Raw genomic sequence first — 72,089 nt, 5'->3', positions numbered from 1 at the left:
ACAGGGTCTATATAGAAATAGAAAATACAGAAGTACATGAATATTAGAGTAACAATTTGAACTCAATTAGCTTAAACAATTAAATAATTAATCTGATTTGTTTCTTAAATCTATGTGTGTTAAGTGTACTTAGCTCAGGGTAAGCTCTAATTAATGTATTATATATTTTGGGTCCAAAATTTCTGCTGTGTTTTAATCCAGCAGTTGTGTGGCATTTGGGAGTATTTAGAAAGAAACTGTAGTTTTGTCTCGTCTGGTATTCATGAGGATCATATTTAAATTTATTGTGGTTTTTATGGAAGTAAATCAGCAATTTTTGTTTATAAATTTGTTCTAGATTTGATACGCCAAATTCCTGAAAAATTAATTTTGTTGGGTAATCAAAAGGTTTATATAGACAAATTTTGATAATTCTTTTTTGGAGCAGATTTAAAGGACGGAGAGTCGATTTTGCCATTCCTCCCCAACCTAAAATACCATACTGAATTATTGATTGATACTCTAGTAAATTTTTCATACTTGCTTCTTGCTCTCCCTCACCTACATTTCATAGATTTAAGTGTTATAAATTAGGGATCGGGAGTTAAAATATGGTATGTGACGTTTTAGTGTTTTGAAGTTATTAGATAGGTAAATATTTACACATGCAACAGTTTGTATAGTTATCAGAAAAGTAAAACCTGTATACTTCTGCCATCTGTTGAGATGTTCGAAAACTAACTAGTGCATTACACGCAGAATGTAAGATACCATATTATACGTTATTATCTCATTTCTGACAAAAAATGTCAGTTACCATGTTTTACGCCCGAGTCCCTCAAATAATGCTAAGTGCAATATAAATCGGAAACCACACATTTACCCAAACATATTACTATTAACGCAGGAATGTAAAAGGAATACAATGTCTATTTTATATAACATGTTCACTTCCACACATATTATTGAGAAACGAATAGAGACTTCAATGAGTCAAATGACAATATTGTTAACAGAAAGCTTACAAACAACGAGATAATCGGGTAACTTTAAGATACAATCAGCTTCCACATAATACTCTGCTGTTAAAGTGTTAACAGTGACAAACTAACTGTTAATAATAAGTTTTTGGAGGCGATAAAATTTGGAAAAAAAAAAAAAAAAATGTGTGCAAAACAATACACCATGAACCATAATTTACTCCGGAATTTTGGTTAGTCCTAACAATATAATTAGCAGGGGCAGGTATTTATGGAGATAATTTTTCTCATTTGTGTTTTTTAATATTGTTGTCGGTGGAGATTGTTGGAGATGTGTTTGTACACTTGGCGGAGATTAATGGAAATTTTGGAAAATACAATTATTTTGGAATTGGAGTGTAAACTCAGTATGAATATTACTTTACAAATAATTAACATTAAAGGTTCGTTGGATTCTGGTAAAGGTGCGGTATGGCTAACAGACAATATCTGTTGGATTGAGACTGTATTTAACACACATTAATTAAAAACGACAAAAATTTTCAGCCCTCAAATTAGCACTTTAAAATTATTAGAAACATGTTTAATTCTCCATCTTTTGAGTTCACTAATGTAATCAGAACATCTGGAATATCATGTAATGTAGCCTGCTTGGATATATAACATATTGAAGAGGGGGAAAAATCCGAAAAAAGAAACTCAGAATATGAAATTCGCTATAGAACGAAGCAATAGTAATAATTCGCCAATGTGTTCATATTTCGCTATTAGAACTCTATTTCGCGATTTGTCGCGATTGTTTTATCCGAACCATCGTTGTCGACCATTTTGCAAACATTGCTTGTGGTCACATGATAGAAGTTAATGACGTCACGATATGTTAATACATAGTGTAAAGTCTGTAGATTATGATGATATAATCGTTTTTGTTACATTGTTGAAATTGAAATTATAGCAATGTGTTGCTCATGACTTTCAGTACGACCCTCTGTATAAAATAAACAATATTAGATAATATTACGTAAAGAGTACATAAGAATTTATAATAGGATGTTTCACGTTTGAAAGTCTTTGAATTTTAATTTTACTAATAGACCTAGTTGATGAGTAAACTGTGGAAGGGATCCTCTCACTCCAAATAACAAAATCTCTACGCAAATTTAAAATTTCAGGACTTAGTACTTATTAATGTATATTTGTCGAATATTATTACAGTAATTTACCCTCCTTCAATAATAATAATAATAATAATAATAATAATAATAATAATAATAATAATAATAATAATAATAATAATGATAATAATAATAATAATAATAATAATAATAATGATAATAATGATAATAATAATAATAATAATAATGATAATAATAATAATAATAATGATAATAATAATAATAATGATAATAATAATAATAATAATAATAATAATAATGCGGGTGACGTCAATATGTTTGGACAAAATCCACAAACTATTAGAGAAAACACGGGAATTTTAATTGAAGCAAGTGAAGTGATAGATTTGGAAGTAAATCCCGAAAAGACAAAGTACAGTAGGCCTATATGATTATGTCTCGTGACGAGAATATTGTACGAAATGGAAATATAACAATTGGAAATTTATTCTTTAAAGAGTTGGAAAAATTCAAATATCTTGGAGCAACGGTAACAAATATAAATGACACTCAGAAGAAAATTAAGCAAAGAATGAATATGGGAAATGCCTGTTTCTATTCGGTTGAGAAACTTTTATCATCCAGTCTGTTCTCAAAAAAGCTGAAAGTTAGAATTTATAAAACAGTTATATTACCTGTTGTTCTGTATGGTTGTGAAACTTGGATTCACACTTTGAGAGAGTGACAGTGGTTAAGGGTATTTGAGAATAAGGTGCTTAAGAAAATATTTGGGGCTAAGAGGGATGAAGTTACAGGAGAATGGAGAAAGTTACACAACGCAGAACTGCAAGCATTGTACTCTTCACCTGACATAATTAGGAACATTAAATCCAGACTTTTGAGATGGGCAGGGCATGTAGCACGTATGGACGAATCCAGAAATGTATATAAAGTGCTAGTTGGGAGGCCGGACGGAAAAAGACCTTTGGGAAGAATAATATAAAAATTGATTTGAGGCAGGTGGGACATGATTGTAGAGACTGGATTCATCTTGCTCAGGATAGGGACTTATGTGAGGGCGGCAATGAACCTCCGGGTTCCTTAAAAGCCATAAGTAATTAAGTTAATAATGATAATAATGATAATGATAATAATAATAATAATAATAATAATAATAATAATAAACAGATTAGGTCTAAATTGGCTATGGAGAGAACTAGGGTCTATAAAGACGAAAACTATTGGAAGAATAGTAAAAGAGAGGGCAAACGAAATTTCGAGACAAGATATTTTTAGTAATATTAAAGACCTAGGATCACTAAAATACTATAGGGAGGTTAAACAGTTTTGAGAACAGGAAGAATATATTAGACTAAATTCAAGGGAAGAGAGAACAGGAATGCATGGTGGAGATTAGGTATCTGGAGACTCAAGAATAAGAGAGGGAACGTACAGGAGGATAAATGTCCTTTGTGTGGACTAGCTGAAGACGCAATGCATATTGCGCTAAAATGTCAGGCAACGAATGATTTGAGAAACGGTTGGGTGGATAAAAAATGTCTACAAATAAACGCTATAGTAGCTTATAAAAAAAATGAATGGTCACCTAAACGCCAGCAATCTGCATAAATTAGGAAAATTTGTTTTTAGAGTTAAAATTAGATGGGAAGAGAAAGTCAAAGCTCTAACAGATATGGAATTATAAATGTTGAGTAGTCACACGATAAGAAACTACGAAGAGTAGTCAATGAAGTTAACAGAATAATTCTTAAGAGATTGAGTATAGAATAGAAAAAGCTAAATTAAGGGTTTTAAATAAAAGAGCTATACTTATTATTAGTTTATTATTATTATTATTATTATTATTATTATTATTATTATTTCTCTTCCCGAAATGACAAAGTATATGATTATGTCTCGTGACGAGAATATTGCACGAAACGGAAGTATAAAAATTGGAGATTTATCTTTTGAAGAGGTGGAGAAGTTCAAATATCTGGGAGCAACAATAACAAATATAAATGATACTCGGGAGGAAATTAAACACAGAATAAATGTGGGAAATGCCTGTTATTATTCGGTTGAGAAACTTTTATCATCCAGTCTGCTGTCCAAAAATCTGAAAGTTAGAATTTATAAAACAGTTATATTACCGGTTGTTCTGTATGGTTGTGAAACTTGGACTCTCACTTTGACAGAGGAGCATAGGTTAAGGGTGTTTGAGAATAAGGTGCTTAGGAAGATATTTGGGGCTAAGAGGGATGAAGTTACAGGAGAATGGAGAAAGTTACACAACACAGAACTGAACGCATTGTATTCTTCACCTGACATAATTAGGAACATTAAATCCAGACGTTTGAGATGGGCAGGGTATGTAGCACGTATGGGCGAATCCAGAAATGCATATAGAGTGTTAGTTGGGAGGCCTGAGGGAAAAAGACCTTTGGGGAGGCCGAGACGTAGATGGGAAAATAATATTAAAATGGATTTGAGGGAGGTGGATATGATGATAGAGAAGGATTAATCTTGCTCAGGATAGGGACCAATAGCGGGCTTATGTGAGGGCGGCAATGAACTTCCGGGTTCCTTAAAAGCCAGCAAGTAAGTAAGTATTATTATTATGGTGTACACAGGATACTTAGGTTCAATATGTATTAGTGTGTGTGATATTTGTATAGAGAGTGATGGCGGATTAAGAACTGGAACATATCTAATCCGCCATGACGTGAACGAAGATTAATGAAATAAATAAATAAAATAAAAATAAAATTAAAATAATAATAATAATAATAATAATAATAATTATTATTATTATTATTATTATTATTATTATTATTATTATTATTATTATTATTATTAGCTACATTTCCTTCAGAAGTATGGCATGTTAAGAATTGTCATCATCCCTTAAAATCAATTAGTCGGAAGCAGAGTTTGAACCCATGAACCTCTGTGTAATGACAAGGACCGAGGACGCCACAATCAAAATTGTTGCCTTGACGACATAAATAATTCTTCGAGCGTTTCATGATTAGGCAGTGTTAAATAAAAAATGCGACTGTCTCTTGTCCAGGTCCGGCACAGCTCCCTTGCCTTCTCTATCACACCCTCATCCCTCTTGCATACATACAGCAGTAGTCCCCACCAAAAAAAATGTAAATTGATGATTTCATTACCTACTATAATTCGCTATGCGGATCGCATATACTGAATAAAAAAAAAACAATGTTGACAGACATACATACTAACAGTACCAGAGAATGCGTTTTTCGTACCTTTAACACTGTACTTAGTTTTACGTATATGTGTATGTGAGATAGGGGAGGGGGTTAGTCTTTCTGTTTTTTTTTTTTTTTGTATGAGAGATGTAATGACTTAATTAATTTTGACGTATAGCTGTACATGGTTGCTCACCAAGTAATGTGTAATGGTGGTCGGATTATGAACCCTTGTCGTGGCTATATTCTCTCTTTTCATTTCCACCAAACCTCCCTTTCTGCCCCCACCCCCACCCACTAACCCTTCTACCAAACATATACAACCCAAACCATCCTCTCTTCCTCCACCCCCTTCTGCCCCCTTTTTCGTCTCGTTGCAGTAATAGGACAGTCACATTAGAGTCAAAGAAAAATGTGATTGGGGAGGTACACACTATATGAATGTAATGCTCCGTGCTCCACCCCCTGCAAATCCCGTAGTCGCAGTACCGCTTTGCTGGACCGTGACTAAAGCATATGGAAACCAAGGGAAACAGTTGACATTGTCGGAATCGACAATTCGTCCTGACGCCCATTAAATACTTGTAAAAACAGGCAGTCCAAGTCTGGACTTACATGCTGTTACACTGCAATAATTTTATTATTATTATTATTATTATTATTATTATTATTATTATTATTATTATTATTGTTCGTACTGTACACTTCTCCTTATAAGGTAACCGGGGATAATAAGTCCCACCTAAGGAATAAAACGTTCTTTCTTTGAAATGGAGACGTTCAGCATTTTTTAAATAATAGAATAGCATATTTTTATACAGGGACATCATTTTATGTTTAAGTAATTGATTAACTAGAGGACTTACTCGTGTTAATTATGTAAGTTTGTGCGGCTTACAGCTGTTTCGGTGCTTCATCACATCATCCTCAGAGCCTACTAGATCTCGGCGTCATCTCGAACTTCTCTGCCTGTTATGTGGGTGCGTTTGATTGTTGAAAGGTGTTGAAGAGTGGAGTCAAATAGTGTGTGTGTGTGTGTGTGTGTGTGTGTGTGTGTACTGAAATTGATCTGTGTGTTGAGAATTTGATAGGGGTGTGTTTTAGTGTGTTTGTATATTTCGTATTGTTCTAGTGTGTTGAGTTTTTGGTTCTTGGGTTGTATGTGTAGGATTTCCATGTCCGCATTTATGTTATTGTATGTATGGTTAGCATTGGTTATGTGATCGGCGTATGTAGATGTATTGTGTCCTCTGGTTATTGCTTTAATGTGTTGTTTGTAGCGTGTTTGGAATGATCTGCCTATCTGTCCTATGTAGAACTTGTCGCAAATATTACATGTGAGTTTGTATACACCGAAAGCACCGAAACAGCTATTTGTTTAATTTCTTGCAGAAAAGATGGTGCTTCAGAGTTTGAACTTTATAGTTCAGGGACTTCTATGAACTTGTGGGCGTTTCCACGTATTTATGTCATGGAACTTATTTCCTGCATTGTTACTTTACGCCAATTTTAATTTATGGAGTTCTCATATGCTCATTAGCGAAAGTTTCACGATAGCCCCGAACTTCTTAATATTTACAAAATAACGTGCATTTAATATTATATTAGTAACACATAGCATAACGATTAAATATCAACTTAAATTTTGCAAAATTTTATAATGGAAGCAGAAATAATCACACATAAACAAGAACGAGAATCTAGTTTATTTATACCTCACTCGAATGCAAGAAGAAATAGGTCTTAAGAGCTGTTGCTCTGTAATCATTGCCTACTAAAATTTTAGCCATAATCGCCAATATTTCAGCCACAGCGGACTATATTTTATTGGGTTATTTTACGACGCTGTATCAACATCTAGGTTATTTAGCGTCTGAATGAAATGAAGGTGATAATGCCAGTGAAATGAGTCCGGGGTCCAGCACCGAATGTTACCCAGCATTTTCTCGTATTGGGTTGAGGAAAAACCCCGGAGAAAACCTCAACCAGGTAACTTGCCCCGACCGGGATTCGAACCCGGGCCACCTGTTTTCGCGGCCAGACGCGCTGACCGTTACTCCACAGGTGTGGACAGAGGACTATGTTCTAAGAGCGATAATCGCTCGTAATGTGACTACAATGACGAAAGTTTTGGGGCAACAAAATACCCAAAAGGAATTAAAAAAAAAAACTTGCAGTTGTTGTAAAGGCTAGAAAAATCTCCACTTCTCCGCAGAGTATCAAACTCGGTAGCGCTAAAATTTCATCTAAAGTAGATTACAGCAGATACAGTCGGGATGCGACTCCTGGTCTCTGGTGTGGAAAGCTGTCCAATGTTTCACTCCGTAATTGTAAGTAACTGCAGTCATGTTCTCATCTGGTAAGTGAACAGAATGTACAAAAACGCAAAATAATTTTTCTATATTTTAGATCTAAATTTGTATAATTTCCAACGGCTTGTGTAAAAGCAGAAAACATCGCTGTGAGGGTAGAAAAAATTAATTACTGGAACATGATAACAGGGATGAGCGTAAGATTAAAAATGTATACACAGGAGCAGGGATATTCTCTGTGGACTAGCAGGTTGCAGTCAGCCCACATCTAAGGGTCATGACCCGACGTGCATGTTCTACGTCACAATTTGTCTACAGTTCTCATTACATCAGACTTACCTCTCTTGTGATAAGCAGCAACTCCACACCCATTACCTGTAAAGTAAACTCCTGATTGATCGTAAAAATAGTCTTTCTGGAAAATCAAATATTCTGAGTTCGCTGGCAAGAGAAGTACACCAGAAGTCTGGGTGGAGTTAGGAAATATAATCACAATGAAAATTAAACATCACGTAAGCGTTAACTAAAGAATGCAAATATAATCTTAAAATAATAATAATAACTGAATAATTAAAATTAATCTATATACAATTAGTAATTTCACACAATACTTAGGCCATACTTACTTACTGGCTTTTAAGGAACCCGGAGGTTCATTGCTGCCCTCACATAAGCCCGCCATTGGTCCCTATCCTGAGCAAGATTAATCCATTCTCTATCATCATATCCCACCTCCCTCAAATCCATTTTAATATTATCTTCCCATCTACGTCTCGGCCTCCCTAAAGATCGTTTTCCCTCCGGCCTCCCAACTAACACTCTATATGCATTTCTGGATTCGCCCATACGTGCTACATGCCCTACCCATCTCAAACGTCTGGATTTAATGTTCCTAATTATGTCAGGTGAAGAATACAATGCGTGCAGTTCTGTGTTGTGTAACTTTCTCCATTCTCCTGTAACTTCATCCCTCTTAGCCCCAAATATTTTCCTAAGCACCTTATTCTCAAACACCCTTAAGCCTCTCTCAAAGTGAGAGTCCAAGTTTCACAATCATAAAGAACAACCGGTAATGTAACTGTTTTATAAATTCTAACTTTCAGATTTTTTGACAGCAGACTAGATGATAAAAGCTTCTCAACCGAATAATAACAGGCATTTCCCATATTTATTCTGTGTTTAATTTCCTCCCGAATATCATTTATATTTGTTACTGTTACTCCAAGATATTTGAACTTCTCCACGTCTTCAAAAGATAAATTTCCAATTTTTATATTTCCATTTCGTACAACAGCAAGGCTAAGAAAAGCAAATATAGTTGCTGATTTGTTATAAGTTGAATGAAATAATATTAACTGTTGATACATTCCTACTCATTACCTATTCACGTAATAGTAATAATAATAATAATAATAATAATAATAATAATAATATACAGACATTATTTGGGTTCTCATACAGGCATACAACACTACTTTTTAAGAGGTATCATTGGCGATATCTTTGATCACTAGCATGACTACATAAATCACATTACTTTAGTTTTCTATAATAAGTAGAATAAAGAATATTGTATAAACCTGATAGCTGTTATTTCATGATAGCAACATTTTCATATAATCAAAATAGTCTTTACAGTATAATACGCTTCACTAAAAAGTGGCACTGATGTGAAGAATAAAGGTAGGGGAGTTACGAGCAAGTGGTGAGAAATGACGACAAACTAGCTCTACTAAAGTATCCATTTTTATGTCATCGACTGAATTCGGTGTGGAACTAGTAGAAGAATGTAAGTGCTGGTCAAAAAAAAAAAAAAAAAAAGGATACTGTGCCCGTGTGTTGTATTATACTCCAATAGATGGAGAGTTTAGTAAAAAATTATGGGCAGAAACAATTCGTATACTAAGTCAATGCCTGGAATAGGGACCGTGTGGCACTGCCAATCAGATTTGATCACTGTACCCATGTATTGTATAATACTCCAATAGATGGACAGTTTAGTAAAAAATTGTGTGCAGAAACAATTCGTATACTAAGGCAATGCCTGGAATAGGACTGTGTGGAACTGCCAATCAGATTTGATCACTGTACCCGTGTATTGTATAATACTCCAGCAGATGGACAGTTTAGTAAAAAATTGTGGGCAGAAACAATTCATATAAGTCAATGGCTGGTATAGGAAGTGTGTGAAACTGCCAATCAAATTTGATCACTGTGCCCGAACTACGTTCGAGAGTCGAGATGGATTAGGTACCTTGAAACGGTATAGGCTTTGGTTTAGGACGGGGCTCGTCTGTATAGCCACAGGAAACATTTTGCAGTATTTTGTTACAAATCATACAACTTTAGGAACTTGAGTCTTTACAGTTCAACTATGTATTCTAATGTACAGTCTTGAAGAATTTACAAAAGTGACGTGATTTGTTACAATTGTTGTGATAAATGAGCAAGAAAAATGGATTGTGGTTAAAAATGAAAAAAAAAAAAAAAAAAATCTGTACGAAGCAACTGTGAAATTCACAACATACCTTTAGCTTCAGAATACTAGCTAATTAAAGAAATGATACTCCTGAATAGTTCATTCTTTATCTGTAATATTCTTTTACTCTAAAAACTAAAGAATAATGGTATTTTACAAATATCTTCAAATTAGTGTAACTCTGAAAATATTGAGATTAGGACACATGTTTGTATGATATTTTTTGCTCAGAATGTCTTCGTAAATAAGTGACGGTAAATCCTCGTGAATCACCCTGTATATAAATAATTATTTCCGCTATTTTGTTTGTATAATTATTTCTTATTAAATCTTATGATTATCAATCTTTCTTATCTAAGGATTACTCATCCATTTCCGTTTTTTTATTAATTATTACATTTATTTTATTTGTAACTAAAAATGTTTTTGTAAATTATTATTATTATTATTATTATTATTATTATTATTATTATTATTATTATTATTATTATTATTTAGCGTGTCTGGCCGCGAAATCAGGTGGCCCGGGTTCGATTCCCGGTCGGGACAAGTTACCTTGCTGAGATTTTTTCCGGGGTTTTCCCTCAACCCAATATGAGCAAATGCTGGATGATTTTCGGTGCTGGACCCCGGACTCATTTCACCGGCATTATCACGTTCATCTCATTCATTAATTAACTTGTTTTGTATTATACATATAGCTCAACTGATGAATGATCGTTTGCGTTTGTAAATTTAATAATCTGATTGGTTATGTATTGTATACTTTTAGTAGAGCCATCGATGTAGCTCAGTCGGCAGACTCGCTGGGCTGCTGATCCGGAGCTGCGTTAGGGCTTGGGTTGGATCCCCCTTTGGTCTTTGGTTTCTTCCGAGGTTTTCCACAGCCGTGGGACTGAAGCCGGATGGTCTATGGCGAGTCCTCGGCATCAACCCCTCTTGTTTGATTACCCCCCTTTGATTTGATTACCTGGTTGGGTTTTTCCGAGGTTTTCCCCAACCAAAAGGCAAATGCCGGGTAATATTTTGGCGAATCCTCGGACCTCACATCATCTCACTACATCTCGCCAAAATATTGTAAAAAAAATTGCACAAAATTGTAAAAATTGTAGAAAATTACTAAATTGTAAAACCGTAAAAATTTGTAAAAATTGTAATTGTAATATTGTAAAATTTTGACTTGTTCCACATCTTAAAGCTTCATTGCTCATGTAAGATCTATGGAATAAAATGAATGAATGAATGAATGAATTATTTATTTAATTAATTAATTAATGAGACGCTAAATAACCTAAGATGTTGATAAAGCGTCGTAAAATAACATACTAAAATAAATAAAAAACAATTAAAAGAAATCAAAGTTCGACAGCCCTTGACTTCAGGCGGCAGAGAATTCCAGTGACGAGAAGTAGCAACAGTAGATGTAGGCCTACAGCAAACTAAAGAAAAACATGTAATTACCAGTGGCGAAGCTACGTGAAGGCAATTGAGGCAATGATAAAGAATTATAAATAAGCCTACTAACATAAATTTATCGACTGTAATAATTGTTGTGATTGAGAAAATCAGCTGTTTATATCGGCCGCTAGATAGTGGCACGTGTCAACGACAAAATCTGTCTGTTGTGCTCGGCCAGGGCGTTAGGCACCTGAGGGCGAGACAATTTCTAGCTTGCCTCTTCTGCCACTTCAACAAGCTTTGGCTTTACGACAGGGATTGGAGGGGACGGAAAATAGCGTGAGGTTGTTTGAATTTCTAGCAACCCCCTCCACGTCTCAAGGAGGCATGTCTCACGACCAACAACAGTGACCAATAAAGAATATTCAAACTTTCCCTCGCTTGCAGTTATAGTGTTGCCAATTCATGGTAGCTAGATCTAGCTATTTTTAACTAATTTTCAGCGGCAACATAGATGAAAGTTTTGTATTATATTATTTTTTTGTTAATTTAGCGAGGTTTTAAAGCCCTCTTAGCGACAGGAATAAAAATTTTCTCCATTGATAGCATATTTATAGTGAATTTTTACTGCTGTTTAAGGACTTTATCACAAACACTGTTGGCAACACTGCTTTAGTGGGAAATGCTCCTTTTGATTTAGTCGGCGCAAAAGTTACTCAAGACCATTTTTGTTGTGAGAAGTAAGTGTGAGTTTACTAGATTGTGCCCGAAATGAGTGAGTGAAGATCATTTTTGTAATATTTTGTGAGAATTAAGTGTATTTGTCCCCTCAAAGACTTTTAGATTATATTGTCCTATATGGCCTGGAAAGTGTCAAATTAGTTTGTTTTTTTTTTAACGTTTTCTGTGACCACAGTCTCTTCTGAAAGGAGTATGAGTACTTTGAAAAGAATAAAAACATACTTACGTAATTTTGATCAATGAAAGATTCAGCTGTCTTAGTACCATTGCCATTGAGAAAAAGCTAGTGAAAGAACTGACGAGTGACCAGATGTTCAAGGATCGTGTCATTGACAATTTTGCCACCAAGAAAACTCGCCTTTTGGAACTACTATAAAAAAAATTTAAGGTAAGACTTTCTGCCTACCCACTCTTTAAATACTGGCTTCGCCACTGGTAATTACAAAGAAATCCGGACTCTGGTGATGAGGTGTTAGATCGGTGGTCATTTTTAAAGGCAGGATGTTTATACTAAGACAATGGAAGAATAGTTCGGTGTCTGTATTAGAGAAGAAGTTGAGAAGATGTGTATAAAGAAAAACGCTGTGTCCCCACCCCAGCTGCCAAAGAAGGACAATGTCTTAATCATAGGGCAGCTGTGTCTACCTGTGTGATGTAGAGACACGGAGATGGACAGGCTGAAATGTCAGGGACGTGACAAACATTCGAATAAATAAAAACCAAAAGAAGCGAGATAGAGAGGGAAACAAAACCACGCCACTCTTTTTCTACTTTTGTTGTCTTTTGTTTCGGAAACACTAGTCGTGAAGAGAGTTGTGGGATAAGTGTGCAAGAACGAGCTAAGTTTGACCAAGATTGTCGAAGCATGCGCAGAAACTCCACGCCCTTTCCATCACTTTGATAGATGGCGTGGATTGAATGCCACGCATTTCGGCAACTCTGAAACAACTAACTCTTTTTTTTTTTTGTTACCTTGCAACCTACAGGTTTGAAAGTAATTGTATATTAGTTGGACTTAGTTTACTATACTTCAGCCTCCAAGGAGAAGGAGAAAATAACTTTAAGGCGTATCATAAACGCAGTATTGCAGGGGAAGGGAATAAGAAAACAGCGTCATATTCATGATGAATAAAATACAACTGCCATTACCTCATAACTCAAAAAGTATCCAACATTCTGTGATGAAATTTTTTGTATGTATTTATGCATGCCATATCTATATCTATACTAATAATAAATCTGTAGCCGAAATTTTTCTGGTAATTTTCGCTTTTCCAAAAATAGGCTAATTGGTCCCAACATGTATAATTAACCATCCTGAAACCGAAAATAGCTTTTTTTGAAATTTTTGTCTCTCTGTCTGTCTGTCTGGATGTTTGTTACCTTTTCACGCGATAATGGCTGAACCGATTTATATGAAAATTTGAATATAAATTAAGTTCGTTGTAACTTAGATTTTAGGCTATATGTCATTCAAAATACTTTATTTAAAGGGGGGTTATAAGGGGCTTGAATTAAATAAATCGAAATATCTCCCTTATTATTAATTTTCATGAAAAATATTATATAGGGTAAACTAGGGTCTGTTGGACAGTCGGGCATGTTGGACACTCCGTAATTTAACGCGTTACCACGCCACTTGTGGGCACCACATTCAGCTAGAAGTCAATGACGGGAGTAGCCCCACTCGTGGCTACTTCCGTCATTGACTTCTAGCTGAATGTGGTGCCCACAAGTGGCGTGGTAACGCGTTAAAGTACGGAGTGTCCAGCATGCCCAAGTGTCCAACAGACCCTAGTTTACCCTAACAAAAGTTTCTTTAAAAATGATTTTCGACAAGTTTTATTCTATACAAAAGTTTGATAGGACTGATATTTAATGAGATAATTGAGTTTTAAAATTAAGATAACAACGCCATCTAAGTTACTGTAATGAAATAAAGAAAATGACTTCGTCTATAAGGGGCCTTGGACAACAACAATCGAAAGCTATTAAACATAGCCTACAGAGAATGTTTCTGTGTTTGTATGAAGTAATATCGGAAGCTAAATTAACCGATTTGTACAATTAATTATTATTTCACCATTGGAAAGTGTAGTTTCTCTGGATGGACATAATGCTATAATGTTATTACAGTAACTTCTGAGTGAATCGAGGACAGGTAAGATTAAAATAGCTTCTTATGCATAGAAAACTTGATAGGCTATTCTGTATATTCATTTCCTGTATTTCTTAAAATAATGTTTATGAACACACTCATTTTCATTTCAGAGAATTAACGATTGGTGTTAACATCCTGAGACCGAAAATAGCTTTTTTGAAATGTTTGATTGTATGTCTCTGTTTGTCTGTCTGTCTGGATGTTTGTTACCTTTTCACGCGATAATGGCTGAACGGATTTCGATGAAAATTGGAATACAAATTAAATTCGTTGTAAGTTAGATTTTAGGCTATATGGCATTCAAAATACTTTATTTAAAAAGGGAAGTTATAAGAGGGCCTGAATTAAATAAACCAAAATACCTCGCTTATTATTGATTTTTGTGAAAAATGTTACATAGCAAAAGTTTGTTTAAAAATGATTTCCGATACGTTTCATTCCAAGCAAAATTTTTATGGGACCAAATTGCACCAAAAACGGATGTTCTCTGAACCAAATGATCATAGTTTAATTATTTGCATGTAATAACAATTAAGAAACATGTTAAAGAAATTATCATTGCACTAACTGGGTGGTCTCTGGATCAAAATGATCGCATTTTAATTATTTAAATACAATTTAAATTAAATGACATATTAAACGATTCATCCTTCTATGAAACACGAATTTTCCCTGGACCAGATGTCCTATTTTAATTATGTAATTACTTTATATTTATTTCTAACAAGTGCAGCGGAGCGCACGGGTACAGCTAGTCTACAGTATGATGCAAGATCACTTCTTTATCTTTGATAGATTGTCTGATAAAAATAAATTCATTTAAAAAAATGGTCAAATATCTAACACAAAATTTAAAAAAATGCTTATTAAGGAATGTAGTTGAAAGAGCATGATATTGTAAACATGACTTTCAGCAATAAAATAAAAGAGAGAGAACATGAAAAAGTTAACAAGTTTATGAGTTATGAAGGAAACGCTTCATCACTGCACAGTGAAATTTGAATTTTGAAAAAAAAAATATATATATAAATATATTTTTTTAAATCGTAAAAATATGTTTATCATATAGAAGAAGGGCAGTGTTTCACACATACTAATTTTCATTATTGTACAAAATAGATTAATGGAGGAAAAAAAATTGAATATTTCCAAGATTTGACTCCTTTAAGCTGTACCTAACCCCTTAATTAGGGTAAATTAGGGTCTGTTGGGCAGTCGGGCATGTTGGACACTCTGTACTTTAACGTGTTACCTCGCCACTTGTGGGCACCACATTATTCTAGAAGTCAATAACGGAAGTAGCCCCACTCGTGGCTACTTCTGTCATTGACTTCTAGCAGAATGTGGTGTCCACAAGTGGCGAGGTAACACGTTAAAGTACAAAGTGTCCAACATGCCCGACTGTCCAACAGACCCTAATTTACCCTATGTGAATTGTACTTGCTTGTAATTTAATAGTCTACCAATATGTATCCCAATGTGTTTATTATTGTTTTATCGAGTACATTGTATTGAATTATCGGCTTCTGATTTTATGTATTTGTTTCTGACAACATTAATATGTATTCAATTGTGTTTATTTTTATTTTATTAGGTAATTTTTTATTTAACTGCCTCTTTTGATATCATTCTGTAAATAATTGTATCTGTATATAATTACTTAAATCCGATTCAGTGTATGTTGTACTATGTAAGCAAGTTTTAATCCTGGTTGAATGTAAGAGAAGGCTCTACGACCTTAACTCTGCCAGATTAAATAAAACCATTATTATTATTATTATTATTATTATTATTATTATTATTATTATTATTATTATTATTATTATAGAAACTAATATTTTCATACGGAATACTTAATAAATTTTACAGGAGAAAGAGTTCTCCCAAAGGGCTGGACTCGGGAGAGATCAAAATTTGGCCGATTTGAGATACCAAACTTTAGCGTCATGACTCCAAGGACCGAAGGTCTCCACAGCAAAGGGGACGAAGATATAATTGTCTAAAAGATGAGCATACTTATTGACTTTATTTTTCACGGCTAATTCAGCAGCAAATGCTGGTATGGAGGTATTCGGCAGGTGAGATGGAGCTGGAGTGTCAACGCAAGTGGAGTCTCAAATTAAAATTTTACTTTAGACCATTACTATTATTATTATTACTATTATTATTATTATTATTATTATTATTATTATTATTATTATTATTATTATTATTATCTGTTTGAGAACTAAAAATTTTGTCGAATTTAGCTGATAAGACCATTATATTTAATTTTAATACTACAATATTCGACATAAAACAAACTATACTGAAATGTTATTTAATTGCGTTGATACAGTGTGTTCGAAATGTGTACCATCACGTGCCACACATTGTTCATAAAGTTTCTTAAGATTACTGAACATGTTGACGAACAAAGTTTGCTGTAAGGACACAAAAAATTACGTTATCTTCTCTCGTAATTCGAGAATATTTGTAGGTGGGTCATCTGTCTTGAAAACTGATTCTTTCAACATGCCACGTATGTAGGCATCTAGAGCCGTGAGATCCGGGGAGCAGGAAGGCCACAGGAATGGAGTTCCACGAGAAATCAGGCGGTCTCCAAAGTGTCGTTGCAGAAGAGCAAGCTACTCCCCCCGTGGTGTGGGCTGTTTAGCTCCATCTTACTGCATCCATTGTTGGATAAGTTTCTGGCGCGACAAAAACGAATGAAATTGTATTTAGGGGAGAGTTGGGTATTATCGGACATCGGGTAATATCGGACGTGAGTTTCTTTCATCTACCACCAGATGATAGTACTGTCATCCTCTGAGGAGTTTAGTGCTGAGAGGAATGCGGTTCCGACTAGTCTAGCGCGGTACTGGAGTGGGAGGGAACAGTGACAGCGGCAGTCTGGAAGGAAGTACAATCATACTGAAAACATTCGCCCAATTTATGAGAGCAGTATGCCTATTAGTTTTCTAACGTATTTTTGGCGAGATAGAGATACAACCATTCGTACTTATGTGTTCAGAGAAGGAAAGTATTGTAGAAATTTTTATTTATTTATTTATTTATTTATTTATTTATTTATTTATTTATTTATTTATTTATTTATTTATTCTGGTGAAGTTAAGGCCATCACACCACCAGAAATACAAATACAATAAAATAAATAAAAATAAAAATCATAATACAACTACAATAATATAAATGAAAAGAAGAATCATACTATAAAATTTAATGACTAGTAGAATTGAATTAAATTTGTAAAGTAATCAATTTAAATATAATGTAGGCCTACTGCTGAACTCACTTGAGAAGTAAAACTACTTGATTTGCATTTAAAATATCACCAACAAATGATTTTTGCATGACATTATAGGAATCTGTTTTTCACGGTACCAATCTCACATATTCTAAAATTCCAATAGAATAAAACCAAAAACTTTTCCACAGCATGTTTCCTTAAAAATGACTTCTAACGATGAAATATTTAATATGTAGTAATTCATATAATATTAACATAGCTAACATCAGGAAGATGTTTGAGCAAAAATTACAACAATATATTTAATATATTAATAACAAAACCATACAGGCCTAGGTAAACAATATGTATATGAAATATCCACACACTACTACAAGCTGAACACTGCATATTTTTGGACGATTAATACTTCCCGCTCCGCTCGGCCTCGGCTTGGCTGTAGCAACAAAAGAATATACCTGCAACCCCCCGCACCGATGGCAAGAATACCTCAGGTCCCAGCGCCAAACTCGTCGGAGGAAGACAGTACCTGAATGACATGGTTACGTTTCTGTAATGTCGCATACAGAAACGTAAACATTTTATTCAGGTACTACCATCTGGTGGTAGATAAAAGAAACGCACTGTTGGATATTACCCGATGTCCGATACTACCCAACTCTCCCCTAACGTTTTTTTATCTCTCAGAGAATAATTTCCTGAAATTAATAACATTACTTACGGTTCACTATGTATTCCACTATTATCCTTTAATTTAATTTTTTATCCATTATTTCATTCATTTATTAATTTAACATAACTTTCTACATATTATGTAAGACAGTTAATGAAAAACTTCACTATTCGTTGCAACTGCCTTTAGTCTAATATACTTGAATTGCATGTCAACAATTTCGATAAGGTCGAGACAAAATACAATGGTTAAAAAATTAATATTACATAACAAAAGCTAACAATATTTAATATCTCTAAAGACGAGATGAATGCACTTATATTAATGCGAATAATGGATTACAGGTAATTAAAGAGTGGTTTGATTCAAACGCTCTTTCCTTAAACACATCCAAAACAACTGTTGTTCCGTTTTCACTAAAGTCCAGTGGTCTTATATCTCCTCAATCTTCTTTTAAGCTCAAAATTCATCATTCTGATTGTTCTTCTCAAAATTGTGAATGTCCCATATTAACCGAATTCTCAGAAGTTAAATATTTAGGCATTACAATCGAACAACACTTACGATGGAATAAACATATTACATATTTATGCAATAGATTAAGTAAAACAATTTATATCTTTGTTATACTTCGGTCATATTTACCAGTTAATATTTTACGTCTCATTTATTTAGCTTTATTTCAATCCATTCTCCAATATGGAATTTTAGGATGGGGAAAGCTTGTAATTCTAATCTCACTCCACTAATACTTAGGCCTATTCAGAAAAGAATAATTAAAATATACCTTAATAAACCAATTGATTACTCATCAGAGCCTTTGTTCACTGATTTTAATGTTTTTAAAATTAAACAGATTTATTATATTGCCTTATTAAACTTCATACATAAAAATCGTAATAAATTCAAATTGTATCATCATAAATATGGAACTAAAAGATCCGATTTTATACGACTAGAGGAACCAAAGTGTTTCACAAGCACAGCTCTGAGCCATGGTACCTACTTTGGTCCAAGGTTATACAATAAAATAATTGAAAAATACCCAAATTTGGAAAATTTTAGTATCAGGAATTTCAAAAATAGCGTTAGGAATTTAATTGTTAAAGAATATATATTGATTTAATATATGTATGTATTTGTATGATTTAAATTGTTAAAATTGAAATTTTATTTTTAAAGTTAATTTATTCTTTTTTTTTTCTTGACCCACTTTGTGTCAAATAATTATCTTTGTTTGTGTTAAGCATGTGTTTAGATAACTCCCTGAGCACGAGTTTTTACTCCTTCAGGGAAGAATGAAGATTGTATTTTTGTACATGTTATTTTACTAAAAATAAACAATAAACACTTGCAACTCTTTGCCTTCATGTCACTTTAAACTTAGCTTTCATCCCTCCTTTATACAAACTCAAATCTCAGATAACTTGTGAATAAAAATTAAAAACTGAAGGCTGAAAACAACATTTATCGTGATCTGAAAGCAAACTTGATTTTGTCAGAGATTTTGTTACTGAGAATGAGTGATGATTCTATCCACCTACAGCTCTGATCTGGAAGGTCAAGTTGCTTAATCTAGACAGAGCATTCAAGTTGAAATATTACGGTCACGATTTCATATTCAATATTAAACCGTGACCCACAAGGCCAATTAAAGTATACACACTGCTGAGCCAAGGTCCTTTGATAGAGTCTCCACTTCTCAAAAGACGGTAAAGAAGGAAGTCACGAGTAATTCGGCACTTATGCAAACAAGGTACGTCATCGTTTTTTTTTTCTAATGCTAGACATTGCACAGAGATGCCGACAGTTTATTGTATTTCATTTGTTATTTAAATTTCCCCTACTAACCCAAACAGTCATATTGCTACTACAGTAATCAAAGAAAATAAAGTATCCAGTCATGCTATAGTGGAATGGATGATCTCATTAATGTCTCATGAGGTACGAGAACTATTTCAAGGAAGATATTTATTGTTCTATAAAGGAGAAGCTCATCGCCATACTTGAAAGTCCATTATTTAAGTATATTCTACAAATAATCTATTCAGTTAAGTATTTTAAAATGTCACATTACATAAAATGTCTTTATAAATATGTAGAAATACCATGATAACTTAGAATGCATACAACAAAGCCCAAATGCTTACTTTCGTACAGATTCCTGCTTCATGGCATTAATGGCAATTAAGAACTAATTTGTAATTTGTAAAAAAATATTACAAAGAGTATTCCAATGAAATAGATGATTTTGAATCTTTAGCAACTATAAAACTTTCGATTTAAAAAATCATTTACTAGTCTATAAATTTGAAGTACAGGGTTTTCAAAATTAAGGATTTCAGGTCTTTTCGCCCATCAAATTTCACCCACTGGATTTTACGCCCACTATTTTATGTTCATGGAAATCTTGCCCATGATTTCTAGTCCATCTACTTTTCGTCCATAAAAAATTTCGTATTCCGAATATACATGGTGATTCACAAGAATTTACCGTCTCTTACAGAGCTTATTTCCGAAGACATTCTGAGCAAAAAATGTCATATAAACATCTCAATATTTCCAGAATTACACTTGTTTGTAAAATACCATTATTCTTTAGTTTTAAGGGTAAAAGAATATTACAGATAAAGAGTGAACTATTCAGGAGTATCATTTCTTTAATTAGCCAATATTCTGAAGCTAAAAATGTGTTGTGAATTCCGTAGTTGCTTTGTACAGATTTTTTTCGACTTTTAACTACAAAATTATATTTTCTTACGAATTTATCACAACAATTGTTACAAATCACGCCACTCTTGTGAATTTTTAAAGACTGTACATTAGGATGTATAATTAAACTGTAAAGAGTCAAGTTCCTAAAGGTGTATGATTTATAACAATTTTTGTGATAAGTGCGTAAGAATGATGTCATTTTTAGTTAAAAATTGAGAAACAAAATCTGTACAAAGCAACTGACAACATATTTTTAGCTTCAGAACACTAGCCAATTAAAGAAATGATACTTCTGAACAGTTCATTCTCTCTATTTGTAATATTATTTTATACTTAAAACTAAAGACAAAAGGTATTTTACAAACAACTTCAAATTAGTGTAAGTTTAAAAATATTGCGATTAGGAAAAATGTTTATATGACATTTTTTGCTCAAAATTTCTTCGGAAATAAGCTCCGTAAGTGACGGTAAATCCTCATGAATCACCCTGTTCTATATATATATATATATATATATATATATATATATATATATATATATATATATATGTATATATATTTCAAATTTCAAAAAATTTCAAATTTCAAATTTCAAAATTTATTTACAATTTACATTTGAATTTACATTTGGATAGATACCCGAAATGAGCATATGCTCGTGCTCGGGTACAGTCCAGTAGTCTACATAAATTTTACAGGGTTCAAATAATAATGCTGATGATATAAAATAATAGTAATAATAATAATAATAATAATAATAATAATAATAATAATAATAATAATAGAATAATCGTGACAGAAATGATACAAAGATTGTAATACAAAATAATTTATTAATAATAATAATAATAATAATAATAATAACAACAATAATAATATTAATAATAATGATAATAATGATAAAACAAAAATATTTACAATAACAAAATAAATACCAAGACGGATAAAATAAAATATAAAACCACTAGCGAGAGTTAACACAACTTAAACAAGCCAACTGGTATTTCCCAAATTCAATATACGCAAAGATGGTAAGATATTTGCTTCTAAGCTAGAGAGTACAAAAAACTGGTGGACATGCATTCCATCATGTGATTGTAATCTTTAAATTAATCTAGATACATTTCTATTTATGTAAATTTTTAATTTTGCAGGTTTCTGTCAGAACTATGTGTTGGATTTAAAAACATAACAGTATAAATGTTATTTAGGATATTCTTTCTAGAAGAAAAATTCTGAAGTCTAATGCTTGATTATCAATTTGGTTTATAGAAAGAGAACCCCTGGTTATTATTCAAAGTTTGACTTCTTTCTTTTCAACTCAAATTGCTTCTACAGTAGAACTTGGTTATAGTGACCTCGTTTTGTGCGACACCTCGTCTATAACGTCAAATATTCTGTGGTCCCAACTAATTCCCCATAAGACATATACCTTTCTACCTTGCTTAATACGACAAACGTATATGCGTCTACCTCGCATGTAACGTAATTTTCAACCTCAGTTTGGAATACAATTTTCTAAGAACCAAAGTATTTTAAGAAATAGTTTGCTGAAATCTGGCAAATCCTTTACTGTTCCCTTCTATCATCGACCTCTGGAACGCAGGCAGATCCCCCATCCCATTGTAACCTGCCGAATTCATGTGGTATTAATGGTACCTGCATGCAGTTAGTTTCCATAGGAAGTTTTCACTAAGTGCACGCATTTGAACGCAGTATGGCCACTAAAAGAAGTGAGCCATTAGAATTGTGAACATTTCTATGAAGCTAGAGAAGGGAGTATGAAGCTAGGAGAAGGAGCAGTGAAATTGCAACTGAAATAATGAACACAGAATTTAATTTAGAAAGTGTATATTGGGCAAGTAGGGGACAACAGAGTAAAATGACTGATTACTTCACTCCTCAGTAAATAAGTTTGGAGAGTAATGAACAAACTGTTTTAATACAGAATACTGTATTTATAATTGTGCATGTATTTTATTGTGTTCATGGTATGCTTAAAAGTGAATACATAAATCTAAAATAAGCCTAATCATGTTTATTATTTTTCATTTTCCACTTCACTAGATTGATAATATGAATCTCGGTTACTACGACACTCGTTTATAACAACATAATCTTCAAGGTCCCTTGGATGTCGTTATAACCAAGTTCTACTGTATTTCAATTTTTCAAAGTTTTCAGTTAGTGAATGACATATAGTTTAAATTCATGAGTATTCTGAATACAAAATCATTTGAATTCCTCTTGGGTTATTAATGATAATACTGATCAACTTTAATTGTGAAAACTAGTCTGCACGCCAAAAGCAGGAAAGAATATTAACTATTTATAGTGATGGCGTATCCTCAATTTTAATCTCTATTTTTGTGAGAAAAAAATATGAAATATTGGGAATTTATATAACTAGAAAATAGTCTTGATTTTTGCCATAAGATGAAATGCTTCTCCATTTGTTGTCCTTTCTTCCTATAATTAGCGAGAGGTTATTCACGTAGTCTTTATAAATATTTCTTTACAATATGGACACAATCGTGTCATTCAATGTAAAATAAATCCTACGAGTTGGGTCAAGATGCGGCATTTATCTCTTCATTCTATTTTAACACTTGTACTTAGATCTTTATTCAATTAAGGTTTCTTTTGTGTATTTTCAACAGTCACACCCTATAGGTTATTATAACTCCATCACCATTCAAGAAATCTGGCTTGAGAATTAAGATGTCACCGTCGCTTTTGAATCGGTGTTTTGTGTTGATAAATGCTAAGTGTTTCCAAGATATTGTGCAAGTATAAGGTTGTTATTATAAAAAAGTCTGAATAACGCGTGACGTAAACTACTTATTTTGTAGGTATTCCTGGGAAATCTCTGTGTAACTTGCTGAAAAAATGTCGTGTCATTCCAATTAACTCTTCAAAGTCCACAATAGCATAACACTTTAAGTATTTTTTAATATCGGTTATAATGTCTTCATCCTCAAATATCTTTAAGAGGTCGTTACAAAATGTTCTTTCTCACTACGCTATCTCATGATCATAGCAGGCAATATTTCAAGAAAACGTATTGCAGTAAGTACAGGAACAGAAGAAATGAGAATACGTATAATAAAATATCATCGCAGCTTTGAAGGGTGTAAACAAAAGCTACACAAAACGTAAATTAAATAACTTCATTCAAATTATAAAAGTAAATAGGTTAAAACATGTACTTACTACGTTGACTTCATGGACGTAGATTCAAGGAGTTATATCGGACTTCTCACCTGAAACAAAAAGACTCGATTTTAGTAGGAATTTATCAAATAAACATTTTAAATAAATAATAAAATGTAAAAATACAACAATAATTGGAAACAATGCATGCATACATACATACATACATACATACATACATACATACATACATACATACATACATACATACATACATACATACATACATACATAACTATATACTAGAGACAACGACTATGTTCGGGGTCCGAATCATTCGCTACCGATATTTTCGTTTCGATATAGCGACATATCGATATGGAAATTTTGATTCAATATATCGTATAATATATCGGTTTTTTCATAAATTTATCGATTTTTTTTGGTGGAATTATTATCATTATCAACAACAACAAAATCCACACTATACAACTCCGATAATTCCCAAGAGATAGCACTACTGAAGGTCAACAGTTACATAATTATGCAACCTCACTCAATATCTTGTTCTAATTGGCTGGACTGGAATTAGAATTCAAACCGTTTAATATGCAGCACCAAATTCAAAATGCAGGTGTGCGAACGTGAGACAGACGGGAGGTTTATCTACTACTGTTTTAATATTGTTATTTATGTTCTCCAAGGCAGGAGAGCAACTCCCACCCTGAAAGGGAACCGTGTGACCTCAAAACAGGTATCAAAACTTTTATTTCTATATTCTGAAATGGAAAGAGAAACAAGAATTTAATACCGATGACTTTGTTTACGTCTATGATTTCTATGCACAACCTAGTGCTGACATTCCGTTTTCTTATTACATATTTTAGTGCATAAAAATTCTATTCCTTTAATCATCACCATTGTTGTTTGGAATGTTAAAGTGTAACAATAACTTGCAATGGGAACTTACTATAGAAGGATTGTATCAAATCAACTGTGAAGTTTGTTAAAACTTGTAACGTTCTAAGTACGGTTTACTTACATTAAAAATAATTAAAAGTTTGTTTATTTACATTTAAAAATGATTACGTTGTTAGGTAGAAAAGAGCATTATATATGTGTCCTGGATTGAATCCTATATAACATTAGAATACGGTATTGAAAATGTATAGTTTATTGTTACAATTTAACATTTATGCTTTTAACTGTTATGATGTTAATTTCAATGGTAAAAAGTAATATTAAAATTTAAGTAATTTTATTGTAATACAGTAAATGTACGCCTGAAAATGCAATTTGCTTACGGAATAGCGATATATCGATAATCGTTCGATATATCGATATTTTCTGCGATATATATCGTTTATCGAAATTAGGTTTGCAATATATTGCAGTATCAATATATCGGTATTTAATTTATTTTCCCCATCATTATACACATCTGATTCGTCACACATTAAATTTTCATCACAGAATTCTACGTTAGAAGACATATTCCTGTCACAGAATTTTGTATCATCGTGTCCTGTAACACACTTTCACAACGTTTCTATTGTTTTAACATTTGAAGTGTAGCAAATGTATCCAAGGCTTTTATTTTTCTAATATCGTAAATCGTCTGCACGTTTTCATTTTCATAGTATTGCAAAACGTTTCCATGGACTCTTTTTCTAAAATCTTAAATTATTATTTTAAGGCTTTTTATTTTTGTAATATATTAAAACATCATTCCCATGATTTTATATTAATTATAGTATTGCAAGACGATTCTATAGATTTTATTTCTTTACAACCGTAAAATATTTCCATGGTTCTCATGTTTATAGTATCGTATTGCAAAACGTTTCCATACTTTTTATTCATGTATTTCAAAATGTTATCATGGTTTCCGCTGTTGTTATATCGCAAAATGTCTACAAGGTTTTTAATTTTCTGCTATTGCAAGACGTTTCACGGTTTTAATTGTTGTATTATTGCAAAGCGTTTCAATGGTTTTCATGTTTATGCTATTGCAAAACGTTCTCAAAATTTTTATTCTTGTATATCAAAACGACGTTATCATGGTTGTCTTTGTTATATCGCAAAACTTTTCCAAGGTTTTTAATTTTCTGCTATTGCAAAACGTTTCCAAGGTTTTTATTTTTGTAATTTTTATGCTATTTCAAAACGTTTCCATAATTTTTATTCTTGTAATATCAAAACGACGTTGTCATGGTTTTCTTTGTTGTTATATCGCAAAATTTCTCCAAGATTTTCAATTTTCAATTATCCACAGGTTTTTAATATGAACGAGGCGAACATCTTTGCTTGTCCTCTGTTTTTTGAAGAGTATACAGAACCTCATGATTTCAACTGGATAAAATGTGACCAATGTAATAATTGGTGGCAAGAGCACTGTTTGTGATGACTATGATTAAATTTGATTTGTTAAACTTAGTTGTGATCTTTGTGTCTCTGTTTAATTTTTGATCTTGTTGCTGAAATCTGTTACCAGCTAAGTGATTTAATTAACTATAATGTTTTAATTCATCTCTATTGACAAAAGAAAGAAAATGATGATATACAGATAATAGTTAAAATAAGTAGGCCTATAGTATATGCGTACTCTTAACTTTACTCTTGCGCGCTCTTAGACCACATGCCGTGTATGAGTTCGCATTTTCAGCAGCTGATGTAATATATTACTTGAAGAAAAATTTAATATTATTTTAAGATTTTTACAATGCCCATGTTCTTGGAAACATTACCCTATTTCCTATAAAAAAATTCACACGTATCAATTAAACCACTAAGCAACTAGAGCTCAAAATCCAAAAAGTGTGTACTCTTACCCTACTTTCCCCTACGTAATCATATAAATTTAAAAGTCATGTTGAGTTCAGATAAGTTTGTGAAATAGTATCATACAAATTAGTTTTTATTTTTCAGGCAATCACTCATCATGTTGTGATGGCAGAAATGAATTCTGTTACATCAAGATACAATATTAATATACGTCACGAATATTTTCGACTTACTTTCAAGTCATCTTCAGGTGACAATTTTCTAACAAACAAACATTTAAACTAGGTGAAAATATTATTTAAACACATTTATAAAACATTATTAAATAGTCTGACCATGCATACTTTACATAAAATGGTTGAATGGCGTACATAGTCTTAAATTAAATTGGCATATAAGTTAGATAGAAAGCCTTCCAATGAACATAACTGTAATACAATATATTGAGAGGCATGCAGTGTGCCTGAATTATGAAATTAAAACTTTTAAAAATATTATATATAAAACTGAAGATTAGGCTTGTTCTTTATGACGTTCAATGTAAAATAGACCGAGATTTTCTTTTACATCCACTTCATACAGTCTTCCAATACATTGAACGTCATAAAGAACAAGCCTAATCTTCAGTTTTATATACAGGGTGTTTCAAAAATACGGGGCATAATTTCAGGTATGTATTTCCCACATGTAGACAATCAAAATAGTTCATTACAACATGTGTCCGGAAATGCTTTATTTCCGAGTTATGGCCTTCACAACATTGAAATTCACCGGACACATGTTGTAATGAACTATTTTGATTGTCTACATGTGGGAAATACATACCCGAAATTATGCCCCGTATTTTTTAAACACCTGTATAATAACTGTATTACAGTTATGTTCATTGCAAGGCTTTCTTTCTATATGTCAATTTAATTTTAAGACTATGTACCTACGCCATTCAACCATTTTATGTAAATTATGCATGGTCAGATTATTTACTAGTGTTTTATAAATGCGTTTAAATAATATTTTCACCTAGTTAAAATGTTTGTTTGTTAGAAAACTGTCACCTGAAGATGACTTGAAAGTAAGTCGAAAATATTCGTGACGTATATTAATATTGTATCTTGATGTAACAGAATCCATTTTTGCACATGATAAGTGATTGACTGAAAAATAAAAACTAATTTATATGATACTAGTAATCATATAAGTTTCAGCTTTGTATGATTTTACATCTATGACGAGGTGCAAAATCCCAAAATCCTCGCACCAGGTTGAGTACTGTGCAAGTCTTAAATCTCACTTAGTCAAGTCCTAATAAACATGAATTCTGTTACATTAAAGCAATTACAGATTTATTCTTGCGGAAGTTATGAACTGTAAGATAAATTTCCTGACTACGAGGTCTCATTGCAGGCAATATTTCTCAAGAGTTCGTACATCCCCGTTGTATGGGACCTGCAGTGCGTAGCCTACCGGGACACGAAATTTAGGGACGTAATTGTATGCAACTCGCATGACTTTCCTTTAAACACGAAGCTAAACATATCGCGTTGTATAAAATTATACGAAACTATGTGCACAGGCTGCTGCGGAGAATGCTTTGTGTGACGTAATATCACGAGGCTCCGGGAATGTTGACACCAGAATTATCCAATGTTGTCCAGCAGAAATATCATCATGCTGGGACCCTCTTCTCGTGTGGCATGATACTATTTCTTCCATACTTCATTAACTTTGTTAAATTCCTATGTTTTATGTAAGCAGTATAAGAATCATGAGTGTTTGTTCAAATCTTCATCACAGATTTACATTTCGCAAGCAAATCATTAATAAAAGTTGTAATTTAATTTTATTGCGCATTTAGTAGTAGTAGTAGTAGTAGTAGTAGTAGTAGTAGTAGTAGTAGTAGTAGTAGTAGTAGTAGTAGTAGTAGTAGTAGTAGGTTTATTTTGCCTGGCAGAGTTAAGGCCATGAGGCCTTCTCTTCCACTCAACCAGGTTTCAATAATATACATGAAGTACAAAATTAGATTACAAAACAGCACAAAAGAAAATACCTTAGAATTACATAAAATATAGTAGAAAATTACAATAGTCAAGATCAGTTACATAATATAAAATTACAAATAGTCAACATCGGTTACATAATATATAAAATAAAGTAGAAAATTACACATAATCAAAATCAGTTACATAACATAAGGGGAATATACACAAACACACAATTTATAAGACCTAAAATGCTCGAGATAAATTCGACGATTAATTCACTTCAGATATAGGCCTATTATACAGTTACTATACTAATAGGAGAATACATGTGGGCTACAAGACATAAAATGTTGATTAGCAAAGTCGTAGTAAATGGCATACAAATACAAATGATTAAGTAATATAGCAAGATAATAAATAAAAAAAAAAATAAAAAAAGAAGAAGAGGGAGGGGAAAAAATAACAACTTGGTCATTTAAGACTATTTAGAAACTTCCGCAAGAGTCTAGTTCTGTTCATTAAAAACATTTCTAAGTAGAGTGTACTTAAAAGATTTTAGACTCCGACTGCTCCTGATTTCCTGTGACAAGGAATTCCAGGAACGAGCTGCGCGTATTGTGAAGGAAGCAGAGTAGAGAGATGTTTGATGATATGGAATTGATAGAACAAGGTTATGCTGTGAACGTGTATCACGGTTGTGGTGGGATGCTAAAAGTGTGAAGCGAGGAACTATGTAAATAGGTGTGGGGGGTATGTACATCTTTCGATAGTATACCTAAATTAAATAAAATTCAAAATTTAATTTATACATATCTTGAATTAATTTTGTGCTGAAATTTGATGTAGTGGTTAGACAATACTTTTAGATTAATAAACGACTTTTAGAATAAAAATACAGTTTTAAATTGGGGGTAAAAACTGTGCAGAGAAAATTATTTACTCTGATATCTTATACAATTTTGAATTGTCTCTGCTTTATACATATCGAGTGTGTTAACATAATCTGACATTGTCAGTTGAGTATAAAAATAAATATTTTTTTGTGACTTATTCTACTATAAATTGTAAAATTTAATTTCTTGACATAATTATTATTAACGAAAAAAGAACTTAAAATGACTATTACACTTTTACTACGTCATATTACTCTTGATCAATAAAATGGTACGAAAGGACATCTTTCAACCAATCATGGCTGCTTATCGCACAATTTATCGCTTCCCTAGCATTTGTTTGTTTTTATCACTACCCAGCATTTGTTTCTTTATTTGCCAACATTTCAAACTGCACTGGTTTGGATGTCAAAAAACAGAAAATTACAAACCACTCCAATCCAAGCACAGCAGTTTCAAGTATGACTAGCATTGGCATTCAAGAACAAGAATTAATAAAGATCACTGGTCATAGCTATGCATCTTCCCTGAAATCCTACTTGCAAATAAATGAAGAGCACCATTCGGAAATCCTGAATAAGTTGAGGAATACACCTTGTACGTCAACGAGTTCCACTCCAATACGACATCAACTGAACCACCAACCACTAAAATATACAATTTAAAATTGTACTTTCAATAATTGTTTCTTTTAAAATTATTCATCTTTATTTTCTATTTAATCATCCTTAATTAAAACTTTCCTTGTTTATTTCATCATCGCTAATTAAAACTTTTCTATCATTTATCTTGTTTATATTATTTAGGTTATGTTATAGCTTCTGCTGTATGATATTATGGATAGTCACGTATCAGAGATTGTTTAATACCAAGATTTATTGAAAATCATCTGTCAAGTGACGTTGATTACTGGGATCCGGATAATTGAAGTGGAATGCAACTGTTTTAATAAAAATGAAACTGAATCAACAAAGCCGTCCACAGAGTTCAATGATGATTCCATAGTTGGCACAACTGATAACAAGAAAACAGCTAATCATAACACACTACTGCCATGTAGCGTAATGTTGAGATGGTACAATAATACATTTGAAAACAGTTGTAATTTCGTAAGCCAATTAATATTTTATTGTATTGGAGTATTCGTTACTTCTAATCTTTACATACTTTCTTGTAATCGTGTAATAGTCAAATCCCACTCGAATTTTGATTTTCTCTAGGAAAATCAAAGCCTTTAGTGAGATTACTGTTGACAAAATAAGGCTAAAGGAGAGTTTGTTATCCAGTATGAAAACACTTAAATTGATCTAAAAAAATGTGAAGTCATGAGGGAAACGGATTTGAGAAATTTCATTTACTGGAAATGAGCGAAGATGAGCAGTTTTGTCTATCTTTAAATGGTCAAGTCAATTGATACAGTCTCACATTTTAGGTCATTACTAAAAAAGTATTAGACCTATATTTTAAAAAATTCAACAAACTATTTTTCTCTTTATGTCGATATGTTTAATTCCACTCCATCTGAATTCGATCATTCATTTGTTTCTGTCAAATACCAGACATTATGTAACAGTTCGGACATTGTACTTCCGTGAAACTTCTTTTTCTTGGGACAATGGAAAATAGGCACAAACTATCTAAATTAGAGGTGCCATACATAACTCGTATGGAAAAACATAAGCTGGAATCTGTGCTCCATTGTTAAGAAACAATACAAAGAAATGAAAACTCGAAATTCTGTGTTTAGCGCCGGTGAAAGGGAAAAGTGAAGGGGGGGGGAGATAAATAGTGGGCTGAGTTTAGTGGCTGGATCGTGATTTAGATGAGATTCGCTAGTGTTCTTCCATGTCTCCCGTATATTCTCCGTCTTTGCAATTCCTGTAGAAAGGTACACGAGTAACGTTTCCTTGTTTGTATTTACCTCCTTTTTTTATTTTTTCGGTATTTGCTTTTTCCCTATCCTTCCCCCATCCAGAGCCCTCTTCCTATGCATTTAGTCTCGTTTCCGGACAACGGAAATGGTGAGGAGAAAGAGTTTTTGGAGTGTGGGCATTACTGAGAGACAGACTCTGACCAACTCAAGCATCCAACCCCCTAGATAGGGTGGCAGTAGAGGGGGTTAAAAATAAATAAAAACAACAACCACCGCTAGTAGAGTCGGTAACATCTCCCCCCTCCCACGTTTCCTCACTCTGTCTAAACGCCACAAATAGGAAATACTCCAGTATGTCCCTCTCTCTTGTACGCTCTCACATCTCACCGGTGTGACGTCAGTTCCTCTGGACCATTGAGCCACTTACTGGACGCAACCTCCTACTCCGATACCGATATCGACCCCTCTGCGTGCAAAAGCGACTCAAGTTGTCGCAGAATCAAAACTGATATATTCTTTCAATATTCTTTCTTAAGTTAAACAGCGACTTAAAGATGAGATGGCAGTTTCTTTAATATTCCCTTTAAGTTAAACTCGAATACTGGTATTGGAGTAATTATAGAATGAATATGAACTGAATTTCTCAACAAAATCCTGCACTACAAAATGTCGTTCACAATATGTGTGTTAAGATAGGATGAAGACAGTTCAGTATTTGTCACAATAGTGACAGCATAGATAACCCATTTATAGGTTCAGTGAGTGTTAGAGGTAATGAAATTTAAAGGACAGAAGAAATAAATTGAAAGAAAGACATAGTCCACACGTGTGGAGTAACGGTTAGCGCGTCTGGTCGTGAAACCAGGTGGTCCTCCTGACTTCTTCGTGTAGGGTTTTGTTAAAGACATTGTCTATTCACAGAAACCCATAAACATTGATGATCTGAGAGTAAAAATTACTCAAGCTTTTCAACAAATCACCCCTCTTATGTTACAACGGACATGGGCTGAATTGCATCACCGTTATGAGTTGTGTAGGGTGCGCAATGGGGGTCATGTTGAGCTCTGAGGAATCTCCCATCTTTCAGTGTTGAATGCACAAAGTTTCAACAAATAAAGTTCAGTAGTAAATGTTTTACGGTGTTTTTATTTTATCCATACCCAAACGGATCACCCTGTATAGGCTATCTATTGACGAACATTTGACAGGCTCAGATTGCGGGCCTTCCTCGTAGTGTTGTCAACACAGCACGATCCACCGCTGAGACAACACTGGTCAATATATGATGGAGGACAAACATTCAGTCCCATGGACGGAAGATAAATCTCTTCCATTATGCACGCCAAGAATCGAATGGCTGACCGCTTGATTCCGAAACGCATACTATTTTTTAGTATTTTTAAAATATGTTATTTTGTTTTGCCATTATTATTATTATTATTATTATCATTATTATTATTATTATTATTATTATTATTATTATTATTATAGCAATTCTCGCTAATCAAGTACGTCTAGTAATTTAAGATATTTTCATAGTTAGGCCTGTTTCAATCGTGATCTTCCCGAGATATTCCCTACATTCTCTCTATTTTTCATTTCCCATCACGTGGTGCTCTCAAGAAATGTCCAAAATGTTGAACTTTTCTTCACTTGGTTCCAGATATCATATCTGACATAAATTATGCATCTTATATCTCTATATTCCCAAGCAACTGTATCTTTTAAAGGAGCAATTATTCTTCGGAACAAGCTCTGTTACATTCTGTTAATTTTGTATCGTAATTTTCGTCAAGGATCATGTCAGAAAAGGAAGAGTAAATAAAATGAAATAAAATAAAATATTCATAAATATGCAATTTCTACTTCCAGGAAACAATTGCACATTCCAGAGTTTATTTAGTTGAAAACACAAAAAAATAGAATCCAGGTATTACGGAAGAATTTCGTTTGTAACGACCTATGAATAAAATAACAGCGTAATATGCAAGTAGTTTGCGTACGCCACATGCAAAAATTCCTTTCGCAATTCTTCATTACTAACCTCAGGATGAAGAAGTTGCCTAGACTACTGAAACGCTCTTGTAATATCATAACAGATCACAGAAACTAAAATGAGAACCGGAGAACAAGAATGAATGAATAGTGTGTTGTTTCACGAATTCTTATTATTCTTGCGCCTTCTCCTCTCCTTCAAATAATTTTAAAATTTTATAAGGAATACAGAAGTTCCGCACCGTAGCATCGTGGTCTAAGGACTCTAAGGCATCCCGTCTGGACACATGTTACGGAATACGTGTTGGGTCTAGTTCTCATGAGGGTTGTGACCTGGTGGATTGTAAGAGAATGCCCTATGGCCTTAATTCCGCCAGTATAAATAAACGAATTAAAGAATGAACGAACGAACGAACGAATGAATGCAAATAAAAATAAACAAACAAATAATTAAATAAATAAATAAATAAATAAATAAATAAAGAGATAAATAATCAAGAAAGTAAGCTCCTAAGTAAATAAATTAGTAAATAACTATGTATATACATAGGTATATAACTAAGTAAAGAAATAAATAAATGAATAACTACATACAAATTAATGAATATATAACTACATAATAAATAAGTAAATAAATACCTAAGCAAATAACTAAGTAAATAAGTTCGTAAATAACTGAGTATTTAAGTAGGTATATACCTAAATAAATAAATGAATAAATAAATAAATAAATAACCACCTAAAAATTAATGAATAGAAAACGACATAAATATATTAATAAATACATAACTACATAAATAATTAGGCAAGTAAGTAAATAACTAAGTAAATATTTCAGTAAATAAGTATATAAGTAGGTATATAACTAAGTAAATAAATAAATTACTACATAAATAAATTAATATATGAATAACTACATAAATAAGTAAAAAATAAGTAGGCAAGTAAGTAAATAACTGAGTAAATAAAAGTAAATAAGCATAATTACATATGTAACTATGTGTATAACTAAGTAAATAAGTATATAAATAACTACTTAAATGAATAAATAACAACTTACTTACTTACTTACAAATGGCTTTTAAGAAACCCGAAGGTTCATTGCCGCCCTCACATAAGCCCGCCAGCGGTCCCTATCCTGTGCAAGATTAATCCAGTCTCTATCATCATACCCCACCTCCCTCAAATCCATTTTAATATTATCCTCCCATCTACGTCTCGGCCTCCCTAAAGCTCTTTTTCCCTCCGGTCTCCCAACTAACACTCTATATGCATTTCTGGATTCGCCCATACGTGCTACATGCCCTGCCCATCTCAAACGTCTGGATTTAATGTTCCTAATTATGTCAGGTGAAGAATACAATGCGTGCAGTTCTGTGTTGTGGAACTTTCTCCATTCTCCTGTAACTTCATCCCGCTTAGCCCCAAATATTTTCCTTAGCACCTTATTCTCAAACACCCTGAACCTATGTTCCTCTCTCAGAGTGAGAGTCCAAGTTTCACAACCATACAGAAGAACCGGTAATGTAACTGTTTTATAAATTCTAACTTTCAGATTTTTGGACAGCAGAATAAATAACTACATAAATAAATAAATAAATAAATAAATAAATAAATAAATAAATAAATAAATAAATAAATAAATAGGTATGCAAGTAAATAAGTACCTAAATAAGCAAAAACGTAAGTAAATACATACCACTAGGTATGTAACTATATAAATAAATGATTACGTAAATGAACTATTAAATAAATACCAGCATAAATAAATAAATAGGAAGGTAAGTAAATAATTAAGTAACTAAGTAAATAATTTAGTAAATATCGAAGTATATAACTAGGTAAATAAATAAATAACTACCGGTACATAAATAAATGAAATCCAAGAAAGTATCGGTCTAAATACTCGATCAGACGCCCCATCTCCAATATGAAGACAGCGCAGCGCAGCGGTCGGAATTTAGGGACCCACACGAACACACACACAGGCAGGCAGGCACCAATAACCCCGGGCTGTGAGGTACAAAGCCTGGGGCATCATCTCCTGTCGTGCAGGCAACCGCATTAAGATTTATAGTTGACGGATTCGACTTGGGTCGCTCATACATTGGCGGGCTGAAATTTCCGGAGCAACCGGAGAGGTCCGGCTTAGGTCCGGTTCCTCTTTTCCAATCCCGGACCGCCGACGTCAGGGGTGGGAGGGTAACTTCCGGGACCTGAAAGATGCACGACCCCCTCCTCCCCCCATGGTTTTAGCAGTGCGGTATTTAGAGACTCACTCTAATCCTGGGGGCGGGCGACTCCGCCACAGCGTACATCTCGATACCTGCCGTCACGTCGAAAGTAAACCGTGCTCTGTGTGTTGCGGCTCTCCAGGGGATATGTGGACATGCCTTTGCGTCATTCTTCATTACAGATGCAATTCAATTATTTATTAAAAATACCCAGCTATTTAATTTCACTTCACTATTCATTAACGAAACTTATTCTTTATTTACGCTATATTCATTCATAATTTATGACTTAAGAATTTCAACATGGTGCGAGATTGTAGATTTTTACATTCTCCGACATTAGAAAGACGCAACGTTTCGGTCAGAGTTTTCTTTTTTGCACCGCGAAAATTGCAACACAAATTACAACATTGCTTCTTATGAGTATCGCGTCAACGCCACCTGCAATGCATTTGTTAAAGAATTTCATTTGTTCATTCGTGATTCACTTTACGCTACTGTTACAACACTGATCAAATGTAATGATTGTGTAACCTATACTTAATATTTTGATGCTGCTCTTCAGTGTGTTACTCAAATTTCTGAAAAATCTATTTGCATACTTACCGACTCCAAGGGGGCTATATTTAATATAATTCAATATGTACCAAACCTATATGCATATAGAATTATTCCAATTCAGAAACAACTAAGTAAACTAAAAGAACTCGAAAAGGAAATAACATTTCAACGGATACCTAGTCATTGTGGTATACCTGGAAACGAGAAAGTCGATAATATTGCAAAACAGGCAACATATTTGCAACCAAGACTCTTCAAGTGATATCTCTATCCAATGCTTTTGCTTCAGTAAAGTCTTATTTTACAAATCTATGGATCAACAATTGGCTCTTTTCTGACAAAGTAAAAATTTTACATTCTGTACAAAGGAAACCAAATGACCTGGAAATGTACAAAAACTTGCCCAGACATGTTCAAACATTTTTAACAAGAGCCAGAACAGGTCACATTGTCACTCAATTGTACCTACACCGATTTCACATTTCTGATGCTCCTACTTGTCTGTGGTGTAATAATCATGATGCAGATCTGGAACACATTCTTCTATACTATCCATCCATAAACCACAAAAGAAGTAAATTAAAATCATCAGTACCAGTTGCAGAAGACAGTCCTGCAGTATATATTGACTACACCCCAACTCTGGATACTAGCAACAGGCATCTATAATGAACATCGATCAAAATACCCCTCATTTCTCGTGAAAAACAGCAACTGAATAGACTACAGTGGACTATAGTGGACTTTATGTTGTCAACAAACAGCTGGATACATTAAGAAGATTGATTGATTGATTAATATTTTAACGGGTCCATGTTCATTTGTTTCATATTTCAATAGAATATGTGCATAGCAGTATTTCCTAAAGAAACCCAGATCTTTATATACTGTAATTCCAATAAAAACGATGAAGTATTAATAAAACATAAATGTATTTTAATGTTTCCTTATTCAGAGACTTATACCTGTTTGTATACAAGATGGGCCATGTTAAAAACAGATGTAGGCCTATACCTGTGATTAATACACACATGGGGTGATCAACAAGAATGTCAAGGATCTGTTGCGATTTTTTTCTGGAATCCTGCTCTCAAGAGCCTGAAAATTCCTGAAGCCAGCATAACACCTCGAACTACTGGAAGACATCTACGTGATGAATTGCGAAAGAGATCGTTTGAATCCTGGTGTTAGTTACCTCATAAGGGGAAAGGTGTAGTCATCTATGAAGAATATTGTGACGGCCACGTGAGATACGATCTCACGACCGGCAGAAGTATTACAAGGTCGGCCGTGATTCGGGCAGGTTGCGCGCGCATCTGCTTCCTGGGGCATGTGCTATGGCGGAGAGAAGAGAGGGGAGAGAGCGATCGCGGCATAGAGGAGAGAAATCCAGATTATTTGAGAGTGGAATCTTCCAGAAATTTCTCGCAACTATGGTGTGGTTATAAATTACGACACGCGAGCAATTTAGCAGTTAGTAGTGTTGTTATAGCTAGTGGACAACAAGCCAGCCAGTCTTGTGTAGCAGTGAAGCCAGCTTCGAGGCCGGAGTTCGACTTGAGTTGTGCCGTAACTGTGGAGCCGTAAGTCCTGAGTTCGACTGCAGTGGACCGCAGTTGGGGGACCTGAGTTGGAAGTTCAGTGGACTGTCTCTGAAGATCTGGGGTTCGAGACACTGTGAACTCGAGTGACTGAGCTAGAAAAGCTTACTAGCCAAGGCAAACGAACTAAGAACTGACAGTTCTGATTTGTAAATAGTGCTTTGTGAACATTAGTTAAAATTAACAGTTCATTGTTGTTCTCAATAATCCAAGTAAATTGTCATTGTCGTCTGTGGAGTGCAATAACGAATACTGTGTTGAGTGCAAATCCTATTGTTGACGAGGGCGTTTAAGGTGAATTGTAGAAAGGAATTATTGTTGAAATAATAAAATTACATTGTTTTGAATTTTAAAGTTACAATATCCTAGAGGCAATTCATGGGTCAGCACCAAAAAGAATTTGTCGTCTTCGGAATATATTAATGCAATCAAGATGTCCTGCAACCTTACTGCAGTGCGCTCCGTTCCAGGCAGAGCTTTCAGCACGACCGTTGCCGTCAACCAGGCTGCAACGAGACAGAAACTCTTGGCCACGTGTTGGGTTTTTGTCGGAAAGGAGAGTTATTGCGTAACAACAGGCATCATAGAGTCCGTGGAGCTATCGCCTGTCTTCTTCGGAAAAAGGGTTGGGAAGTTCATGAAGAGGTCCACTGTATTTCTGAAGACGACTCTCACAGAAGACCAGATATAATAGTAATAAACAGGCAACAACAAAAGACTATTATCATAGATCCAACTATACGCATGGAGAGAGATCTAAACCAAGCTCATCTTTTGAAATTCAAAAAATCATCTCGCAAATTCTTAAAGATTCCCTATAGATTATACAATTTAATTTATACCACTCAGAAGGCCTTAATTAAGGATATGCTAATTTTAAATAAAATCTTTTATTTATAAGTATAATTATTTTAAAGTCATCTTCTAAGATTTTATTTTATAATTGATAATCAATGGTGCTTAATTATTACATTTTATTTTTATAATAATACTCATATTTAATTAATTGTATTTTTATTTGCTATTAATTTCCGGATCCTCGTGGTCATCCTTCATTAAGGCCGGACGATTTATTTCTCTCTCTCTCTCTTTCTCTTTTATACGCCTTATTTGGATAGTCTTCTCTGTTTTTTGAAGTGATGCATTTAGTAACAATGACAGGAGTTTCCCCTCGTTCTAGCTAACTTCTCCGTTTCCTAAGTTCTGAATTTTGCATACATTCAGGGAGTCCGGAAACTTATTGATTGCTTTACATCGTACATGTTTACCATTTTCCCTATGAACACACTCTCTTGATCACGGGATTTTTTTATCACAATATCTTTTTCTATTGTGGTTTTTATTTTCACTTTGTTTTTTTATTATTTTATTACATTCCATTTGTTGTAACCTTCCTTACGTTTTTCCTCTTAACTATTTGTACTATAGGGGAACAACTTAGAAAACTCCGTTAGTTTGCGCATGCGTCAATCTTAAATAGTGACACAATACACTATTCACCTCCTCCTTCCTAATTGTCAACCAATAACGGGAGAAGGTGTTACTCACGTAGACTTTCAATGAAGTAGAATATGTTCGCATTTTTCATACTTAATCATAACTCAAAATGTAGTAGTCAGATTCCAATAAGGAAAAAAGCATGTTGAAGAGTATTGTTTGCAGATTTTTAAGATGTTTAAGTCACCACAATATAACAAATGTAAGACTTCTTAATTGAGGTTTATTTTATAAGGGAACTGTGCCTAATATCGCACCCATTTTGAAAAAGTAGTATTTCAAGTATTAATATATTACATAAATTTGAAATAGATACGGATTCTTAATACGGGTTTATTATGCTTATATCAGTGAGGTCAAATTTAAAAATTACTTTTATTTTCCATTTGTTTTTCAAGTACAAATGAAAAATTGCAAAAACGGTAGTAGGAGAAATAGTGCTCCTAATATCGCACCCCTCATTTTGTGAAAAATACATAAGACAAATGTTAAGTTTATTGTCTAGAAACAAATTTTATTACATATTTATTATATATCTGTTGTTGGTTTATCGTACCAAAGGTCCCGGGTTCGATACCCTGCCCCGGAACAATTTTTCCCTCGAAATTATTCAAATAACTTTACAGGGAGTTATACCTGAAAGCTTGATTTGCAAGGTATAGAATGTTTGTTAATTAAACATAATCCAGATATTTTGAGAACTAAATCTAACCTTCCAAACAATAACACAATGAAACTTTTGTAGTCATCATCCCCAGAACACACTTCATGGTACCAAATTCCACATTTAGTGCATACGATCCATTTTTTCTCCCCTTTTGTCAAAAGAAAACTTAGCGTTGCAATATGGACATTCTGCATCATTTTCGCTATCTTCATCATCAATGGAGATGTATACTGGCTCATCCAACTCTTCGTATTCTGAATCTGAAGATACCTGACTTTGTTTTTTCTGTCTCTTCCTCTGAGTAGGTACTTTATCAGTCTGCTTCTTTGAACACTTTTTCGTTCATATGTCTCCTTATCTGTGAGTAATTTCCTGTTAAAATCATCAGCCAATTCGTTTTTATATTGTGAAGTTTTCAGCAGAGCAGCAGAACCACTTTTACGTCCTCTATGAGTTGGACTTTTTTGTTGTAAGTTATTTTAGGAATTGGTGAAATGTCAGCAGGTGTAACAAAAGATAGGGTTTGCCTCTCGACTAATTTTGTGGAGTTTTTGGCTCGTTGATACTGCTAGAGCCTGGCCGAGGTTGGGAAGTGTTGGCATCATCTAATCTATTTGGTAAAGCTTCAGATGAATGATCACTTGATTCATGGGTATTAGGAGAAATTTCTTGAAATTCAAAGTCGCTGAAGATATGGCGGTTGCAAGGATATAGACCGGTTTTTCTGAAGCCATTTGTTGCTACAGCAACACTTGCTGCTTTATTGAAAGCTTCTCCCAATAGCATACCAACCTGGCAGTGAGTCACTACTCTGCCTGCATTTTGTTTGAGCCACTGTTCAATTGCTTGAGCATTGTAAGTTTTGAAAGGTAGCATGAATGCCACACCCAAGAGTAACATCTTATGCGTGCAATGTGGAGGTAAGCACACAATATGAGCACCATTAACACATGCTAGTTCGAGGAGTTGAACATTTCTAGTGTGGGAATAATCCTCATCTAACACTAGAATTACTGGGCCATCTTTTGTAGGCTTCACATTGCTGAGAATGTGATGACACCATTGAACAAAACTTGCATTCTGAATCCAGCCAGATTTGTGACAGACCGCTAAGCTACCATTTGGTGCTGCATCCAGAAGTTCGACTTTCATGTTGACCCTAGAAAAAACCAAAAACGGGAGCAGGAAATGACCAGCTGCACTCATTTATGTCACTGCAGTCACTAAAGATCTCCTCTCTGCTGAAGATACAGATCCAACCTGCCTCTTACCTTTCAGACTAACTAGTTTGTTGACTTTGTGTTGAATCACTGTCAAGTCTCTCTCGTCACAGTTGTACAGTCTGTTTAGTGAATGGTTGATAATGTTCATCAATGGTTCATAAATATCAAAAAACTTAATTACGTTCTCCTGATTGAAACCTCTGATCCTTGCCATAGACGTGCTTTGTGGTTTCCGGAGACTCAATTCCTGGTGTCTTCTCAAAAAACTGTGCAGCCATTTCCGTCCTGCGGCTTCATCGTTCTTCGAAAATGGGTGGTTCAGACCATTCATAAATGGTAACTGAAAAGCCATAGTTTTAACTCCTTTGCAGATAAACCATAAAATCGCTACTCCATTTCTAAGCAATATGAAACCAAAGAATCTTCCAGTTCAAATGGAAGTACAGGTTTTATACCAAGTTTCGTGTTCACTAGTTTATCTACATCCTCCTCTTTGTTATTGACTTTATCTTTTAAAGTATACTTGGGAACATTGAAAGTATTCGAAGCACGTTGCAATCCCATGACTTTGTTCCTAACTGATATGATTGCAGCCTTCATAACCTCCTCTTTCCACAGCTTACGACGTTTTGGACTCATCTGCAATGACAATTTTTAAAGAATTTTCGAATTACCAGATTAATTATACGATTATATTAGTTTGCAGTATCATCGTCCTAATATCGCACTGTGCGATAATAGGAAAACAGTAAGTGTGCGATATTGGGCAAATAACATACACGAAACAAAATAGTTTGTCTCAGTAAAAATAAAACGTTTATAATATTTCTTTAACTGAATGAAAATATTACACGACTAACCAAATCAAACTAACAGTGTATAAAAGTTTTGCTCCTTACCGCTGGTTCTATAATCATCCCTAACATCACACACTACAAATACTTTCCCATTGCCTATTCCTGACTCAAGGCGTGTAATATGTATTGCAGCTCACAGCAATCCATCTGCGGGCGCTAACGTTCCTTTTAATTGAATTGAATAAGCTGCTATTCCATTCAGGGTCTTATGCCTGTTCTGAGTTCATAAACCATGGGGTGCGATATTAGGCGCATGTGCGATAATAGGCACAGTTCCCTTAATATTACTGTAGTGTGGGAAAATATTTTTTGAAGTAGAAAAGCGATCAGCGATAAACTTTTTTTTTTCTTGAAGAGAGAAGTAGACAGTTGCAGTGTATGAAATCGTCTAAAAAGATTCTACTTTATGTTGAAAAAAACATGTTAATAGAATGAGTCAACAAGATATCATCACTTGTTAAGTTTATGTCCGTCAAGTAGCGCGTACATAAACATTATTTATCTTCAAAACCCAACTATGCTTTAAAAATAAGCATTTATTGTTTTGATTCGTTTCATTTACTTAAAGGGACGGCCTAAAATATTTAGTCTATTGTCTCCAGTCTTTTCAATTGGATTTTTGTAACATAAATTGTATTCCCACTTAACGTAAAGGAACGATTGTGTCGCCGCCTTCTCACAGAATATGGAAAAGACAAATGGAAGAACTGTTTTGAGCAAGTTAAAAGTAACAAAGAACAATATTTTTCTAGTGCTAATGTAACAGACAGTGAAACTGACAGAATAATTTCGTTAGGAGAATGTTTAAGTGATAGCAGTGATGCATCAGATGACTTGTCAATCAGTAGCGACAATGGTTCAGATTAATGAAGGGAAACTCCGACTCCACGTCCAGCTCAGCGGTAAGGTTTAGTAACCTCCTACAGCGGAGTTTTGCTACTTGTTAACCTATAATTGAGTTATGTATTTCAGTCTATAGGTCTGTATTTTACTTTCTTGTACAGTGGTATTATTTCATTTTGTATTATCTCAATTTTGTTATAATTTTGTAATATGTTAATATTTTGTTCTTTTCACTTTTTGTTAAATTTCACTGCTTGTGTATTTTGTGTTCAGTTGGAGTGGGAAAAAGTTTCATGCGTTAACTCCGCCAGTATAAAAAATTAATAAAATATATAAAACTTCAAGCAATTTAGATGAAACTGTCTCATTATTTTTCCTAAATTGAAAGGGTATAGAACCACAGTGGGCCAAGCGCCATTTACTAAAACCGTAGAAAACAAGGGATAAAATGAAGTTAATACCATAATTCAATGGAAACATATAGCAAGTAATATAAAGTACACACATTAAAACTAAATGATATGTCAATCTCCATTAAACTATGGTATTCACTTAACTTTAACCCTTGCTTTCTCCGTTTTTTATGAATGGCGCTTGGCCAACTATGACTCTAAACCCTTCAATTTACAATTTAAAACCCACATGAATTTATAATATACCCTATAACAATTTATATCTCCAGTAAGATTCGTCTTTCCGCTTTGTTTTAATTTGGTTCTTGAAATAAATACTTTTACTAACTTCTAGAACATGTTAGGATTAGACTGAAATTAACTGTATGTACTGGCATACGTTCAAGTGTAGAAAATAGGCCTACTATATTATTTGATTAGAATCATCTTGCGAGTTTTCTACACGTAGACGAAATATTTGAGACAACATACAGAAGTCTATAAACGTAAGAAATATAATGACACTTTATTCTTGGAAGAGAGTAATGGTATAAAAAGCTGCTTCTCCGGATAAGAAGCGTTACCTAGATACAAGCGCACTCCGGCAAATAACAATAAAACATCTCGTACATAAAACAACGGTTAAAATGCAAGACTGGGGTCGTCAAAGCAATGAGTATCCATAACAGATTAAAATCTTGTGGAATTATACTTGTTGTAACCTCAAACTTTGAACAGGAGTAGTCTCCAATAAAGATGACGTATGGAGGGCGCGGTTGTCTAAGGAACTCGAGACTCCTGCCATCAAGATAATGACGTCATGTGACAGCCAGTGAGCTACTGTGAACTCTGGGATCTCGCAGAAGATATAAGAAGGGACTCCATGCATCACGGACATCGGGAAGTTTCTGTTGCCTTCGAGCCAGACCCAACCAAGTCAGTCAGCTGATGATTTTTCATCGAAGTATACCAGAAACAATTCATGAAAAGTTCTATGATATTTAATATGCAAACAAGAAGATTTAAGTGATTTTTAGTAATAATGCTTCAGTTACTATTTATTGTTACTTATTACAACTCTGTATCAAATTAATTTATTTATTTATTTATTTATTTATGTATTTATGTATTTATTTATTTATTTTGCTAATAATTTTAACAAAATATAATATATACAGAAAAACTTTAGCTCGCCCCTGAAAAAGTAGAACTCGTGCTCAGGGGCGGATTCCTGAATTGAAATTAATGAGTAGGCCTATACAATACAATACAATATAAATTTAAATTTACAATTTTTCAATTTTTATAAAATCCATACATAACGTTTTAAATTTAATACTAGAACTATTTGAATTAACAAGATTAGGATATTTATATATAAATTTATTATATATTCTTGGGCCTAAATTACTACTATGATTAAATACCGTAACAGTGTTGCATTTTGGTTGAAACAATCTTAAAGAATTCATACCTTTTGTTTCATAACTATGAGAATACAATTCAAAATTATTTCGATTTTTATGTATGAATTTTATTAATACAATATAATAAATTTGTCTTATGTTAAGCACATTAAAGTCTAAAAACAATTTTTGAGATGGAAAATCAACAGGTTTATGAAGATATATTTTAATTATTTTCTTTTGTAATAAATAAAGTGGATTAAACTTGGTTTTAAATAAGCTACCCATCCTATAATTCCATACATAATTACCGATTGAAATAAAGTTAAATATATTGTGCGTAATAAACTTATTGACAAGCAATTCCTCAATAAAACAAAATAATATATTATTTTACGTAATTTATTACAAAGGTAATTAATGTGTTGATTCCATTTTAAATGATTATCGAAAATTATGCCTAAATACTTAACTTCAGAGGACTGCTTTTAATCGGAGATTTGCACTGTATAAGACAACAATCAGAATTATGTAATTTAATACTTAATATAGATGTAGGAGGTTTGTTACATTTTTCAGATAATGAGGTAAAGGTAAAGGTAAAAGTATCCCCGTAACATGCCATGAAGGCACTTGGGGGGCATGGAGGTAGAGCCCCATGCTTTCCATGACCTCGGCACTAGAATGAGGTGATGTGGTCGGCACCACGCTCTGACCGCCTTTTACCCCCGGGAAAGACCCGGTACTCAATTTTTTATAGAAGGCTGAGTGAACCTTGGGGCCTTTCTGAAAGTTTGGCAACGAGAAAAAATCCTGTCACCACCTGGGATCGAACCCCGGACCTTCAGATAATGAGAATGGAATAATTATGGTTTTATTTTCGTTCATAGAAAGATAATTTATGTCAAACCATTCTTTTATTAATTTAAGTGCATTATTTGAATTATTATATACATCATACCAGGAAGGTTATTTAGCGCTTTTTAAATCAGTAATAGCGAGATGATATTTTTGATGACGAAATGGAGAAATGTTTACGGAATGATGCAGATGCCTAATATTAGGATCCCCGAGGAAAACCTCAACTGAGCCCATATCCGAGACAAGTGTCACTATGGATTCTCAATGAAAAATTCCAGGTCTGGTCGGGCTCGAACCCGGATCGCCTGCGTGGCAGACTGAAGGTCTGATCATCAACTATCGCAGAGGACAACCACTCCCTGTTTTTGTTCCACTGAGCTACTTCACAACAAAATGCATTTCCAGACATTGCTAGCAGCCAAATTGTCAAGTGCATGATTTTGTTGTATTTTGTGTAAGGTTTGTGTGACAGCGTTCGTTCTGATGCCTCCTGAAAGATTATTGAAACTAGTAGAATTCCTAGTAGAACACGTTTCCCACACAGGGGACAACTATTGAGGCTGTCACGATAAAATTAAGTGTGGTTCTACAGCTCTATAAAACAAAACCAGTTGCAGCCCTGTGCGCAAAGTAAAGAAAGTCTTTTGCCAAGAAAGTGTGGCTTGCTTGAACATATTTTACAAACTCAAAATTTCTACACTGAAATTTTGACCAGTAACCTAAAATGATATTGAACTATTATTTTCAGTATTCAAAAATATCCTTGCAGATAACAAAGTATGGCAACAGAAAACATTGATAAGTAATTGTGTTTTGCAACCAGAAAAAGTAAGGTAAAGAGAGAAATGAAGCGTATACCCTACATAATGAACCTTAATGTCACACATACACACACACACACACACACACACGCATACACACACGACATATTAACATTTTGTTTTTCAGGAAGATAGTAATTATTTTGTTCTCTTCATTTCTCGTAAAATTCATTTCTTATATATTTTGTGACATGGAGAAGTGTAACAGAAGCTCTTATGACCTTAAATTCTCCAGTGGAATGAATGAATGAATAAATGAATGAATGAATAAATGATTGAATGAATGAATAATAAATGAATGAATGAATAAATGAATGAATAAATTAATAAATGAATGACTGAATAAATTAATGAATGAATAAATGATTGAATGAATTAATAAATAAATGAATGAATGAATGAATAAATAAATGAATGAATAAATTAATAAATGAATGACTGAATAAATTAATGTATGAATAAAAGAATGAATAAATTAATTAATGAATGAATAAATAAATGAATAAATTAATAAATGAATAAATTAATAAATGAATAATTAATAAATGACTAAATTAATAAATGAATGAATAAATGAATAAATTAATAAATTAATATATTAATAAATTAATTAATAAATAAATGAATGGATGAATGAATGAATGAATGAATGAATGAATGAATGAATGAATGAATGAATAAATGAATGAATGAATGAATGAATGAATGAATGAATGAATAAGTAAATAAATAAGAAAGTAAATAAATAAGTAAGTAAATAAATAAATAAGTAAATAAATAATTAAATAAGTAAATAAATAAATGAAATGAATAAGTAACTAAATAAATAGGAGTAAGTAAATAAATAAATAAGCACGTATGCATACAGGCAGATAAGTAAATAAATAACGTATATAAATAAAAATAAACACATAAACAAATAAACAATAAAATAAACAAATGAATAAACGAAAGAATAATCCAATGAAGGAACCAAAGAACAAACGAATAAAAAAATGATTAAACAAACGAACGAACCAACGGCCGAACAAACAAATAAATGAATGCATGAATGAGTGAATGAGTGAATGAATGAATGAATGAATAAATAAGTAAATAAATAAACAAGTGAATGAATGAACGAATGAATAAATAAATGAACGAATGAATGCATGCTTCAATGAATGAACGAACGAACGAATGGAATGAAAAATATATATGTAAAATAAATCCTACAAAAATTTGTCTTTATCTTTGCATGTTTTGAATATTTCTTGAGTTATTAAGCATATTAGGAATGAGTGAAAGAATAAATGTATATACAGTATATATAAAATAATAATAATAATAATAATAATAATAATAATAATAATAATAATAGTAATAATGAACCCTACAAAAATTTGCCTTTGCATATTTTGACTATTTCTTGTTTTATTAAGAACATTTCAGACTTTATGTATATAAATTGTGACCCTACTGATTACTCTGTCGTCAAACAAAAACATGTTTGTTCAAAGATCTTCAAGAAGAGTACAAATACTCCTATTTCTTTTATTGCAGAGACTGGAACATCTTCATTGTCTGTAAGCTCTTTGGCAAAAACCGATCCCAGGATAAATAAAGAGTTAACTGGCATAAAATATCGCCAGTGTCATGTTTATGATGGAATATGCTGATATATCCTTATTTCCACCGTGTGTTTTCCAGGGGAATAAAGGAATATTGTTATATATAATTTCGTCTGTGAAATACCAGTACCGCGGTTAGAAAAGGATCCTTGCTACGTGACAGAAATAACAAGGGTCTCTATAGGCCTGTATGTACTCAGATATATGCGATACGGCCAACCATCTCGCCAGACAGTGACTTATATGTTCAATTCTAACTTTGCCTAGCATAGACGAATTGTAAGTGTGATGCGTGTAACAGTGGCACAAGTGATCTTTAACAGGGTTTTACTTTCATTCCTGGTTGTCTTACTTCCATCCATGTGCTTCGGTATGGCTCGTGTGGTAAAATTACTCACTAACTACAACATGCGTATCATTAAACAGATTTGGGTTCAATTCCCGACATCGAATGAGATAGTTACTTATGATTAGAGTCCTGAGTTTGGTTACCTAAAGCCTCCGAGGAACGCGCAACAGAGTAGGTATGTACGGAGTATAGCGCAGCGTACACACTTCAGGTCTGATGTTCAGCGAACCATGTCAAAACAAAACAAAGCTAGACGGTTGGAAATATAATGAGCGCTAAACTAGAGAATTATCACGGTAGATTTGAACCGTGCCGTTACGTTTACCACCAAATTTAACTAAATACACAATGTCGCCAACATAAGAACATGACGTTGAATATAGTCGCGAATTTCACTGCCACCATTTCGATTGTCTTTTGTTTGACACGGCTCGGTACGGCCCGGGAACTAGTGGCCAGCGAGTAACGTCGACTACCGATATTGCTCTACCGTGCGTATTATCCAGTTGTTCCGAATAATCTTCTGTTGCCCATAAAATGGCTTTAAATAAATATTTGTTTCTTATTAAATACACATGACAGTATGTTTGTATGTGAGTAGCATCCTCATTGTTCAGTGCCTATACTGACCTATACGAATAAGCAGATGTAACACACGAAAGTCCACACCTGTGGAGTAACGGTCAGCGCGTCTGGCCGCGAAACTAGGTGGTCCGGGTTCGAATCCCGGTCGGGGCAAGTTACCTGGTTGAGGTTTTTTCCGGGATTTTTCCTCAACCCAATACGAGCAAATGCTGGGTAACTTCCGGTGCTGGACCCCGGACTCGTTTCACTGGCATTATCACCTTCATATCATTCAGGCGCTAAATAACCTAGATGTTGATACAGCGTCGTAAAATAACCCAATCTATACTATATAACACACGAACCGGAGCGGGCAAACGAGTCAGAGCCCTGCTTTCCAAGCGAAGATACAGGGTGATCCGTTTGGCTATGGATAAAATAAAAACACCGTAAAACATTTACTACTGAACTTCATTTGTTGAAACTTTGTACATAAAACATTGAAAGATGGGAGATTCCTCAGAGCTCAACATGACCCCCATTGCGCACCCTGCACAACTCATAACGGTGATGCAATTCAGCCCATGTCCGTTGTAACATAAGAGGGGTGATTTGTTGAAATGCTTGAGTAATTTTTACTCTCAGATCATCAATGTTCCTGAGTTTCTGTGAATAGATCAATGTCTTTAACAAAACCCACACGAAGAAGTCAGGAGGGGTTAAATCTGGGGAGTTTGGGGGCGAAGCCAAGAGATAGCTGCTTCTCGTACTGGGTTTCGCCTACGACCTCCTGCATGTTTTTTAACACAGAACCTGTTTCTACAAATGTTCGATGCCACAACATTATGTAATCGTATTTAGGTATATTATGCACACCATACTCACGTCGAAATTCCCTTTGAACTCTTTTAACACTCTCAAATGTAGCATACCAAAGAACACAGTGTGCCCGCTGTTGATTTGTAGTAGTCATTTTAATCATCTACGATTTTCATTTACCCTTTCAGATTATGCATTGTTCATTGTCATATATGGGAACTCCCCTCTTTTAATCATAATATACCCAGCAAGAAATTTTTCCTACTATCATAATAGCTTTATAATAATAAATTAATATTATCCATACCCAAACGGGTCAGACTGCAGCATGATTCATGTGCATCTAACTTGTGCTCAAAATAACCGAACACAGGACTCTACTTGTGACGGATAAAATACGATGTTAAGGTATCCTCATACATTTACAAATTGAATTTTGGCAACATTTTCCGTTTCAATTAACTTTCCCTCATTTCGCACAATTTCACTTCCTAAAAATCAGTATCGTAGAGATTATAAGTACTTTTCATTACAATTTGACGCATTTGAAAACACTCCAGTTCCCTTATTACTAAACCTTGAATTTTTTGGCTTAATGCTTTATTTGTACAGGGATAAATTAAAGAAGTAAAATATCTTTATACTTTACATAAAAATGAAAGGGTTTTATGATACTAAATTGTCTATTTCTTCTAATGTGACCTATTTAAAGGTTTCAGAGTAAAAAATGCCTACTTCTATTTTGTTGATATAAAATGTTATTAATTTTCTGTGTAGTGAATACAAGAGAAAATTTTGAATACCATACGGTGGATTAGGCTCAAAGACATTGTGGCAGTTTGGGTGTAGGAATGAAGAAATTTCTGGAAAATTATTGTTTTTTCTTTTTCTTTTTAGCATTTGAGGGAACTGTAAAATTCAAAATACACTGGTCAAAAAAAGTTAAGCATAATTAGGCATATAACGGTTTTTATTAATTAAAATAAAATAGATAAATTATAATTGGGTTTCTTGGTTCCGCAGAATAAACTTAAAAGTAGAAATAAACTATTTGTTAACAATGGACTCAATATGAAATGAAAAAGTTGCATTGTTTGGAAACAACGGAAAAGATAAGGGAAGTTGAAATTCGTACATCATCAAAGAAAAGGAAATGGTGCTTTCAGTGCCCTGTTTAATAACGTGTTGGTCCTCCACGAACCCTGAGGCACTCTTGTATGTGACGGGGCATACTCAGTACCAACGCATCTAAGCTCTCCTGAGGCAAATTGACCCATTCTTCCAAGGCAGCATTCCTGAGTTCTTGAATCGTTGATGGGTGATGTGGACGATTGGAAATGGCTCTCCTGAGAAAGCTCCATGCATGCCCTATGCAGTTCATATCCGGTGAGCATGCTGGCCAATCCATTCTTCGGATCCCATGTTCTACCAGATACCGCTGCACACTATGAGCACGATGAGGCCGAGCATTATCGTCCTGTAGAGTGAACCCTTCTCCTACAGTCTCTGCAAAACCACTTACTATGGGTTGGAGGATGTTGTTCTCATACACGGCAGCAGTCATGTTTTCCTCTATTGAAACCAGTGGTGTGCGGCGGCGAAACATGACACCTGCCCAAAACAAGATTGAACCACCAAACTGTTGGTGACGTTCCACGGTCATTGAGGGATGATTTCGTTCCCCTGTTCGTCTCCATACGCGAATAGAGTTATTGTCAGGGTGTAGGCCCATTCTCACTTCGTCTGAGAATAAATTTCTGGTCCATTGGTCTCGAGTCCAATTCTCATGTGCTCTAGCCCATCATGCACGAGCACCCCTGTGATGTGGACGGAGTGCTGGAGTCTTGAGTGGTCTTCGAGCATACAACCCTATGTCATGAGGTCTTTTGCGCACAGTTTGGCTACTTACAACAACACCAGTGGCTTCGCGCAGGTCATGGCGCAGAGTTGTAGCTGAGGCTATAGAGTTCCTACGTGCAGATAACCTTACATACCGGTCCTGACCTGGTGTTGTTTTGCGTGGACGGCCCTCGCGAGGTCGATCTGCTATTGACTAGGTTTCCTGGAACTTTCTCCACAGTCTGGAGACAATACTCTGATTCACATGAAGGATGTTAGCAACATCAACTTGTCTCATGTTTTGTTCCATCAAAGTGATGATTTTGATGCGGTCTGCCATTGTAAGGGTGTTCCGAGCCATTGTACTGCACTATGAAGCACTATGAAGCAAAACGACACTGATTGAACTTTGCTCGAATTACAGACTTTGTTTACTAGCCGTGATTTGGACGTTACCTAGTGATGCAGAATAAAACAAATGAAAGAATTTGAATTAGTAAACATAATACGTGCCACATAAAACCAAAAGAAACATAAATATCAGGTATTATAGGGTAAACTGGAAATATGCTTAACTTTTTTTGACCAGTGTAGTAGTGTTCCGAGGAAAGAATTTCCGATTATTAACTGATTCTATTATGACAAAAGTCGAAGTTTCACAACACAAAATTTAGATAAAATCATTGTTATGTATTGCGATGCCAATTATGAATAATGCTTTAATTATGAACGCATTAGTTAATTAATTAATTAAATTGCAATATTGACACTTATTTATCAACAGCCATACATCAATTAGGCCGATGAGTTCATTAAGTCACAAAAATAAAATTTCTAACCGCAATAATTTTTTTTCACCGTAAACCGTAACGCTTAATATCCACTAATTAATTGAATATTTAGAGTAATTGTAGTTTGAGTAGATAGAAATACACTTAGTTTCATAAAATAAAATTTCATTTCCCTGAAATCGTACTTTCAATGCCTAAAGTTCTATTTTAGTGGCTACTTTGATCATTTTAGAACCTACGTACCTATCATAGATACCTAAAATATGTTTTTTAAAGCATAAAATCCGAGGTCTACTTATTACCAAAAATATTCCTACATTTCTCCTTCTTCTTCTTCTTCTTCTTCTTCTTCTTCTTCTTCTCTTTTTTATTTTTCTTCTACGGCGCTATGGGGCCTTAGTTTAGCCTTGGCAGTATTTCTGCAGTCTGCTTGTACGCAATTTAATTTCTTAAAATATTATTTAGAAGATATGTAAAAGACAAATCACTTTTATGACGTCTGTCGTTCACAGCGGTCAGGTTATTACTACGGACCGTATTTTGTCCCAGAGCGTAAGGATATAAGGTTATCTGATCATAAACTATGTTGGCGTGACGTCATATTTGATGTGTGGCAAAGAATCTTGCTTGTGCTGAAGTTGACGTTATATTCATGATTAAAGACTAGACTTCATAGACTGTTTACAAAGCATTATAGTGATAAAGACTGATACTACGATGATGTTTCCAACAATTTAAGTTATTTAACTTATTTATTTTCACTAGTAGAGTTAAGATCATAAGGCCTTCTCTGCCACTCAACCAGTATAAAAATGCAATTACTTACTTACTTACAAATGGCTTTTAAGAAACCCGCAGGTTCATTGCCGCCCTCACACAAGCCCGCCATCAGTCCCTATCCTGTGCAAGATTAATCTAGTCTCTATCATCATATCCCACCTCCCTCAAATCCATTTTAATATTATCCTCCCATCTACGTCTCGGCCTCCCCAAAAGATTTTTTTTTTCCTCCGACCTCCCAACTAACATTCTTTATGCATTTCTGGATTCGCCCATACGTGCTCCATACCCTACCCATCTCAAAAGTCTGGATTTAATGTTCCTAATTATGTCAGGTGAAGAATACAATACGTGCAGTTCTGTGTTGTGTAACTTTCTCCAATCTCCTATAACTTCATCCCTCTTAACTCCAAATATTTTCCTAAGAACCTATTCTCAAAAACACTTAACCTATGTTCCTCTCTCAAAGTGAGAGTCCAAGTTTCACAACCATACAGAACAACCATAATATAATTGTTTTATAAATTCTTAGTTTCAGATTTTTTGACAGCAGACTAGATGACAAAAGATTCTCATCCGAATGATAACACGCATTTCTCATATTTATTCTGCGTTTAATTTCTTCCCGAGTGTCATTTATATTTGTTACTGTTGCTCTAAGATATTTGAATTTTTCCACCTCTTCGAAGAATAAATCTCCAATTTTTATGTTTCCATTTCGTACATTATTCTGGTCACGAAACATTATCAAATACTTTGTCTTTTCGGGATTTACTTCCAAACCTGTCGCTTTACTTGTTTCAAGTAAAATTTCTGTCCCCTAATGATCTGTGGATTTTCTCCTAACATATTCAACGTCATCCGCAAAAACAAGAAGCTGATGTAACCCGTTCAATTCCAAACTCTCTCCTATCCTGAACTTTCCTAATGGCATACTCTACAGCGACTGGAATTTAACTATAATATTTTTTCATGTGGGCGTACATAGAAATTTCTAGAAGAGGCAATCTCATACATACACACATATTTGTGAAGTAATTTATTATGAACAGAAAGTAAATATAGAATGCTCCTTATTTTAGCGAAATATTTGAATAAAAACAAGAGAAATATCTTTATAAGTTACCGGAACCCTGGAGAATATCCATTATGCATAACAAATTTATGACAATAAATCTCAAATTAAATACTAATCCTAAAGTAAATAAAATAACTAATGTTTAAAGATGTGAATTCAAATCACGTTCCTATCTATGCACAACGTACCTGCAGGAGAATTTTAATGCAGATCAAGATAAGACATTAAAATTTACTTTATTAGCTCGATGGAACTTTATTCTTATGGCCATTAAAATCAGGAGCGAAACAAAATGCAACGAGAATATTAAAACAGCTTGAATATGGGAGGAAAAAAGAAAGAGACCTGAATTTAAGACATACGGTTTCCGCCACTGGAAAATATCTGTTTTATGTATGAAGTCGTGTAAACTGACCAACAGATTTGATAATGGTACAGAACGGAAAAATATAAAGTAAACTATCTCTGATCAAAATCAATATCAACATTTTTCGTAACTTACGGAGCTGTTAAGTGTAAAACTTCGGTTCATTACATTAATTGTAAGAATTAATTCCATTTGAGTATTTGATCTGCACAGATCGAATATCAGTTATCATCTTAAAACTATCCATTGCTCACACACTTTCAGTCATTTATCCTTTCACTCTTTTTCCTCTCCATTTCCTTTCTCTTCTCTTTGCCGCTTTCCTTCTCAATCCTTCTCTTTCTTTATCATAACCTTACTACTTTTATATTCATTCTTCCTCTTCTACTTACCTTAATCGTTTTCTTTTCTCATCCGCCTTGTTTTTATTCATTTCACATTCATTTATAAATTTTCTTCTTTTGTCTTCTTTTCTTCTTTCCTAGCTTCCCATAATTTCTTTATCCCTTTTGCTTTCAATTATTTTCATTGTTCTTCTCTTCATTTTTCTTCCTTCTTTCTTCTTCCTCCATCTTCTCTCATATGCATCCTCCGTCCTCTCTTATTTTTCGTCCTATTTCTTCTCACCATTTTCTTCCTCCACTTTTTACCATTTTTCTTCCTCCGTGTTCTCTTATTTTTCTTTCTCCTTCTCATCATTTTTTCCTCCATTTTCTCTCATTTTTCTTTCTCCATCTTGTCACCATTTTTCTTCCTCCATTTTCCCACCATTTTTCTCCCTCCACCTTCTCAAATTTTTGTCTCTCCATTTTCTCTTATTCATCTTCCTCCACCTTATCACTTTCTCTCTCAATCTCCTCATTATTTTCTTTCTCCGTTTTCTCACCTTTTTCTTCCTCCATCTTCTCACCATTTATCTTCCTGCATCTTCCCTTATTTTTCTTTCTCCGCCGTCACCCCCGTTTCTTCCTCCATCTTGTCACTATTTTTCTTCAACCATTTTCTTCCCATTTTATTCTTCCACTTTCTCCGATTTTCTGTCTCCTAATTTTACCCATTTTTCTTCTTTCCTAGCTACCCTTAATTTCTTAATCTCTTTTTCTTTCAATTATTCTCATTATTAGTCTCTTCATTTTTCTTCCTTCTTTCTTCTTTCAATTTTTCTTCCTCCATCTTCTGACCATATGGTTCCTACGTCCTCTTATTTTTCTTCCTATTTCTTCTCACCGTTTTACTTCCTCCATCTTCACACCATTTTCTTCCTCCATTTATTACCATTTTCTTCCTACATCTTCTCTTATTTTTCTTTCTCCATTTTCTCACCATTTTTTCCTTCATCTTCTCTTATTTTTCTTCCTCCGTTTTCTCACCATTTTCTTCCTCCATCTTCTCATCATTTTCTTCCTCTATCTTTCCTTATTATGTCCCTTATTTTTTCTCTTTTGTTCCCTTTCCCAATTTTCCATCTCTGTCTATTACTTTACATTCGCTTTCCCTATTGTTTTACGTACTCCTTTCAAATTTGTTACGAATTGCATCCTTTCTGAGTCTTTCCTTTCTATAAAATTTCTTCTTTCTCCCATCATATTCTTCTTCTTCTTCAAATTATCTTTACATTTCTATTTCTCTTCTTTTAAGAACAATAAAAAATTAACAATTGTTTCAAATAGGCCTAGTAGAAAGTTATTTTTCCGAACACCGTGTACCTAAGCTATAACGAAGGGAGAAACGTAATGTTAAAACATAAAGGTGAAGTGAGGAGATAGGAACGGCAGCTAGCAATAAGGAGCAAGTGTTTTATTATTTACTTTCGTCTCGTTTTGAAGATCTTTCGGTGATAATAATTTTGAGAGGGAGGAGGAGAGGGGGAAAGGTCAGAAAGGCAGAATTTAAATTATAGTATATTTGTAGGACAAGACATAAAAATGGCTGCACGTGTAACCCCACCTAAACAAAAGAAACAAAACACAAACGAGAGATGTCAGAAGATACATGATATCAAAATTGTAAGGCCATAGCGACGTCACGTGGTTTTTATTAATATTTCTGATGTAACTGGATATCATCATTAACATTCTACAGGCAGGGATTAAGATGTCGCCAAAATATTAGCGAAATAAATAAGTTAACTTTCAGAATACAGCTATTAATTAAACATAATGTAGCATTAATTCTAGCAGACGGGTATTTCCTTCGCATGATACGGTTTAAGTTACTTCATAAGACACAGATGACAGCGGCGTACATAAAGGGGAGAAATAACGATTTCGAACCGAGTGTTTCATGCTAAATTCATAATAATTCACTGCAGCCTTCTTCTTATTTTTATGCAAATATTTGCATACGTATCACTTTAAGGAGAATTTTCACCTCAGTTGTGAGCTACGTCCCTTGTAACTCGTATGTATATGAAGTCATTGCATCCAACACTGTTAGGAAACTGAAAACTCTTACAGGATAGTAAATCGTCTATACTAAACTAGCTTCGCGAATTCAGATCCGGTCGAGTACGACGGATTTTTAAGGTGCAATAAAAGTTAAGGGGGAAAAGTGAAAGTAGATGTACTACGTCATAGATTTACAGCGCGTACAAGACCCTGGCCCACACAAAATAAAGGAGCAACTATTTCTCACCACACGAATTTTCCTTTGTTGCAGACATTATTTTGTATGCAAATGTCTCCATTGATATATTGTATGTATGTATGTATGTATGTATGTATGTATGTATGTATGTATGTATGTATGTATGTCTTAGGAAAATATTTGGGGCGAAGAGGGATGAAGTTACAGGAGGATGGAGAAAGTTACACAACGCAGAATTGCACGCATCGTATTCTTCACCTGACATAATTAGGAACATTAAATCCAAACGTTTGAGATGGGCAGGGCATGTAGCACGTATGGGCGAATCCAGAAATGCGTATGGAGTGTTAGTTGGGAGGCCGGCGGGGAAAAGACCTTTGGGGAGGCCGAGACGTAGATGGGAGGATAATATTAAAATGGATTTGAGGGAGGTGGGATATGATGGTAGAGGCTGGATTAATTTTGCTCAGGAATGGGATCAATGGCGGGCATTGTATGTATGTATGTATGTATGTATGTATGTATGTATGTAGGTAGGTATGTATGTCTTAGGAAAATATTTGGGGCGAAGAGGGATGAAGTTACAGGAGGATGGAGAAAGTTACACAACGCAGAATTGCACGCATTGTATTCTTCACCTGACATAATTAAGAACATTAAATCCAGACGTTTGAGATGGGCAGGGCATGTAGCACGTATGGGCGAATCCAGAAATTCGTATGGAGTGTTAGTTGGGAGGCCGGTGGGAAAAAGACCTTTGGGGAGGCCGAGACGTAGATGGGAGGATAATATTAAAATGGATTTGAGGGAGGTGGGATATGATGGTAGAGGCTGGATTAATCTTGCTCAGGATAGGGATCAATGGCGGGCATTGTATGTATGTATGTATGTATGTATGTATGTATGTATGTATGTATGTATGTATGTATGTATGTATGTATGTATGTATGTATGTATGTCTTAGGAAAATATTTGGGGCTAAATGGGATGAATTTACAGGAGGATGGAGAAAGTTACACAACGCAGAACTGCACGCATTCTTTTCTTCACCTGACATAATTAGGAACATTGAATCCAGACGTTTGAGATGGGCAGGGCATGTAGCACGTATGGGCGAATCCAGAAATGCATATAGAGTGTTAGTAGGGAGGCGGGCGGGAAAAAGACCTTTGGGGAGGCCGAGACATAGATGGGACGATAATATTAAAATGGATTTGAGGGAGGTGGGATATGATGGTAGAGGCTGGATTAATCTTGCTCAGGATAGGGACCAATGGCGGGCAAATGTGAGGGCGGCAATGAACCTCCGGGTTCCTTAAAAGCCAGTTAGTTAGTAAGTAAGTAAGTAAGTAAGTATGTATGAATGTTTTTAGTTGGTTATTTAACGACGCTGTATCAACTACTAGGTTATTTAGCGTCGATGAGATTGGTGATAGCGAGATGATATTTGGCGAAATGAGGCCGAGGATTCGCCATAGATTACCTTGTATTGATATTACGGTTGGGGAAAACCTCGGAAAAAACCCAACCAGGTAATCAGCCCAAGCGGGGATCGAACCCGCGCCCGAACGCAACTTCAGACCGGCAGGCAAGCGCCTTAACCTACTGAGCCACGCCGGTGTATGTATGTATGTATGTATGTATGTATGTATGTATGTATGTATGTATGTATGTATGCATGCATGTGTGTAACACAGGGTTGGTCATCGAGAGCGCATCCAGACTCTAAACGGGGACGCTTAATATTCATCCGTTACTCAATCAACGCTGCGCGGTGTTCAGCGGGGAAGAAAGGGGATGAAGAGAAATCATATGGCTCCCCGTGAGAGAGAAGAATCCGCTCTTGCTGCCCATCCCTGGTGTAACACTACAATTGCGTATACACCCGGTGGCAGTGATATATGAAGAGTCCACTGCAAGAATGATGGATGTCACTTTCTTGTCGAAAATGAACCAAGACTATCAATGCATAGCTTAAGACATATAGAATGTACATAGAGAGTTATATGGCATTAACACTGATAGTCATTGTCCAGTAATGATCGGAAAATCACAGTTAAGCTTTAAGCGCTAAGCATTTCAAACTTTCAATTGCTTCTCCTGCAAAATGGATTCCAAATGACATCCATCATTCTTGCAGTGGGCTCTTCATATAATATACAATAATAATAATATTACAATAAATATTAATAAAATTTACAATAAGTATTAATAAATTATTGACATGCCTTTTCGAATACCCAGCTCTGTTTCGGTCTTTTTATAAAGATGATAATCTCTCGCTGCCTTGATTTCAATTTACAGTGAGTCCCAGAAGTCTAAGACTGTAAACTAAATAGCAATTCACATGGTGCTTTATATTTCATGTGATTGTCGCCCTGCTGGACATAGAGGTTCAATCGGAGCCTATGGTGCATGAATTCTGGGGCACTATTTAGTTATATTTCTTTTATTTTGAACCTAATTAAAAAAATATCTAATATTTTTACATTTTCGTTTTAATTCTGTCTAATTTTGGCCTTTCATGGTTTGACTGAGAAATTCTCTTTGTTTCGAATTTTTTAGGTAAGAATCACAAACAAACAAATAAACAGTAAAGATTTTAAAAATTAAGAAAATATAAGGTTTTTCAATCGCAACAAGTATATTTAATTGCTCATATTTTCTTCATTTTCTGTCACTGGCATATTATAAAAAATGTAATTTTTGCATCATCAACCATTGCCGCAACTTCATCGTAAATTTATGTGTTCACCATTTTGTTCTTGTACAAAACAGCGTCTCTTCAATGCTGTATACTCTTGCTCTGAGTTCGTAATGTCAAATATCTGCCACAATGTTTACATGGAGTCCTTCCTTCAATTCATCAATTTTAAGTTTTCTCAAGAAAACACTATCCCTAAAATAGCCCCACCGTCTGACCGTGAAATGAGCGTGTTCGAGTTCAAATCCTGATTGGGACAAGTTACCTGGTTATGATTTCTCCGGGGAAAGCGCAAATGTTGGGTAACTTTCGGCGCCGAACCCTGGACTCATTTCGCTGGCATTATCACCTTCATCTCTTTCAGACGCTAGATAACCACAGCTGTTGATAAAGCGTCGTGAAATAACCGACTAGAAAATAGCCCCACAACTAATAATCTGCTGGGTTAATATCTGGTGACCTTGCAAGTCAAATTACAGGAGAGTAGATGACAAGGTGGAAATATGGGCTACCATTTCGTTTTTTCTCATAATAATGGAAAATGGTGGGGCATATTGCTTTGAAATCTTTATTGATATACTAAGTAATTATTCAGATACAATTTTTCCAGTCTTGAAGGTCAATAGTTGCAATAGATATTTGCATATAATTAGTTTTTCAAATAAATACGAACTGGCCATCTATAGGTAGCGGGGTCTAAATATGGACTACCACAAAAATTTAAAAATAAAATTGGAAAAAACAAAGAAACATAAGTAGAAAAACCGTGTCACCTCAATGGCAATATTCTGTAACAAATAACTTAAATCACGGTAGTGAAGACACTACGTGTCAACGTGCTGCTAATATATGGCTACATATTCCATATTTGACATAGGGGTAGCCCATATTAGCAACATCGACTCATGAAGGTTTATGAGATTATGTATGGCAATTGTTGTCCTAAATAAATATTACTCTTATGCCATGTGATAGAGCTATTCTTAATCAGTGCAACACATCAAGCGTGATTTCTAAACACGAAATATATTTCTTTCAATAAAATTGGAACTACATACTAGCAGAAACTTTGAAATTGATGAAAAACACAAAGGACACACCACATCCACACCACAAAGGTAACTGGTTTGTCTCTTTGTGCACGCAGACTGATGGATATGGTATGTACTTTTAGAGCTTTGCCGTTAGGTAACAACACCATATATAGTAAAAAAAAAAAACGAGGTAGCTCATATTACCACTCCTAGCCTATATTTCCTTTGATCTGATTACCTGGTTGGGGTTTTCCCGAGTTTTTCCCCAACCAAAAGGCAAATGCCGGGTAATCTTTTGGCGAATCCTCGGACCTCACCTCATCTCACTACATCTAGCCGAAATATTGTAAAAAAATTGCAGAAAATTGTAAAAATTGTAGAAAATTACTAAATTGTAAAATTGTAAAATATTGTAAAAATTTGTAAAAATTGTAATTGTAATATTGTAAAATTTTGACTTGTTCCACATCTTAAAGCTTCATTGCTCATGTAAGATCTATGGAATATAATAAATGAATGAATTTCCACCATCTCCTTACTGATAACACGATTACCAGAAACAAACTCGTCGTAGTGATGCAAAAATGTTATTTCTTGTGTATTAAGTCAATAACATATTTTGTTAAAATAAGTAGAAAATGAATAAAATAATTAACAATTAAAGTCACATATATGTTATCATCACCCTTACGGCGGCAAACTAGCGCACACTTAAACTGAATTAATTAGAAGTATCTGGTGTTTCTCTACACGCGGGCCACAGATTGCCTAACTGAACTATAATTAATTCCGCTATTGGATTAGTAGCTGCCCAGTTGGGGTACAGCACGATCAGCTTCAATTATGCTGCGAGGGGAACGCTGTTCTTCGGAATCGAGACACGTAACTTCAATGCAGGTAAAAGACATGAACCTCACTCAGTCGGCAGCCAGTAACCTGACTGACAAGGGAGGCAAATCTAACGTGGGCTATCGCTTTCTCAGGCGGTTCCCTTTTCCATTTCACCGCTGACATATCACTTAAAACACAAGTGTTTTATGATCTGAAATAGAAAGAAGAATAAAAGAAGAAACTAAACAAAACTACATGATTTTTTTCTCTCTTCAGACATAGAATCGAATTTGTTCTTAAGAGCTTGCTTAAGCATTCCAAAGCTGTCCTTGCGTATATGAGGGATACATACTAAATCTGTAAAATGGCGTGCGAGTCTTTTATTTCAAATTTATAGTATCTTGCTTTCTCTCCCTCTAACTCCCGCTTCGTGATATGGTTTGCATGAGGCACATAATTGTCTGTGTCGGGCCTTGTTAAACATTGCTTGGACACACATACAAAAACGTGAAGGGAATTTATTGAAATATCTTTAGGAAGTGTCGGAGGGACTCCGCCGCAATTCTGACCATACACACATCGCTTGACTTCGGAACAAATGATGTAACATTCCGTTCCTATGACAACGAACACAAAATGCCTGCTCCGTTGATGTGTGTCGGAATTATTGCTGAAAATTTGTACATGGAGTGATTCCAAATGTGTGTACCTAATAAATATTGTGTTCATTGTATGCTTTGTACTTTCTATTTTATTATTATTATTATATTATTATTACTACTATTGTCTCATATTTTTATACTTTATGCTCGACCATGCCGAAATGTAGTAATTATACAGCTGGTAGCAGCCCTTTAATGGACCTTATTAAAGTACACCTATTCATTAAAGTTCAGGTGTTCCACCAATCAGAAAATACCATTGTAGCAATATGAAAGCGCAAGTATCGATTATTCTCGGATATGCAATCGAAAGACAACTAGCGAAACGTCACGGAGGTTGGAAATCCAATACTGTTGCAGAAGGTTATGTTCTGTTACTATAATAATTAGCGTTAATTGTAAATAATATTCAAATAAATTCAATTTTTCATCTCGTTTTTCAATTTCTAAATCAATTTCAAGGTTATATCAAGATTAATGTTTATTTTACTCTCTAGATTATATCAAGGTCAATGACATTTGTTTCTCGGAAAAAATCAATACTTTCGCGTCTGCGCACATCTCACAATTTACGAGATATTGCACAGGGTCAGTTCCGCTCCCCAGTCAGATAAGAATAACATGAATACTTATGAATAATTTCAAGTTAGAAATATGGTCGAGCAAAAAAAGTCGTATGAAACTTGCCTATAATGGTATAATTAAGACGCTCGTATGAAAATTATGAAACTCGTTTGCGCTCGTTTCATAAATATACTCGCGTCTTAATTACTATCATTATAGGCTCTTTGCATAATGTACTATTGTATGTTTAATTTATAAAGGCACAACTTTTCTTTTTTTTTTTAAAAAAGGGCAACTTAGTATATGATCAACAGATGACTCTGATTATCTTTTCTCCTTCTTCCTCAGCCCTTCTCCCTTTTCCTTTTTTCAAAAAGAGATTATTATTTAATAATTACCGCCTATTAACAAGAAATTCATTTTATCTTCTCCTACAGCTTCTTCGTCGAGCCAATGTTTTCTGCTTTAGCATAGTGAACATGGGCTTTAGTAGACCTATTTAAGCCTAACAAATAGACAGTATACAATTTTTTTCTTTCTTTTTTAAAATTAGTATACACACATATACAGAGTACACAGTAAGGAATGTTATTAATTTCAGGGTGTTATTCTTTGAGATATTTAAAATAAAAATGTTTAGTACAATTTTGCTTCTTTCTCGAGATAGAAATTGTTTTATTGGAAACATTTCATTCCGTGTTTTGGGAAAGCCATCGGTTCAATTCCCAAAATGATCAGTCAATTTAAGAGAGCAGTGTATTATGGTAATAAATTATTGAAAGAATTTTAGTTGTCTCATTTAAATGTGCAGAAATTTGATCCGAACAAATGTAACTTTTCATTCTGCAAAGGAATTTTACAATTGTTTCATTTCTTCGCACCAAATTTCTACACATTTAAAGGAAAAAACTAAAAATTCTTTCAATCATTTATTACCAAAATGTACTTACTTAGAAATGGCTTTTAGAGAAACCGGAGGTTCACTGCCGCCCTCACATAAGCCCGCCATCGGTTCCCTATCCTCAGCAAGATTAATCCCGTCCCTACCATCATATCCCACCTCCATCAAATCCATTTTAATATTATCCTCCCATCTGCGTCTCGGCCTTCCCAAAGTCTTTTTCCCTCCGACCTACCAACCAACACTCTATATGCATTTCTGGATTCGTCCATAACATACTGCTCTCCTAAATTGACTGAGCATATTGGGAATTCAGCTACTGGCTTTCCCAAGACATGCTATGAAAAAGTTTCATATAAAACAATTTTATCTGGAAAAGAAAGTAAAAACGAGCAAAATTGTATTAAACCTTTTTGTTAAAATAACTGAAAAAAATAACCGTATGAAGTTAATGACATTACTTAGGGTTCACTGTATAAGTATTATATGCAAAATTATATAATTCTGCAAGCCTCTCTCTCTCTCTACACGTATGAGAGTATGTATATGTGTGTATAACAATGTCAATTAGTAGTATCACTGTCATTGGTTATAGCATAACAGTGTCAATTGAAATTGTAATATCAGTGCTATTGACAGTAGTATCAGCACCATTGTTGCAGTATTAGTTTCAGTACTAATGGCAGAATTAGTTTGTATTGTAGTATCAGCGTCATTGGCAGTGGTATCAGTGTCACTGGTATTATAGTCATTGGCAGTAGCAGTTTTATTGTCACGAAATAATATCAGCACCACTGTCGGTGGTAGTATCAGTCCCATTCTTAGTAGTGCTATCAGTGATATTGTCGGTAGTGTTATTAGTCATTGTCATTAGTAGTATCAGTATCATTGGCTATAGTATAACAATGTCAATTGACATTGATAATCTATATACAAATATATATATATATATATATATATATTTCCTTGCTTATGGATTCTATAGTCCTTCAAGTGTATCTGTTCAACTTCATACCTGAACTTATTTCAGTCTTCATACATTTATACAAATAAGATGTAATTTCAATGACAAGCAATCAGCAGAATATCGAGTCTCCAATTGAAAATAACAAAGGAGAAACATTCATGTCCTAGCTGGTTTTCTAAATTACAACCGTAGCTCTCATACAACATCGAAGCTATTTGCTCCAGCCATTACGTACACTATAGGGGAAAGTAGCCTAAATAGTACCGGCGCCGAAATCGTACCACTATTAATATTGAGGAAAGTATTGCATGTAGGAACCATCTGGGGGATTTTTCATGAAATACAAAATAGAAACTGATACTCGTTCAGTTTCGCGCCTTTCACCCAAGACAACAGCTGTATTAAATCGTAGTTAATAGTAAGTTCTGATTTCTCATGTAAGATTTTGTTACTCTTTCGTAAGCTTTTATTGAAACATTGAGTTAGTTTAATGAATGTATTTTATTACATCAAACATGTAAGATTGTTTGCATTATTTAAAATGTAAAAATAGTCACTGCAACAGCTTTGTTTAGGTTATAATCTCAATAGTTTGCTTGGAGTGCTGGTTTCCTAAATCGTACCTTTGAAAGGTTGCTCATATCGTACCAGTACGATTTTGGCAAAGTGAACAAATAACGTTAGGTGCATAATATTTTTAAATTTCAGAATAAATAATGGCCAAACGAGAATACGGAAAATGGGAACCAAGTGTTTTACTTAAGGCATTGGATGAATTTCGATCCGAAGCAATGGGATTGAATGGAGTACGAAATTCCAAAACAGACTTCAAGCGACATTTTATGGGCAAGATGAAGAGAGGTCTGGATCGTCCTGCAAATGGATCCGTCAAGAGGAGGAATGCAGCTTTTCTACGGGAAATGGAAGAGGAATTGGTTCAACATACTCTAATGTTTGAAGAATATCTTTTTGGACTTACTATAATAGACGTCAGGAAACTTGCCTTTGATGTAGTTCTTATTTTGAAAATTATATGTATATTTTACAAATGGGTACGATTTAAGCAACCGGTAGGTATGATTTAGGAAACTGGGCGCATAAATCGTACCCCTCGCAGAGTTTTGAATAATGCGTTTTAAAAATAATTGATAATTATTTTAAAAAATTCTGGAAAAAAAAATATTTTGTGTACCATGGTACTATCTGAATGTCTAAGAATATATGCAATTAAAATTCCTTCCCATTTCGACATACAGAACTAAAGACTGAAAAGTGGTACGACATAGGCAACCTTCCCCTATATAGCCGACGAAGAGAATAAAGATCTGATGCAATTATTCTGAAATGAAACCCATCCTCTCGAAACACTACGTCTTTTACAAGGAGACAGTGGTACCAACAGTCCTTCACCTTCATATAAGGAGCATCTTAATATTAGAATTCATCATGATACCGTGGTGAAGTTCTTCGTAATAAATTGCCCGTCACGCGGGCTCACAGTATCATCTGACATTACCATATGAAGTTATATTTACGTGCGCCACGATTCTGCGCAGAAATCCTTCATGTGAAGTTGTCAGCAGTTGTATATGAAACCCTTAGTCCTTCTGATTCTCACAATATGATTTTTCCCAGCTCTTATCGCTTCACATAATCTGGCTGCTCTGTAATTTATATGATCTGCGGGCACGCAGCGCTGCATTCTTCAGCACAAGATCTGCCTAAATCGTATATGGACCCCGCTTCTGTTCCCGGAATTACGAATTCACGTCAGGTGCATGTATGGATCCAGAACCGGTTGCGTCCGGGATTGAGTGAAATGGGCATTAAACGTTTTATCTGTTAGCCAATCCACTAGATTCAGCTGAAGAGGCTTGAGTTCGGTTCTCATGAAGGAGTGACTGTGAGGAGGGTTACTCTGAGGGCTTAGGTGTCCTCTGCAATTCTCATTTTGTCTTCAGATTAATTATCTTTCTCATACTATGGTTCCTTTTAATTGCTTATTTAACGACGCTATATCAAGTGTTAGATTATTTAACGTCGATGGTATTTATTTATTTATTTATTTATTTATTTATTTATTTATTTATTTATTTATTTATTCTGGTGTAGTTAAGGCCATCAGGCCTTCTCTTCCACAACACCAGGAATACAAATACAATAACAGAAATAAACAGAGAAAAAAAATATACTACTGTATATACAAAGTAAAGCTACACAAGAAATACAGAGAGAGAGAAAAAAACACTATAAACAAAGTGAAGCCACACAAAAATATATACAGGTTGCAGTCACACAAACTTTAAATGAGTGATTAAGTATCATAATTAATTGTATCCTAACTAATTAATTAACATAAACAATAAACTTGCAATTTTAATCTAGATTAAAAAAAAAGAAAAAGAAAAAAAAACACAAATCAATACTTCTAGCAATACCTGAAAAACATTAACTAAGACAAAATTTACCAATTTAATTTCGAATTGTGATAAAGTCCGGCAGTCCCTGACGTCATTAGGCAACGAATTCCAGAGGCGAGATATTTCTACAGTATAGGAAGATGAGTATAAAGACGTTCTATGATGAGGGATAGAAAGAAATGCTTGAGGTCGGTTTCGAAGAGTTATAAGAAATTGAAAGCGTGATAACAGATAATTCGGAGTAGAAGTATGCATGATTCTAAATAGAAGAGACAATGAATATATTGTTCTTCGTTCTTTCAGGCGCACCCATGAAAGTAACTGGAGGGAAGGTTTATATGGTCAAATTTACGAGTATTGCAGATGAATCGTATGCACACATTATGAACACGTTGTAGTCTCTCAGCTAAGAGTATTGGTGATAGCGAGATGGTATTTGGCGAGATTATGCCTAGGATTCGCCATAGATTACCTAACATTCGCCTTACGGTTGGGGAAAAGCTCAGAAATAACCCAACAGATAATCGGCCAAGCGGGAATCGAACCGTGCCCGATCGTACGCCCGGATCGGGAGGCAAACGCTCACCCGACTGAGCTACGCCGATGACTATATTATTTAAGTTTCTGAATGTACTCTATAGGTTAAAATCACATTAACATACTGTAGACCATGATTATTCAAGTGCTCTATACTCTCCACAACGGTGGTATTATCAGTACCGTGGTACTGTAGTAGTATCAGCATTAGTATTACCGGTGTGAATAGTATCAGTGGAGGTTCTGTCAATCTCTGTAATTTACAATAGTAAAGTATGCTCATTGGCAGTAGCAGTATTAGTGTCATTGGTAGTAGCGGTATCAGCACCACTGTCGGTAGTAGTACCAGTTCCATTGTTGGTAGTGCTATCAGTGCCATTGTTGGTAGTAGTATCAGTCATTGCCATAAGCAGTATCAATCATTCGCTATTGTATATGTATCAATTGAAATAGTAGTATCAGTGCTATGCATATATAGTAGTATCAGCATCACAGAAAGGAGTATCAGTATCATTAGCTCTATCAATATTGTCACTACCAGTAGCAGTACCAGTATCATTGACGGTAACAGTATCAATGACTTAGTAAAGGTATCACTGACATTGTTAATAAAAGTATTATTGACATCGGCAGTGACATTATCATAGACAATATCAATGGTAGTGTCAGTTTCAATGGCAGTAATAGTAACAGTGTTATTGGCAGCAATGGCATGTATCGTTGGAAGAAATATTATAACTGTGATTGACAGTAACAGTATGTGTTATTGGCAATAATATTATGTCATAGTAGTACAGTATTAGTGTTGTTGGCAATAGTAGTATCAGTAGCAGCTGCAGCATTAGTGTTAGCAGCAGCACTATTAGAAGTAGCAGTGGTGGTAGTACAATTGTAATGACAATAGTAGCTGACACAGGGATAGTATAAGATACAGTATAATGTTGTGGTCGGATGAACAAGTAACATAATTATTAAACAGAAACTAAATTAATTCAAAGACTTAGTCCACAAAAATGCTTTCTCAGAAGACTCACAAGTTCTATCCATGATTGAAATCCAATTCTTTTGGCTAGTCGTGTCTTCTGATTCATTCATTGTTTTCTTCCCAAGGACAGATCTTTCACTGTAAACCCAGCGTTCTCCAATCGTTCTTATTTTCTGTCTTCTTCTTTGTCTCTGCATATGATCCATATATGTTAATGTCGTCTATCATCTGATGTCTTCTTCTACCACGAACTCTTCTCCCGTTCACCATTCCTTCCAGTGCATCTTTCAGTAGGCAGTTTCTTCTCAACCAGTGACCCAACCAATTCCTTTTGTGTGTGTGTGTGTGTGTTTTCTGATTATGCAAAAATAAATAAAGAAAATAAAAATATTATGAATTCATATTTTGATGATGCAAAAAATATTATGTAATAACCATTTTAAATGCATGAACTCTTCAGATATAACGATATGACGACAAAGGAGCAATGGTAAAATTATAAATGCCGGGAAAATCATAGTTTTCATACAAAAACCTCCCCGACTGTCTAGTTTTTCATCATGAAACTCAAGGAACCTGACAGGGATCAAACCTCGTACCACAATGTAAGTATTAATACCTATACCATAATTCGTCGTGCTGGTCCCCCTCTTATGAGATGTCGTTTGGTATGGCAAGGCCGAGGAAGAGACAATATCGACATCCGTGGTGCAGCAGGTAACTTGCTATAGAAATCCATACCTTGGGGTGGGGGTGACATTTCTGACCTGTCAGCCCGTCAACGCGAGGAGGGGTGTGGAATGGGAGACGGGTCCCCCGGAGCGATGGTCACATCATAACGCCTGGTGATATATCCTCCGCATCACATCTAAATCACATCGACTGAACCGACCATTGTCCAAACGTTTGGTATTTTTATGGACCATTTCGGCTTAGTTCCTTTTTAACGACGGGAGATTCAGAAACATAAGAGTAATTCTCTGGATGGGTGTCTGCAGGTAGAGACTCGGTGACAATGGTTTACAAGATGTCACTCCACCACTCTCGGATTTTTTAAAAATCGGTTATGTAAGGTCGTTGTATTAACTACACGATTAGGCCTATCTAATAATGATAGAATTCATGATAGTGAGATTATGGGTTATTTTACGACGCTGTATAAGGTTATTTAGCGTCTGAATAGAATGAAGGTGATAATGCCGGTGAAATGAGTCCAGAGTCAAGAAGCACCGATAGTTACCCAGCATTTGCTCATATTGGGTTGAGGGAAAACTCCGCAAAAAACCTCAACCAGGTTACTTACCCCGACCGGGATTCGAACCCAATATCAGCAAATGCTGGGTAACTATCGGTGCTGGACTCTGGACTCAATATACCGGCATATCGCCTTCATTCATTCATTATTATTATCATTATTATTATTATTATTATTATTATTATTATTAATCCAGAGTCCAGCACCGATAGTTACCCAACAATTGCTCATATTGTGTTCAGGGAAAACTCCAGAAAAAACCTCAATCAGGTAACTTGCCCCGACCGGGATTCGTATCCGGCCACCTAGTTTCGCGGTCAGACGCGCTAACCGTTACTCCACAGGTGTGGACTTTTCGACACATATAAGACCCTGTGTCCGATAGAAAATTTCAAGAATAAAAAACTTCCTCCACACTTCACACACTTGAATTTTCATATGAACACCCCCTGCAGTCGAAAACAATTTTAAGGGGTTAGGTACAGCTTACAGGTGTAAAATTTTTGGAAATATTCAACATTTTTTCCTCCAGTACTGTACCTTGTACAATAATGAAAATTAGTAGGCCTATGTGTAAAACACTGTTCTTCCGCTATATCAAAAAAATATTTTTACGATTCAAAAAATTATTTTTTTTTTCAAAATTCAAAATGGTGGCAGTTTACTGTGCAGTGATGAAGGGTTTCCTCGTAACTCATAAACTTGTTAACTTTTACATGTTCTCTCTTTTTTATTTTATTGCTGAAACTCATATTTACAATATTATGTTCTTGCAACTACATTCCCTAATAAATAACATATTTTTTTTTTATTTTGTTTTAGAAGAAAATACTGATATTTGACTATTTTTAAATGAATTTATTTTTATCAGACAATCTATCAAACATAGCGAAGTGATCTTGCATTATATTGTAGATATGACATGTATAAATACACACAACAAATTTCATCATAGAATGTTGGATAGTTTTTGAGTTATGTGGGAAATGCTTCATCACAGCACACTGAACAGAATTTTGAAAAATAATGTAAATAATTTTTAACATCGTAAAAATATTTTTCTTTTTTATACATCTTGATTACACAACTTTTAACACTGTATCACTTCGGAATAGGTATTATATGACTTTCCTGTGTTAAATTCTATCGTACTTGGTTTACATGTTTCGACCTATTATGGGTCTTCTTCAGAACTTTTCGTTGCTGGTCTTGGCGCCTCTTGCTTTGTTTCCTGTGAGGGTGTGTTTGTGTAGTGTAATGTGGAGTCAAAGAGTGTGTGTGTTCTGAAATTGAGTTATGTGTTGAGAATTTCATTGGGGTGTGTTTTTATGTGTCTGTATATTTCATATTGTTCTAGTGTGTTTAGTTTCTGGCTTTTTGGTTGGACGTGTAGAATTTCCATGTCTCTGTTCATGTCTCTGTAGGTGTGGTTAACATTTGTGATGTGTTCTGCATATGTGGAGGTGTTTTGTAATTTTTTTATGGATGTGATGTGTTCTTTGCAACGTGTTTGAAAAAATGATCTGCCTGTCTGTCGTATGTAGAAGTTGTTGCAGGTTTGAGTTTGAGTTTATATACGCTTGTGTGGTTGTATTTGTTTGTTTGTATGTTGAGATGTTTTTGTAGAGTGTTATTTGTTCTGTATGCGATATTGTTATTTAATTTCTTGAATGAGGTTGCAATCTTATGTGTGTTTTTGTTTTCGTATGTTAGTGTGATGAATTTTTTTGTGTTCTTGTGCTTGTGTTGTATTCTTATGTTTTTTTGTGATTATGTTTTGTCT

Source organism: Periplaneta americana, chromosome 6 (assembly GCF_040183065.1).
Source record: "Periplaneta americana isolate PAMFEO1 chromosome 6, P.americana_PAMFEO1_priV1, whole genome shotgun sequence".
Lineage (NCBI taxonomy): Eukaryota > Metazoa > Arthropoda > Insecta > Blattodea > Blattidae > Periplaneta > Periplaneta americana.
The sequence above is the reverse complement of the archived record's forward strand: the minus strand, read 5'-3'. Positions refer to the sequence as shown.